Here is a 67,800-nt window from a genome sequence, read left to right on the forward strand (position 1 = left end):
TACCACATCTTTATGCCCTGGCAAGATGCTGCCTCATCATTCCAACAAACTCAGTGGATGCTGAGCGTGTCATCTCTGTGTACACACGAGTGTTCAGCAGGGCTGTGCAAAACAGCACCGTTCCACTTTGACTTCCGTTTTGATGTTTTGACCGAACAGTGCTTCATTTTATGTTTCATTTCATTTTGAAAGAACTGCTCCATTCCTTTTTGTTGAAACGGTTTCACTGTTTTGACGCTGTTTCGACATTTTGCCAATAGGCTATAAGGGAAGCATGAAACAGCCTATACATTTGTCATTTCTTGCTTGAGTCTGATGAAACATGCAGAGATGATAGCCCCTTCTGAGGGCATGAAGCCTGCCAAGTTTCAAGGAAATAGGTGTAGAGGTTTCTATAAATCTGCACCTCAAACCTCTGACAAGCAGGAGCCAGGGAGCAAGAGCAGAGTCCTGTGATTCAGCAGACAGATCGGGGGCCTGCACCCCTGGGAGGAGTCCAGCAGAGCCCCTGCAGCCCTCCTGGGGGTGCAAGTGGGCCTCTGATCTGCCTGCCAGATGACAAGAGGCTGCTCCTGCCACCTCAGACCCAGCGCTGGGAATTAAGCCCAGCTGGGGGAAGCACCTCCTCCAGCAGGGCTGAGTTTTCCAGCGCTGGGAATGGAGCCCTGCAGCAGGAGGTGCTTCCCCCAGCTGGGCTGAGTTCCCCAGTGCTAAAAACTGAGCCCAGCAGCGGGAGGCGCTTCTCCCTGCCAGGTTCAGCTCCCAGTGGCTTGCAGCCCTGTGGAACTCAGCCCGGTGGCAGGAAGCAGAGCGCAGCCCTGGCTCTGCCCACCTTCTGCCACCAGGCTGAGCTCCATGGGGCTGGTGGAGTTGACTGGAGTGCAGCCCAGTGTCAGGAGGCAGGCAGAGGTGGCTGCGCTCCGATCAGCTCTGCCAGCCCCATGGAGCACAACCCAGGGACAGGAGATGGGGAGAGCCAGCCCTACGGAGTGCAGCTTTGGCTCTCCCCAGCCTCCCACCACCTGGCTGCTGCTGCAAAATTCAAAATGTTTCAAAACTTTTGAAACGTTTTGATTGGCCTCATTTTGTTTCGAGGCTGTTTTGAAGCCCTTCATTTTGTTTTGATTTCGCTGTTTCAAGCTCAAAACAAGTCAAAACAGCAACAAAATGAAACAGCCGGCAAAGCTTCGCACAGCCCTAGTGTTCAGCCCACAGAGGTAGCAACTGTGGCTGGGTACACCATGCTTGCATTTAATATATAGCCTGAACTGCTTGTCTTAAGGTTAGAATTCAGTTTCAATAAACTCCTTTTTATAATGTCCTTTAATAAAGTGTATATAGCTGGTATTAGTTACAATTCATGGTGTGCATAGTACAGCTTTATTTTCATAAGATGTTTCAGTTTAGAATCTAAGTGCTTAGATGATACTATTTAATAAAATATATATAGTTGGCATTCATTCAAATTCATTGGTTTATTTTAATAAGATATTTCATTTTGTAGATTAATTAGATGCTTAGACTGCTTAATAATAACACAGTAATTAATGGCTTCACTGGAATTGATCCCCTGATCAAGCCCAGGGAAGGCATTAATTGCCACATTAGCGCGCAGTCTAAGATATGGTTAATGCTTTCCCTGGGCTTGATCAGGGAATTGCTCCATTAGCAAGCAGTCTAGGACCCAGTTAATGCCTTCCCCAGAAATCATCCCCTGATCAGTCCTGGGGAAGGTATTAACAGCATCCTATACTGATTGCTACTGTGTCAACTAATGCCTTCCCTGGGTTTAATTCCCAGATCAAGCCCAGGGAAGGCATTAATTGTCATGTTAACAAGCAAGCCCTGGTTTGGGGCCATCAGCCAGTCTTTGGGGAGGGACAGGACTTCTGGTGCCCCTTGGCCAATCAGAGGCATAGGGGGCCCACCACACTCCACCATGAAAATGGCACCTGACTGCACTAGGAACATGAAATCTGGAAGCAACCACCATGAATTTGGTAGGTCCCTAATTGTAAAAGAAGGTTGCTAAGTTAAATGTGATAAAAATGTTAAGAGAACAGTTTTCCATTTGTAAAGGCTGGTTTGTCAAAATAATTTTAAAGAATCTAACAAAAAAACTGATTTTAACAATTTTTAACAGAAGAAAGTCAAACTGAATTGTTTTGATTCCTTCCATTTCTTCTTAGCAGTGTCAAAATATTTTATATTGGTTAAAATGTTTAACTTACTTTAGCATTTAGACTTTATAATCTCTTACATGTTATATCATTATATAGACTTTTATAATCTTACATGTTAATCTAATCTTACATGTTATATAGTATGTATAACATTCTATATCAGGGATAGGTAACCCCTGGCACAGGTGCCAAAGTGTGGCACTCAAAGACATTTTTCTTGGCGCACATGCCTCTGGGTGGATGGCAGGGAAGGGGACAGGGCTGTATGGCCACAAGGATCAGGCCCTTTGTGGCTCCCCTGCCATCCACCCCTGGCATGCCAACATCTTACAAGTTGAAGTTGTGGGTGTTCTTGGCACTCTGCTGAAAAACGTTGCTGACCCCTGTTCTATAATGTTTCAGTAAGTTACAGTTTATTATGGAGTTGTAACATTATTGAAGTGAAATGTTTTACCTTATTGGAAATGAAAAGTTTTAACATCATCAGAATGAAACCATTTGACATTAACAGAACCACATAGTCCAGCGATTCCAAATCACTTTGTTTTCTGGAATTTCCAATCCACAGTGAATTTCACAATTTTGACTTTTCATGTTTCCTTAGGAATTAAAACTAATTTAGTAATGTTATTTGTGTGGGGTGGAAATTCTAGTTTGAGTTGAATCTAGCTAATATAATTTGACTTGAAAAGGTAAGGAGACATAACTAAGTAGGGAAGTTCCTCCTACAAGATGCATTAACCATCACTATTTCTCTGCATCCATATAATGTCTTAAAGTTCTTAAGCATCTCTGAAATAATTGTTACAATTTGAGGATGCTGTCACTTTATATAAGTTATTAGTCTATTTATCTATTTACAGCAACACTTAAAGGCCTTGATTTAGATTGAATTCCCATTGTACTGGGTTTAGATTGAATTCCCATTGTATCGGGCACTATGCTTTCACAAAAATAAAGAGAGAACCCCATCTTTCAACTCACTTACAGTTTAATTAGATAAAGCAGACAAAGAATTAACATTATCAACCCTTTTTTACAAGTGGAGAACGTAGACATGGGGAGATTAAAGATTTTCCAAATGTCACACATGGAGTCTGTGATAGCCAAGGGCTTAAACTCAGATCTCAGAAATCTCAGTTCACTGCCTTAACCACAAGCCATTTTTTCCTCTCAGCAGCAGCTCAGTGATGGCATTCCAAACTAAACATCTGTATCTTCCTTTTGCTGATATTGTCTCCAAATCCAAAGTTTTCTGTATGCAAGTGTTCATACCATCTTGCCAAGAGCATATATCCTGATCTATTTGATTAAAAAGTATGCTTCTTCACCAAGGAAACAGTTGCTCCACTGAATTTTTCTACTTCATCTCTGAAAACCTGCAATATCCTCAAACAAAACAGTACATCAAATTAATCAATTTGCCACTACACAAATTGCTCCATTAATGCCTTAGTCTGGTGCCAGAATGTTTACAATCATTGGACACTCCCAAGAGCAATGATTACTAAATACTTAATTTGGATTTGCACTGGAGTCATCTGCCAATTGGAATCATGCCAAATTTGAAAGCCAACACGTGAAAAATAAAATACCTAATCAAACGATTGCAGTTTCATGGCTTGACAGAGGCATCTTTGCACCATATGTATGGCATCTCTTCTAGGTCATGCAAAGTATGTCCTAAATTTCATTGCTAGCAACTTTTAACTTCATGTTGAAACAAAGTTAAATGCAGAGGGTTATACAATTTGATTACAAACTAGTGACAGGATTTTCAATAAGCATGATGTTCTGAAGTAGAAATCCAGTGCAATGGATTCAGGCTTGTGAGGATTTAGTTTGTAATATAAATGCAAATCCTGCTCAATCCAAAAATATGCACATAGATTAGATGGGGGAAAAATATGCATCTATTGAATACATCAAACTTCAAAAGGAAATTACATGTGCTGATTGGAGGCAGACTTGAATACTCTGTTTGGTTCTGTGATTTGCTTGTGGTTACATCTTTCTGTTTAATAGCCTCTCAGACCTCCATTCCTCCATTCCAATAAAATTTCTTTTGACTTCACCAAGATAAATTCCAGATTAGCATCTGTTGAAAACACAGGAAAATTAGGTGGGTTACATCTAACAGTTTATGTTTTGTGACCTGGGATTTGTCCAGAGACATTAAAGACATAAAAATATATTAGGAAAAGTAAAAATGTATTAGGAAAGATTTCTCCTTTGATTCTGTTAATCAGATTAAAGATATATTAAGTTTCCAACCTTTATCTTCCCAAGTTACAACAAACCCACTTAGTGAAAACAGGATTAGGGTAAAAAAGCATTAGCAACACAGCATACAAATTTTAATGGCTCTCCTGTGTGCCTCAAGTTTCACCTATCAAACCCTGAGACTAGACTCAGCTATATGCAGCCTTACGAATCTCTCATAGAAAGCTTAGATATTTAAAGAGCAGTGCTCTGATTTTTTTTAAAAAAATCCCTTCCATATAAAATACCTTCAGAGAAAATTTCTCTCATTAAAACTCAGAGACATGAGTGTGAGTGAGATTAAGAATTATAACTGCTGCTTTCACACCAAAAGATTTTCCATAGGACAAAAAGGAAGATTCCATTAAAAGTCAAGGGGAGAGAGTTTCCAAATGGCCTAATTGCATAGAGTTTAGGGCAAAGGTGGGCAAAATGGTCAATCCAGCTGGCAGCTGGACTCCATTTCCCAGCAGCCCCTGCCAGCACGGCTGGGGCCAATCTCCATGAAGACCCCAGCCACAACTGCAGGAGAAAGCTCAAGGCTGGGGTTGCCATAGAGACCAGCCTCAGCCACATTGGCAGGGCATGTAGCAGGGCAGGGCAGGGGGCTGCTCCCAAGCCACTGGGATCTTGCAATGGGGGCATATTGCTCCAGAGCCAGAGCAGTGCCATGATCTGTAGCCTATATGCTCCAGGCAGAGGCAGGCAGGCAGGGGATCGCAGTTCTGCTTTGCCTCCTTGCATCAGTGACAGCCTCATCTGAAGCAGGGGCAGCGCCACAATGCCCTGCTTGTACGCCCCTGCCTGGAGCATGTTGGCTACAGATCATGGCTCTGCCCTGGCTCCGGAGCAAGCTGTCCCCATCACAAGATCCCAGTGGCTCCAGAGCAGCCTCCTGCTCTGCCCTGCTGCATGCTCTGCCAGGGTGGCTGGGGCTGGTCTCCATGGCAACCCCACACTTGAGCTTTCATGTGCAGCTGTGGCTGGTGTCTCCATGGAGACCGCCCCAGCCATGAGCAGAGGCGGCTGGGAAATGGAGTCCACCGCCAACTGGATTCAGCCCATGGGCTGGTCTTTGCCCATCCCTGGTTTAGGGGATGATACTTGAGCAATATTTTGTGGTTATGGCCTTGAGTGGGGAATTTTTGGAGTCCTTTCCATATTAAGAAATAGAAAATATAGTTTATTAAGATGTTTGGTGTCCCTTCCTGTTTACATCAATGGCAGCACTTTTAATGTGCAAGTGACAAGATCAATCATTTCATTATAACTTCAGCAGGACTCAGAAATGCTTGCATTTTCATTTGACCTAATAAGGACATAAGAGTGGCAAGAGTATAGTAATAAAAATCTAGTCTACAGTCATAAAAATGTTTATATGTATATATATATTATAGGACAAATTTAGAGGTGAATTAGTGAGTAAGAGCATAACAATTGACATAAATTATACCTTCTTCCAAACTCTTCACTTCAGTTTCATGCCTGTGTCTTCCTAAGAATGAGTAGAGTTAAACCAAGGATTAATTAGATGCTCCCACATGTCAGTCACCATTTGAACTTTGAAACTTATACATAACTTCTGAAAGTACTTCCCACAGCTGGGAGTCAGTCAGCAGTGTCAGGTCGCAGAGCTTTGGTGAACCATCTAAGAGCCTGTCCACATGCAAACATTAGTAAGTGATAAGTTAGAATGTGACTTTACAGTGTACTAGCCACCCTATGCGAACTCTTCTTGCAAGCAACTCCACTTTAGGAGACACTAGAAATAACTACCTTTTGCAAAAGCAGTGCTAATTTGCACTAAAGAATGTTCAGTGTGAGTTTGGAGTACACGGTAAAATCACATCCTAGATTCCTTCACTTTAATTTTCCTATACAGAGCAGCTGTTAAGTTGTATGCAACTCTTATGCCTAAGAAATCAAACATTTTGTTACCAGTTAGGAACTTTCTTGTACAGCAGATGTATCTGCTAGCAGAGCCCTTTACTGCTGTCACAGATACTTCTGAAATGTCACTGGAAGAGAGACTCTGAACTCTGTCAACTAGGAACACGTGGTTGGCACTCACTGGGTGCACACGTGCTATTAATGTTTCTGAACAAACTCCAGTGCAGTTTGTGCCAGAGTCAGATGCTCCCGGGCACAGTGTCTTCATGTGCACCTGGGACTGCAGGAATTTGAGCTGGGATGGTCCCGGGCACATGTGAAGATGCTGCACCTAGGAGCAGCTGACCTGGAGCAGGGAGCTCAGAGAATCAGCCCCACGCTCCGGGCAGCGTTGGGCAGTAAGGAGCTAGTTGGGACATGAGGGTACTGTATTGCAGGGCTAGCCAGCAGGCAGTTCCTGCACTGTATCACCCTTGGGGCTGACTGGAGCAGCCTACACATGCATTTGAGCACACATAAGTACTCCAGCATAGGATAGTACTTGTCTTGGGCAGTACTATCCTATGACAGAGTTAATTAGTTTAGTGTGCCCTAATACAGGTGCACGTGTAGATTGTGATGCTTTACTGCAGAGCTAATTAGTCAATTTTGCAATAAATCACACATGTAGATGCACCCACTGGTTGCCAGGCAAAGGCAGCAGAAGCCAGAGTATGGCTTCTGATCTGAGAGTTAGGGGACCTGGGTTCCATCCCTGGTTCCTCCGCTGACCTTCTGTGTCCCTTCACCTCTGTTTCCTCTCTAACTCTTTATCTACTCTTTAGGTTAGAGTCTATCTTTTACTATGGGTATATATGGTGCTCAGAATCATGAGGCTCCAATCTCAGGAAGGGTGTTTAGGTGTTACTTTGTAATCAGAAAAGGACTGTAGGACACAGCAGGTGTATCTACATGTGAATTTAAATGGGTTTAAATTTAACGTGCATTAAACTAATACAGATTAAATGGGTTTTGGCAGGTGTCTACATGTGTTGGGACTTGGGACTAAGTTGGAGAGTAGATTCATGCTAAATATCAGGAGGCACTACTTCACAGTCAGGGCGGCTAGGATCTGGAACCAACTTCCAAGGGAAGTAGTGCTCACTCCTACCCTGGGGGTCTTCAAAAGGAGGCTAGATAGACACCTTGCTGTGGATATTTGACCCCAGCATTCATTCCTGCCCATGGCAGAGGTTTGGACTTGATGATCTGCTCAGGTCCCTTCCGACCCTACCAACTATGAAACTTTAGTAAGAGGTTACCTCAGCCCTGCCGTGTGCCCCTGTGGCCATTGGGAGGAGCTCCAGCCTCCAGACACATGGCTGCCAGCACTTGGCAGCCATGCTGAAGCCAGAGCCAGCTGCCAGGATTTGGCAGCCATCTTGGAAACACACCACGGCCCTCTGATCCCTAGCCAGCCCCTTTCCTGTCCAAGAGCCTCATGCCCAGTACAGGGACAGCATGTGGCATCTCCCTCCTGGCCCACCCCAGGGATGCCCCTGCTGGCGACACCCAGCACCCCGCTGTTCCAGCCCAGCCCCTGCCAGTGATGACCAGCACCCCACACTCCTGCTAGCCATGGTGCTGGTCCTGCTGGTCCCAGCAGGCACTCTCCCCTCCAGGCCCCAGGAGAACCATGAACCTGGCATCAGGAGCCAGGGCACTGGCTGCAGAAGGCCCTGGCTAACCCCCTCTTCCTGAAGTTCGTGCTTCATCCCACCTGCCTTGCCGCTGAGACACCCCCTGCCCACCCCCAGCATCACTCTCAGGATACACATGGTTGGGAAAAAAACGTTATTAACCTCACAACACCCACCCCCATCCATCCTCCCTCCCATCTCAACAAACAGTGCACCTCTACCACCCTCCCCACCCACCATCAATAAAAAATCCACTTATAAGTGGCAAACTTTATAAATGCTGCCTAGCCCTTCGGGAGGAGAAGTGCCCAGCCAGGAGCCCTGGGACTGGGTTCTGGCCTGCCCCCTAGGGCCTTTGTATACACCACAAAATTGGCCTTTAAAATGGCTTAAATGTCCTTTTGCACCACTTTAATGGTGTTGCTGTTTGCAGGCTTGGCAGCATATTATGCTTTAAATGACTTTGGTATGTAGCAAGATAAAACACCTCCGAGGTATTTTAGTTTCCTACTTAACAAAGTGCAACAGTACACATGGCACAGAGAGTTGACATGCTTGGGGTTTGGCGGTCCCCACACAGCTTGAGCTGTGGGACCCGGTGGTAGCCCATGCAAGCAGGCTCCATAAAAACAGCAAGTCTGATTTTTTTTTTTTTTTTTCCCTCCCTGGAGTCTGCCTGAGCTGCGCGGAGGCCCAGTGATTCCCTTCATGGCTTCAGTGGGGCCAGTACTTCCCTCTGTGGCTGAGGTGCCCCCCAGGACCACCTGGGCCAGGTACCAGCAGGCAGGTGCCATCTGGGGGGCCCCACACAGCACAGGGACCGCTCGACCTGCCAGCAGCTCTCTCCACCCCCAGCCGCCGAGGAGGCAGGTAAGGATCAGGCCCCCACCCTTGTGTACACCCCATGGGGGTTTAGTTTGGTTTAATTCTCCCTAAATTGAAGTGGTGTTTTTAAAACCCCACCGTTTCAAGTTACAGAGAACTAAACAGAATTAAAACCCCATGGCATACACAAGTGCCCCTAGTGGCTGGGCAGACCCAGGACTAAATTCCCTGTGTTAATGCAGAGTAATGGGTCTACACATAGCTTAAAATCACCATTTTAAAGATGCATTAAGGGTGCACACATGTAAACACACACCTCTAATGTGGCTTAAATTGGGCTAATCCGCATTAAATGACCATGTGTGGACATGCCCAGCAGGTACTCAGGTCTTTGAAACCTGGTCTGTGTCTAGCACTCTGCAATGCTGGAGCAATTGTAAGTTGGCATCATTGTGCTCTTCTTAAAGATTGTTCTTCTATAATTTCAAAAAAAAAAATTGTTTCCTAGGCCACATGTCTTTGGTTAGTGGTCAAACACGCTACAACTTTAATGCTTCTCATATGGCCTTTGATTATCCTTTTTATTACAAAGAATGGAAAAAAATAGCAAAGATTGTTCTTGAATAAAAAACCTAAAGAAATGTACATGCAAAGATGATTAACACAGATTATATATTAAGAACCAAATCCTCTGATGATGTAAATGGGCATAACAGCAGCAAGTGCAATGGTACACTATATACCATTCATCCTGTATACACATCTTGAGTGAGGCCAAGGCCCTGTGGCTAAAATCAGAGGTGTACCTGGAATCTTGAGCATTCTGAGTGGCAGTGGCACTGAGGGCAGTGGCAGTGGCTGTTTTGCTAGCAGCAGCAGCCATTCAAGAAGCACAACTGCTGCTATTTCAGTACACGTGTCCTCCCACCAGGTTGGTCCTTGGGGCTGGTATTCCTGTTACCCCTCCCATTGTTGTGCTATTGGGTAAAGTAGAATGCTGTAGGCAATAAGGCAGGCCTGAAGCTGTATGAATTTAAAGCCTACAGGTCAGAAAGTTAGTAAAAGGCACAAAAGTATTTGGAATCTATTCAAGAGCATCCTGAGCTGGGTAGAATCGGTACTAATTGGCATATTAGATAAGGAAAGCATGTAGCACTATTCAGCTAAATCTGGTATGCTGGATATGAAAGGTGTGTAGGAATGTTGTAATTCAGGGCTGTCCAACTGCAACCACCTCTCCTACTGCCATGTGGTAGGATTGAGGGGAGAACCCCCCTGCAACACATGGCCCAGGGACCACATGCTGAGATCACGTGTGGTACCCATCCACACCAGTGTTGGATAACTGTCAGGTTATAATAAATTCATTAATCACCAAATTGTAAGATGCATGGCACCAAAACTGATTGACCTTATGTAGGTAATGATGAGAGCTAGATATAAATGCATATAATGTTTTAAAAGGATAAAAAACATACATTTTGAATTATCCTTGTACTATCCCTGATCTCTGCCAATCTGATCACCTGGTTAACAGTACTATATAATCAAAGGCTAGACTAATTTTATACTCACTGAATAGCTGCATACTTATTTGAACCATGTTGTGGTAGGATCTAACAGGCCTTTGGAAGAAATAACAACATAGGTACCGTAATACACAGGGTTTCAAATTAAGATTGCTCAAGTAACATCAGTCCTGGCTAAAGCTGTGTGTAAGAGTGTAAAGGAGAAGCAGGCTCTGCAACCCTCCCCTGGCCCTATCTGCTCCCCGCAGAGTGGGGGAGAAAACCGAGCCTGGAGTAGACCTAATGGAAGCCCCAAGGGAATACTCTTATGGCAGGGGCAGATGACTGTCAGCTGGCGAAGAAGCCAGCAGATTGGCTGCCAGGAGCTCCGGCGGGAGATAAGAAGCAGCTGTGGGGACCGGAAGGGAAGAGAGAGAAAGAGAGAAGCTGCCAGGCTGCAACTCTCCTGGACCAGGTAAGGTTGAGGCAGGCCACACCCCCTTGACTCCACTTGGGGCCAGGCCATTGGATCAGGTTCAAGTTGCCCCCCTGCATTGCTATAACCAGGAAACCATGATAAAAAGAACTGTTTACAGGTGACTCAATGACTAACTCTATGTAGTGAGGCCATGCACAGTAACAAATATGTGTCAGTGATCTGTGGATAATAGAAGCCCTGGTCACCCTATACTAGGGCCATCTCTATTTCTAAAATGTGCTCTTTTTCCTAATTAATACACAGTGTAACTTTTCTTTTATACAAAATCGAGTACTTTTAGCATATTTTCCACACCTCCACCTCGTATAACTGGAAATGACTCCAGGACGCATAGAACAACATGCCTGGCAAAATAATTATTTCTCATGTCTTTTAAATGGTAAGTCACATGAGTAAACTGCTCATTTAAGCTACATGCCAATATGCTGTCAACCTTCTGCAAATCTGCCCATTGTGCTTGGCATGATTTTTCTGCCAGGCCTCCTTACTTCTATTCTACAAGGTCATCCTCAGTGATGTCACTCTCCAGGATTTGAGAATCATTTCACCACATACAATATGGTCAGGGCAAAGCAACAGTTAGCACATAAAGTAGCTCTCAATGTCCAGATTCACTAGGAGGTTGGTTTAGGTGGCTCTGGATACTATATTAAGTCATTTTTAAGTGGTGAGGCCACATCTGGAGTACTGTGTCCATTTTTGCCCTCATCCCTTCCCCCTACAGAAAGCATATAGACAAATTGGAGAGAGTCCAGCAGAGGGCAGTGAAAATGGTTAGGGGACCGGGCCACATACATGACTGATGAGGCTGGGCTTATTTAGTCAGGAGAAGTAAAGACTGAGGGGGAATTTAATAGCAGCTTTCAACTACTTGAAGGGTGGTCATAACAAGAATGGAGCTAGACTGTTCTTAGTGGTGGCAGATGACAGAGCAAGGAGCAATGGTCTCAAGTTGCAGCAAGGGAAGTTTATTTCGGATATTAGGAAAAACTCTCTCACTAGGAGGGTGGTGAAGCACTGGAACAGGTTACCCAGAAAGGCGGTGGAATCTCCATCATTGGAGGTTTTTAAGACCTAGCTAGACAAACTTTGGTTGGGATGATCTAGTTGGGTGTTACCAAATTTGCCCATTACTTTGGGGTGTGCTTATTTATTAGGGATAGTTTCTAGGGTCTTGGTGATTCTGTCAATGTGCTGCTTGTGTTACTATACGGAGCTGTATCTCTCCCTTCTGCAAGCCCTCACCCCCAATGGAGCTATCCAATATCCATTAATTAATACAATATCACATCTTGTTCTCATGCACACACATGCTTTACCCACATAAACAATAGCAGATTTCCTTTCTTAGATAACATCGAAGGAACAGTGAGACTTGTTCCCAGGTTGTGGAAAAAAAACATTCATCATGCTCCTCCAATGCTTGGTCTTCACAGATGTAACCTAAACCTTCTTTTCTCCTACACCCTTTTACATTTACTGTTTTCCACGCAGTATCTTTCTGCCAGGCCCAAGTGTTATGATCCCTGGAGTACATTACTGAGCTATCATCAATTTGTAATCCCAGTGGGACTACTGGGTGGATTGTTCTAATTTCCTTGCCTGCCACAGTTATAAGGAATAACTGCAAGCTTTGCTGGTGGTGATTGTACGAAGCATTAACTAATCTCCACCAGGGCTGGAGGGCTAATTCTTCCTCCGTTACATGGGGCCGAATTAGGTTGATTGCTTCCATGGGAATTTGTCCCATCATGGCTTGCCGAATCGTTCCCATGATGACATTTTGGGTGAGAGTCTGACCTTGCTCACACGCTAAAGCCAATGATACATTATTTTGGAGGGACTGTACACCAGACATCATTAATTTTTCATCCCCTTCTATGAGTTTTTCCCCCCCAGGAAATACCTTACTTATTAGCTGCTGTTCTTCGCTTAACATTTTTAAAGATGCAGTTAATGGAGTTCCCATTTTCCCCATATTTTCAGTGGCATATGACAGCTTATTAGCAAGAACTTCTATATTTGCAGCATCAATTAAAGAGACTCCTGCTCCTACTGGTGCAATTTAATAACTTATGGTACAGGTTCCTCTTGAGTCCATGATGGCTTACAGAACTGGTAGCGACGCTGTAGGGCCAGGGGGTTGCTTCCATTTCCATAGAATCCATGAATATGACACAGATATTTTATTTCCTGGGCTCCAACTGACAAACACTTCCAGAGTTTCAGAGGCATCGCAGGTTCAGAATAGAGTCTGGACATCAGACTCCAGATACCTATGCACAGCAATGCTTTGGTGCAGCTATGGAATGTCAACATTCGTGTTTGGAGACCTGTGAGGGGACAGAGAAGAGAAAAACAAAACTCCCACACTCCCCCCATATATACTGGGAGAAGCTGGGATCAACAGTGCAGGGGAAAAGTGGAATATTGATCTATAAGAGGGTGGCCATAACAAGTTGAGCACTTCTCTGGCCTTTTCCTGCCTCAACATCGGGGTAGGCACTGACAAGCCTATCAGACGCGTATTTTCCAACGGCTCGAAGCCGTTCCTTCCTGCTAGCCAAGAAGGGTGGCCAGCAGAATAGAGAAGACTGTTTACCCTATTCCTTGACGGTCAGGTGGTTTACCCTTCCAGTCTTTGAGCTGTGAAGAATGAAACCATTTTCTCCAAGGTTTTCTACCTTTTCCATTCAGGATTTCAACCTGATTTTCAGTGTGGTAACTAGTAGCAGCAGACTTGGCTAAGGCATCAGCTTTATTGTTCCAATGTGCTTCTTCTGAGTGATTTTTCTGGTGCCCCTTTGTGTGAGTCACCCAGGTGTCCCCAGTTCTTTCTTTGATCAGGTCCTTTTCCCTATTTACTTTAAATCTAGTTTCCTGTACTATAGTCAGCACCTCCTTAGTGATTTCTCTGTTCATTTCTGCAGTGGGGGTGTGTATCAAAATGTCATCCACATATGAAATTACGTGTGAGTGGTGCTTAGGGCTCAAACGGTTCCACATTTTAGTGACATGGGCATGGCAAATACTAGGGGAAGAATGGAAACCTTGGGGAGTTCGGCTGAACGCATATTGTTGTCCCCTTTAGGTGAAAGCAAACTTATACCAACATGAAGGATGGAGGGGTATAGCCATGAAAGCATTAGCCAAATCGATTACAGAGAACCATTTGGAGCCAGCTGCTACTGCTGCTAAGATCTCATTGTATTTAGCTACCACAGGAGCAGCGGCAGGGGTGGCTGCATTTAAGGCACGAAAGTCTATTGTCATTCTCTAAGTGACCCCGTCCGCTTTAAGGACTGGCCATACTGGTGCATTGCAAATACTTTGCATAGGCACAAGCACTCCTTGTTCTAAAAGACTATCTATAGTAGTTCTAATGCCTTCCTCTGCTGCAGCTGGGTATTTATACTGTCTTTGAGGATGGGGATCTTTTCCTTTAATCAAAACTTCAGCATTTATTTTTCCACACTCCGCCTTATGTTTAGTCCACACACTGGGAAATTCCTGTACCCATGGATCACTAATGGAGGTTAGGGTGGCAGTAGGTGCCTTTATGGTAGCACAACGATGCACAGCAGAGACTTCTGCAGGTCCTTCTTTTAACTTCCATAACACCCCATTAGCTAGATCTACAGTTAGCTGAAATGCCTGGAGGAAAGGAACTCCTAGGATTCCCTTCTCATTTCCCTCATGAGCACAGCACTCTACTTTTCCTTGCAATCTGTCAATTTGCAAGGGAACATCCTGCCAGACAGGAGCTTCCTGAATTTCTCCCCCATATCCACTGAGCTGAACATGTTGCGTGGTGGGTCTCCCTCCAGAGATCCACCAGGGACTTAGAATATTTACCGAGGATCCAGTATCCACTAGCAATTGGGCTAACATCCCTGGGTTCCCCACTGTAGCCCTCACAGTGGGTCTCCCCCATACATCACACTGAAGTCTTGTGACCAGCTGGGGAGGCCCGAGGAGAACCGGGCACCCCTATTGATCAGCAGACTCCCTCTGGAGCCTCCACTCAGGAGAGGAGGCAGGGGTCTGGCGCTGACAGGGAGCAGGCACATGGGATGCACTCTGTACTGGGGCAGTGGGCTGAGGAGGTGCTCCCTGCATTAACTCTGCTCTCCGCATGGCTTGAGACAAAGCATTAATCAGGACACTAATGGGCTGGTGATCATATTTTCCCATATCTTCCCCTAAATTCACTAGCTCTTTCCAAATCATTCTCCTAAGGGTCTCTTTGGGCTGTCGTTGCCCAGGGTTGTGAGGCAAAGGGGAATTAGAATTGGGAGGGCGACTGGCAGAGTGAGGAACATTATTTGCAAAGGTGATAGCCTGCACAGGCTCTGATGTAATCTTTTTGCCTGCTTGTCTCTTTAAAACACCAGTCTCTGCAGCAAATCTCCTGCTTGTTTGATTTTTGCCACTAGTTCATTCCAGGTCATGTGTGCTAAATCCACAACCCCTATGGTCATTTTTGTCTGGGAATTTAACCCTGCATAGGTGCTCTGTATTAATTCAAGTCCCTGATAATGGAAAGTGATAACTCCATTCTCTTCTGTCTGGGGCAATGAATCAGAGAGAGCTGCTAGCATTTTCTTTCGGATCAGGTAAGATTCTGGGGCTTCTCCTGGCTTCTGCTCTTCCATTACATACAATTTCTTAAGGGAAGAAGCAGGCAGTAATATTTTAAGAGCACTTATCATCCATTCCCAGGGTCCAGGAGCAGTTCGTTCCCAAGAATCTATGCCCATGTCTAAAGCATCTGCATCACAAGGAGAGGCACATAACTGAGCTACTTAAGTTAAGTCTGTGCCATCAGCAGCGGGGTACATTTGCCAAACACGAGCCAGCCATGCAATAGCAGTGTCTCGGTTCAGTGGCCCCAGTCTCTCAGCAATAGCCTTGTCTTGACTGGGAGACCATCTGACTATGTCAGTGACTGTCTCCGTTGTGGGAAGATCATCTCCTGCAACTAGGCGTTTAACCTCCTTTGTGGAAACAGGGGCAACATTATGCACATAGGGCCAATCGGGGTTGAATGGGCTTTTGGGGACTGCATCAGGGAGTACCTCTATTTTCCCAGGGGACTCAAAATCACAATCCTCTCTCAACCTTACAGCTGCTACCACTTCCTTATGGACACTAAGTTGGGCATGCAATTTATTGATCTCTGCCTCATACTTCTGATGGCTTGCTGCTGTCTTTGCTGCCTTATTTTCCTCTACTAGGAAACGAGTTGCTGCTCTCGCTTCTTCTGACAACACTTTTGTGTGTGCTAATTCTTTCTTATACAGCTCTAAAGTCTTGCTTGCATTGTCTCTGTCTTCCTGCATATCTCTAAGTAACGTTACCAGTTTAAGCTTTTCTGCTACAAAATCACACCCATTTATCTCACAATCTTTCAAACGCTGTTGTAACTGTTCTTTTTCAAGCTCCAATTCCTGCTTCTCCTTTAACATCTCAATCATTTCCAAACATGCATAAAACAATGCCCAGGCAGCAGCTGCATCTTTTGCACTACTACATGGCTTAAGAGTGTTGCAATACTGTTCAAAACTCAAACCTGCCTCAGTCAGGGGATTCTCACCCTTGAAGCACCCTTTTTCCCAGGGGCATTTTCCCTTCTTCATTACCCATCTTTCTAACCTGCAGGGTTTCTCCTGCCTCAAACGAGCAGCTAAAGGGGTTTTACCAGACATCTCCATTTCCCTTATCACACTAATGATCACTATCAAAAAGCCTCTTTTACACAGTCACTTAGATTCCACACTGCCACAGTATTACTCCACAATCCTAGTTCTAAAGTACAACTCTTAACTCTACAGCACAGTCTTCAAGTTATTCCAGCACAGTTCTTAACTTAAAAGTTACAGGAGGTTCTATGAGAGAGGGACCTAGCTGAAGGAGCTTGGTCTGATTAGAAAGAAAAGAGAAAAAAGGAAAAGAAAAAGGAAAGTAAAGCTTTCAGATCGGTGCCTCAGTTTACCACTCTGCAGCAACTACTCAACAATTACCACGCGATTAGAGTCACGTGCTGCCAGCCTTCTCCATCAATTTTGTTACCAAATTTGCCCATTACTTTGGGGTGTGCTCATTTTTTAGGGATAGTTTCTAGGGTCTTGGTGATTCTGTCAATGTGCTGCTTGTGTTACTATATGGAGCTGTATCTCTCCCTTCTGCAAGCCCTCACCCCCAGTGGAGCTATCTTGTAGGACTCAATTTCAATGGGACTGGGTTCCTCCAGTCACCCAATCAGTCATACACACAAACACACACAAATTAACGTGACACGCCTGACCTGGCCGGGCTGATCAGCATGGACAGGCTGACACCCTCATATGCCAAGAATCAGTTCATAAGAGCAACAATAAAATGCAGTCAGACACAAGCACAGGTGAACAGAATCCCTCTGAATCCGGCTGGGTGTCTAGCTGACACCCTCATGGGCCAGCATTCAGTTCATAGGGCACGTCTGAGTCAAACTGGGTCAATCAGCCTGTACAAGCTGATCCCCTTATGTGTTTCAAACTCAGCACGTCCCAATCTTTGGCCTCTTGATGAGCAGACCCCACAATATTTTTGGGCTTCACAGGGATCTTTAGCTTAGGTAAAAGAAGCATTGCTGCAGGGCACAGAAGGAAAGAGAAGCAGAGAAGGAAAAATATACCCAGTTACTACCAGTTTGACTATAAAAGTTATTTATTGCTAAGCATATGAAATATATAATGGTACTAGTAGTAATAGATATGCAAAAGAAAAACAAACACAAACAATTACAGTACTACCCTGGTTTCACTAAGTATTTGGGGAAACTTAGCTCAAGCTTAACTGATAAAGTTCAGGTTCAGAAGTTTATGTCTAGAGAGAAAAGAGAGAGAGAGCGCTGGGATCTCACCAGTCTGAGGCACTCAGGCTGCAGAGCTGACAGGCACAGTCCTTGAAGGGAGATGATCTGTTTTTCCAGCGTCCCAAGAACGACAGGAGATGGTGTCAGCACAGGAGTTTTCTTCTTCTTCTTTCTTCCTTTCTTTCTTCTTCTTGTTCTTCTTCTTCTTTAAGTGCACACACTTTTAACAGATTTTTATACCCTCAGTTCAGCTGCTTCGAAGCATCCTTAATTGTGTAAATCATTGTCTTTTCTATTGACAAGGGGTTATCTGGTTTGGAACATCTCAAGAAACTGATTGATAATCAGGAAACACTTAAGATTAGGGAGTAACCAAATACTTGGGAGCCAGCTTGAGATTCCTATGGATGGCAGATATCCTGATGGGATATCTCATGGTTTCTTCAGAAACAATAGATAGCTTGCAGCATCAGGATTTTGGATTTTTACTTGTTGTGCACAAGCCTCAGCTTAGCATGACTTTTCCAGATTTTACTATAGTCTTTTAACAGACTTAAAGTAATTATTGGGGTGTTCATAACCTTTTGTGGAGAGGACTCCCACCAGTCGTCTTGGGAAAAGTATGACAACACCAGTGATTAGGGCTCTGGCAGGCTGGATGCCGTGATGAACCCTTAACCATTGTTCAAATGTTGCCCATACACCCTCTGACTCAGTGTCTTGCCTCAGCATTCCCTAACCCAGCAACCGAGTTTTAGTCAATCAAGTTTAAATAGGCCTCCCATAGTGGGACCGGGGAATGTACGGCCCGAGATGCCTATTAAACTTAGAGGTGTGTGTGTGTCTGGAGGGGGGAAAAGTCCTTAGTAAATCCAGATTAGAACTGGTCTGATAAATGCTGAGCTGGGTGTGTATGAACATGGGTTGATTAACATTTGGAGCACAGATTTCCCATCATGCAGTGCTCCCCTGCTTCTCTGGTCCCAGAATTCACTGCAGTCTCTGCTTCAGGCTTTCTGTTCTCCATCTCTCATGTAAATGAATGGTCATCTGGTTCCATCTCGGATGTAAATGAGACCTAGGGCAGTTGGTTCACTCTTGTCACCCTTATCTTGAGGGTCTTAGGTGCGTCTCTCACTGCATCTTAATGACTTTCGTTTAGGTAGAGGAGGGGAGGGAGGGGGTGTGAGTCCTTTGTGAGTCAGACAAACTTCATCCTGTGCCAGGGTTGCCCAAGAACACATAGCTGAGACGTAACATGCGGAAGGTCAATCTTTGAGCAGATGGTTGGACTAGATGTCCTCCTGAGGTCCCTTCCAACCCTAATTGTCTATGATTCTATGATTTTTGCTTTTAGGGTGATTTTGCTGCATTTATTGTACTAAGAAGAGTATATTTCTGGCCATCTGTTTTGATACAGTATCCTTGGGGAGCAGGGGAGGGAGAGAATGGAATTCCCGTTAAAGACTCCATCAAGAGCCTTGCTATGCACATCCACATAAGGGAATAAAGACTATAAGGAGTCCCGTAACACATCTCCTGAGATTATTTTGTCAGAATAAGTGCAATGGAGGTGGGATGGAAGCAGTGACTGCTGGGATGCTATTTTCCTTCTATGCCTGTAGATGTGGAGCAGGCAGACAGGGATGGTAGATGGGAAGAGCCTTGAGTTCCCCCATGCTCCCTATCAACATTCCAGCAAGCACAGATAAGCCAGCTGCACTGGGGAAAGGCTACTTACCTTTCCTAGAAAACAGAGCAGTATAATTCATCCTTATCCCACTTCTGGGGTAGCACAATTATGAGACACCCCTTTTTGAAATGCAAAGTGCCAGTACAGTGCCAGGATTTTGGTTTAAGCTCCAGTGAGGTCTGATTAATTTCAAATGATTTGGGATCTGGACCTGGCTTTAAAAATGCATTGATTTGCTGTGGTTCTCATCATCATCAATGCTAACCAAAGGGATTCTTGTATACTAATATTTCAGCAGGTTGATAATGGCTATCCAACCTTTGAACACTTAGAATTAGGTGGAGGGCTGAATAAAACAATTGAAAATACAAAAGATAATGCACTTAGTCAGACTAAGTTGATTCTATGGATATATAGGTGATTTCCTTCCAAAATTGGGGTGCATGCCACAGGCAATATATCTGAAGGTAGAATTTGGCCCTTAAAGATCCATTCTCTCCTATTACTGAGTATGAATAGACTTGTTTAGTAGACAACACTGTTTTTTCCATTTCTGCTACTAAAAATATCTATCCACATTATCTACAGCCTTTAGTCATGAATATCACATCACCATGTTCGCATTTTTTCATGGGAAAAGAAAATTGTTTGTATTTTCCCTCCCAAGACATATTCTAAAAAGAATCCATCAAAACCTCAAATCTCTCTAGGTTCTCTGCACTCTAATGCACATGGTCCCATCTAGGCAACAGCAGATATTTCCATTCTGTCCATTTACAGTGGGCTGTTATGTTTCAAAAAGAAAAAGAAGTTAGACTATATAGTTTGCTTTAGGGTACCTCCTGTATAATCTACTCTGGAACAAAACTAACCTCTCCAGATGAATATCTTCTAAAACCTCTCTCCTTAGGGCAATGGGGGCCAACTCTTTTGGCAGAAATTAAGCCCTGTGCCCTTGCCAAGGGCACTCTGTGTTCCTTCCTCTGCCTGATCTGCTGCTTTGCTTTCTGCTTCTTCCCTGATCTGCCATGTACCATACACAGATTCTGCCTGTACCACTTGTGGCATGTTTACCACATTGGCCATGGTAAGATTGGCCGTCCCTGCCTCAAGGGCTCAATGATTCAACTTAAAACCAATAGGACCTGATTTTTAGTGCCCAGTTTCTCAACATAGTGGGCTAAACTGTTTACTGTATGAAAACTATACATAAAGTATTATGATTATAATTTACCCAAAAGGGAATATTCTAACTAGAGGGCCAAATCATGCATAATAATCTTCAGAAACTTCTATTCAGATTCAAAGTTGCTGTACAGTGCAGCCTTGTGCATAATATGCAATTAATTTGCCTCAGATATTCGTTTACTAGATTTCTATTTGTATGGAAGTCTAGACAGTAGTTGTATTATGCAAACACTGGTATTTGTACATAAGCTAGGTAGCCACAAAGGAGCGAAAGTATTCTGCTAGCTGCTCTTTCTGATTTGTTAGCTGATTAGTTTGAAAGGTTTAAATTAGTCAGGGGCCAGGTACAAAGTGACCAATCACACTATAAATATCTAATAAGGAACAATTCAAATGAACAATTCATAAGCAACCAATCTGAAGAAAATTGGTCATTCAAACTATTGAGAAAATATTTATAAAGAAACCATGCAGAATAAGGATTGGTTTATGAATAGTAAAAGATCTACATTCAGAGTGGGTGTATCTAGATACTCATTACTGTACTTTTGCTAATGCACATTAAATTTAGTACCTCCATTGTGAGGTACTAGAAGAAGCTGTGTTAGCCTATTTTAATGCACTTTAGTGAAAGCGCATATTTTTTGTGATGCTTTAATGTAAATTAAAATAGGCTAAGGTGCATTAAAACACATATCTAGACATGCCCAGTGATTTATTATTTATAACACGGGAACCTGTGAGCTTTACTCTTAAATAGAAAAGGGAATTCTAATGCATGAACCAGGGAAAAAATAGTGTTTTTTGTAGTACTTATATTTTACATTTGAGTATTCACAAATGCTTCCCTTGTACAGTTTGTTCTCTAACAATCCTGACCCATTATTTCCATTCGCTTTAGTGGGGACTGGATCAGGTTTCATGTTGGAAACAGTTTGATTCATGGCAAAAACAAACAAAAAAAGACAGCTTGGAAAAAATAGTTAGAAGTAGTATATTGAAGTAGTATCAGTATTTATTGGATTAAGTTTTGGGGCCAGAATTGATATTTATATTCAATTGCAAAATTGTCAGCATTTGGTTTATTGTTTCCTAATTCTCTTCTGAAAATATTTGAATTCAGCAATGATGATAATAGCCAACAATGGCATAAATATAAAATTGAATCCAGTCTGGGAGGGGGAAAAAAACACTGGTGAAGAAGAAAGATATTCTTGCAATTAACAGACTTGTGAGATCTAGGTTCAATTCCTGGTTTTGTTCCAGACTTCCTGTCTGACTTCTGGATTGCTGGTTGTAGCTGTGTTGATATAAGGACATAGGTAGATAAGGTTCTTTGGGTAGATGTGATATTTTTTATTAGACCACCTAAATAGTTGAAAAACTTGTTCTTTGCAAGCTTTCAGGCACAAACACCCTTCTTCAGGCTTAGGGAGAGTCTCTCTCTCCATGCCTGAAGACTCTCCCTATGCCTGAAGAAGGGTTTTTGTGCCTGAAAGCTTGCAAAGAACAATGTATAACTTCTGATTGCTTAATTTTTCTGGGCCTCAGTTTGCCAAATGGAGATCAGAATTCGCCATTTGCCTGTCATCTATTCAGACTATGACCTCTGTGGAATCGTCTTCTACCATTTGCATATAGAATAGGAAGAATAGGACCCAGGCTTGGCAGGGGCATATTATCTACAGCCCACTCTAATACTATTAATAATAAATCTACAAGCTGTGTTTTCATGTTTAATTTGGTGAAAGAAAAGACTCAAGTATATTTTGTTAAATGAGCTTCATCACAGTTAACGCAAATTTACAGGCATTTGACCTCTGCTCACAGTGTTCCAATAAACTGTCATCTGTGTGATCAGACTTTAAATGCAACACAGACAACAGATTCCTAAACTGTTGAAATCTAAATGTAATGTGAACAATGCAATATGTTCCTTCCTCTATTTTCTTCATTGGTATCAAATTGTTTAAACTGATGTTGGCCAAAAAGTGAAATGATTGCACACTTCTGTTCTTCTAAAATGGAAATATCCCAATATGTTATTGCTGGCACAGTACTATTCTCAGGGGCAACATTAGCAAGGCAACAGTAGCCTTTGCACATGCCCTTCACCATGCAATCCCCCAACATCTTCCAGTAATAATGTAATAGTGCAACAGAGCTAATGACAAATAATCATGAAATTTTATATACTATGAAATATCTTCAGTTTAACTGTAACTGACAATGAATACACTTCAGTCTAAATATTATACATCTCTTGGAAAGAAGGCTACTGTTCTCTGGCATCCAAGAGCAGTCTATTATTCTGTCAATGCTCACTTTGTTTTCATGTTCCCTTAGGTTTCGCTAATGTATTTTGCATGCTTTTAGCTTTGTCTTGTTTAGATTGTTGCCATAAAAGTCATCAAGGCTAACCAATATCTTATGAGTCGCAGATTAAGGAGTATAGAATATAAACCTGTAGAATTCCACAACAGGAACTTATTCCTAGAGTATTTAGAAATGTTTCCTTTGCTATCCTTTTTAATCCTGGACATTTTCCCTGATCCTGCTTCATTCTTGCTCTGCTGCACAGGTTTTTAGTATAGGCTGATGGTGGGTAATTGCTGGAGCAGAATATACTCTGGCAATCCTTATCTGGCAAGTGGTTACATGAGGATTACAAAAAGATAAGAGCAGCTCTAAATTGTACACGGAGCCACACAAAGAATCAGTGTAAAACCAGTCTACAACTGCCTCTCCTTTAAGCAGGCTAACCTTTTTTTTCTTTCAGACAATTGTACTTTTCACTTTTATATTTAGCCAGTGTATTTAAACATTTTTAATAAAGGAGAGAAAAATCCCTGCTTGGAGGGTTTGGATGAGCTAGTGCTGACCCAAACCTGATCACTGTGACATATTTTTGTTGTTACAGTTTTGCTCCCCTTGTTTGCCTTGGCTGCTCGCAGCAGAATTCTTCTGTGAGGCGGGATAAGGCATTTGCTTAACAGTGGCTATGGCAGTTAGTCTCTTAGCAGATTCTTCTGCATTTGGCATTACTCCTGGCATGTGACTGTCTATCCATCATATGATTGTCTGACTTTTGTTAACCTGCAGGATGGTATTTGATTTCAGTGAATCTGAGCATTTCAAGCTATGTAAGAGAAGATCTTGAATAAATCCCTCCTGGAATTAATCCTGCATGTGTCTAAACAGTTTGCAGCTGTATTAGGGATGTAGGTGCAGATTGCATGGGGACTGTACAGCTATAGCAGCTGTATGACAAGTGCTCCCTTCCTACATATCAGCAGAAACTTCTTAACTTTACTGATGATGCATTTCACAGTTTTAGTCCCCTTTCCATTTATCCAACCTGGTATCACAAAATCAACTCTGCCTTCCCTATACCAACAAAGCTCCCTTTGATTTTTCACTTCAGTGCCTAGCATTTTCTCTCATACATTTTTTTCCTTAAAGGGCAAAGATTAAAATTTGTAAAATAGCCATTCTATTCAAGTCCCTCTTCAAAACTCACCTCTTCCATGCTGTAAAGTGTAATCCAAATGTTGCAAGTGACTGACTAAAAATTGTCTGTGGCCTGTTATACTTAATTTTCAAGCCATCTCCTCAGGTCTACCTTTGCCCGCTTGTTTGTCTCTTGTCTTTCAGCTTCCAAGCAATTTGGGGCAAAAACTATCAATACGTATATGTTTACAGTGCCTAGTACATGTAGCACAATCTGGGTATGGCATTTTATGTGGTACCACAACATAAAAGTATAACAACAGTAGTAGTAGTTGCAGCTCTGAATTTGCTATTACAATGATAATAGAATCTAGGATAAGGATGCCATTTTATGAAATAACTGAAAAAATCTGAATAAAATAAAACCTGGTTGCCCTCATCTGACTGCCGCTTGCCATTTGGGAACCTTTATGTACCAGTGATCCAAGTGTAACATTGGTTAATCGTCACTGAAAATTATTTGCTATTTGATTTGATCTCTTGCATGTGCCTGGCTGAGAAAAGAATCACTCCTTGAAATCAACTTCTCTTATTGTTCCTTATGTATTAAGTTTTCTTTGATTTCAGTTCTGAAATAGTTTCTCCATCCCCAATGCCAGTATTCTTGATTTGCCACACAATAAATAAAATTATGTGGAACAGAAAAGTCTATTGAATTTGCACTCCCATCAAATTGCATGTTTCTGGATGGGTGGATTTTTAATAACAAATAATGACACAATTATTTGTTCTTTTTGCCCTGAATTAATGAAAACCACGTCCAGTCCTTAATTCCCCTTAAAACTGTCATATGAAAACATCCTTTTTTGGATTTGACCTAGTCTGTCACAGTCAAATCACACAGCACCACTAAATGACTACCGGGTGCTTCTTCATGTAAACAACCCATGTTACAAAATGGCTTGCCACTGTTTACCTTTGAGGTGTCAGTGTATTTGCTGAGGGGCTGAACTCAGCCATCACCATCACCATTTCCATTTTGACTTCTTAATGAAGCTTGAATCCCACAGCACCAATCAGACTTTTCCATAGGAGTGGTTTGGATAGGGACTGTAGATACTGCAATACCATGAGAAGATCTATTTTCATTGCATTTTGGGTTCCGATGAAAGCCTAAAGTCCTGATGTACTTCCTGGAAATCCGAACCATGATAGCTTTTTAAACTCAGTTTCTTAATCAGTGGGGTCAATCAAAAATCCTTAGATTTATCCAAACTCAACTTCTGAACTTTTGACATTGGCCCATCACTAATGGAAGTGACTTTTACACAGATGCAGTAGGGCACTGTCAGCAAATGGCATTGCAACTAACACCAGATGTGAAAACTGTGTGTGGCATTCTTAATAACAGGAATAGATTAAGAAAATGTGAAACCATAGAAGATGTACTGAAATCCCTCAGTACCAGTGAAGCCAACACCATGCATGGCTAGTTCTGGGACTAGAGACAACCACCTGGAATATGAAAATGAATGAAAGTGCCTGCCCTCAGGAACAAATAAAAGAATCTCACAATTTCCCCATCCATGTTTTAAAAGATTCAGTGCCTTTTAACCCCACAAATCAAAGAAGGATTTTCCCAGCATTGCTTAAACCTTTTTTGTGATTACTGAAAACAAGCATCAAAACTTTGACTTTCTAAAACTCTGGGTGTCCTTGTCTCTTAATCAGATGCATATTTTGGCACTATGAAAGCCTTCCTCAATTGGCACGGGCAAAGCATGTGTTAATATGAGTCAGAGAATGAGTCAGTAATAGTAATGTTACACTTCTCCCATGGGCTCAACCAACCCCTTATGGATGAAATGCCTCTGCTTAATCTGAGGCATTTGCTCAGGTTTGCTCCTGTCATAGTAAAATTGAGTACATAGAGTAGCCATGTCCAGATTAGGAGACAATAGTTTGGCACCAAGCACATGCCAGTTCTAGTTTTATTGTTTCACCACTTTATTTTATCACAAGGAATCATAAAAAAGAAACCTTTATTCCAAAAATAATGAATGGAATCATTCATTTACATCTGCCTCTGATTAGCTGAGCTAGTTCATGGTTAAAAGAATTATATATACAGACATAGCATATATGTTCAGGATCTTCCTTTAGCAGAGATACATGAGTGAAAACCCACCCTGACCAGCTGTATGGCCATGGATTCTAGCAAGCACGTCTTCTGCCACAGCAGTTCAGCTTCTTGGGACTTGGAGCACTAGCATGTATGGGAGTATTTTCTGTCTGGCTTCCAATCAAGAACATGTTGTGCTTCTGATTAGTGGTTGCTACTGACTGAATCATAGGCCTGAATCATAAACCACTGAAATCAGTGGGAAGACTTTCCATTTACTTGGATGGACTCTGGAGTAGATTGCTAAGCACTAGACAGTGTGGGGTAACTATTCCCCTAGTTAGAGTGGAGTAGCTTTGTCTGCTAGGAATGGTAGCATATGGGCAGGTGTATTAGGCAGCTATAGAGAGACCTTGCCCTTGTACCTGAATAGTGGATTACAGTTCATTGTGCCCTTTCCCACTCCCTTGAGCATGAATGATTTACCATGGGATTAAGCCCAAATATACCAGCATGCATAATACAGAGTCAAAATAATACTTATTAATATTTGTATAGCTGGAGCATGGTGGCAGAACAGTTTAGGCCTCCTACTGTGACTGAGCAGTTAAGCCATTTTGCAGCAACTCCAAAGGCTACATCTCAGTAATCCTGGCTGTGAATAGGCACCTAGTCATTTGGACTGGAAATTCAAAGATAGCTGGATGTAAGGCCAGCCACATCACTCCCTTTTGTGTTATTAGCTATAGAAGCTGCTGTGCCTTGCCCATGTCTCCTTGGATGGAATTCTGATTTTTTTTTCATCTCAGAACTAGTCTGATCCAAAACTCAGTGAAATACATGGGGATCTTTCCAGTGGTTTCAAAGGCCATTTGTTGTGCTGCTAAAACAGTAGTGTCATTAACATCACAGAAACTACCATTTATATTAATACCTGGTTGGCTGCCTCAACCAAGGAGTCCACAGATTCAACAACATTGGGTGTGTAACTTTCTGACAGTTAAACTGACAACTTTTTAAAGCCAACTTAAATGTCAGAGCATACACACATATGTGGAGCAGTGTCAACTTAATATGGCGCAAGTTAATATACCTTCAAAGTGTATTGTATTGAGCCATGTTAGTTAAGTTGACTTAGCTCACAAGATGGCTGCTACCATGTCAAGGTGTTGTAGCTGTGTACGCTCCAACGTGGCTCAAGTTGCCTTAGTTAAGTCGTGTTAGTACATGTGTACAAACTCTTTGAGTCCACTTTTTAGAGATGCTTCCAGATGCAAGCACTTTCCAGGAGGGAAGGGGCAATGGAAGCAAGCTTGTAATTTTACTGCCTGTGCCATACTTGCTCTATACAATTCTCTAGCTTCTGCTACCAATCCAGCACCTTTCCTGAACACTAACAGCTGCTTTAGGAAATCAGTCCAAATGGTACAATCAATTTAAACAGAGTACGACAAAAAGGACCCATGGGTGACTGAACCTGAAGCCTGAGGCACATCTTGTCAACATCTATTTCAACAAACTTTATATGGGGCAAAACCTTAGAAGTCACCTGGATTTCTATGCTGCCAGCCCTCAGAAGTTTATCAGGCATTTTGTGACTTTCTTAAAGACTTTATTAAAATCACAGCTCATGGAGTCGTGGAATTATATTTGATTCTTAACTTTCTTTTAATGAAATCTCTAGCCTTTGTGATATCATAGAAAAGCTTAAAATGTGCACCCTAAATTCTCAAAAACTAAAAGACAAATATAAAGCACCCAACACTGGTTACTTCTAAAAATCCCATGACTTAAGTCCATAGCTTGATTTTCGGAGGTTTGACCTGTAATTTTGGAATTGTTAGGGTGGAACTATCAGAATTAAAACAGTATTTCTCAAGATTTTTGGTGTGAAGTTCTAAGCAACAGGGACAGGGTAGGTGGAGAAGATGTGTCAAGTGTGCGGGGTGGGGCCTTTTGACATTTCATGACCAAGGTGTGGGAGGAGAGTCACGTGTTCCATTTTCCTGAAGGCAGAGCTCAGTTTTCAAACATTCAGGAAATACTAGATTTACACAGACTATATTTCAAAGTTGAAACCCACATTTTGGTTTCCATGTACTTAATTTGTGGGTTTTTAATATTCATTCATTTGCCTGTAAGCTAAGACAATTTTTTTCTGGAAATAAAAGTTCTTTGTTCCTCATATGGGACCAACCCAAAAGTAATACCCACTCAATTCTCTCCTCAGCTAGGATAAATTCCACCCTTACCACACTCCCCAAACTTTGCTGTGCTGCTCTATGATTTCTCCCATCACCTGGATTTGTTTTCTTGTCCTTCTGGTCACTGACAAGAAGTATGCAATGATTAAATATTTCTGGTTTCAGTGCCAACTGCATTAGACGGAAGATTAAAGAGGTGTACCAATGCTGCATGTGAGAAGAAAGGTTCTCAGCTCTTGCACGTAAGTCTGAAAAACAGAAATGCCAAATTTAGCTGAGATGCAAACCAATACCTTACAGCATAGCCAATCTAAACAGTCTTAAACTGATTTAAATATGATGTAGAAGTTGAGTTGCTTTATTTAGGGCCAAACTGGCAAAAAAAAAAAAAAAAGAAAGGATTAAGACTGGCATCCTAATAAAACTCCAAAAAACAAGGGTGTATGTGATTAATATGACTTTATATTTTATCTGCATGCTTGCAGAAGTCAGGCACATTTCTCAGGAAGCTGAAAGCTATCTTCTGTCCCCATAAACTTCAGTCTTGCCTTCACTGCAACAGTTATCTTGAGTTACTCTACTCGAGATAGACCACACCGCAGAGAAACACTGGAGCTACACTGAGTGTCTGGAGAAATGAAGAAAATACAAATTTACTTTGTAAATCCCAGAATTTACTGGGATTCATTGTGTAAATATGTTAAGATGCCTTTTGTCCCATGATAAGTGATAGCCCTGTTTCATTGGGGGATAAAATTGCTCTGGTTTAATTTTACTCACTTTGGGGTTAAAATAGGCTCACAGACAGTTATTGCAGAGCACCTAATGCCTTGTAAAGTCACCACCTCATTTTAACTTGCTGTGCTTTGTTACTTTGGCCATACCCAGAAAGTATGTTTATGCAGCAGTCACTATAGACATGCCAGAGCTAGCTTTAAACTAGCAGTCTCATGTACTAAGTAGCACAGAGCTCCATACCAACAACAAAACTAGCTCAAGAAGCATGGTAAATTAGTTGTGACATCTCTGAGTGGCTAAGTACAGGCAGTCAAAAAGCCTAAGGCTGAATTGATTCAATCTTCGCAGGTTTGTCTAAGCTGTGTAGATTGAACTGATAAGCAAGTGAACAGACATTCACTTTTGATCATAGAAATGCAGCCACATGCCTGTAGTAGCCCAGAAGGCAGGGGGCACTAGAGTATGCCTCCCTGCTCAGCTGGAATAGACAGCTTGGGCCAAGGCTAACCCACCCACCCAGCAAGGGGGGTAAGGATATTGGGAGAGACGCAAAGCATCCTGGGATCCTGGGAGACTGTGAGGTAACTTGAATCTGGAGGACTTCTGGAACAGAAGTTCAATAGCTGATTTAGGTGAAGTCAGTTTAAGTCTGTTACTACATCCATCTAGGTTTATCTTACAATGATTTTGGCCATTTTGAAAGGGGTTTATGTGCACTGAACTTCTGTTGTTTTACAGATTTGAACTGGTTTCCAATCACTTACACTTATTTATGTGTAATTTCTGTCCCTAGCCAGTAAGGCTTGTCAAATGCCTCCAGCATCACAGTAATCCAAATATTTCCAATGCATAGATTCATAGATGCTAGGGTCGGAAGGGACCTCAACAGATCATTGAGTCTGACCCCCTTCCTGGGCAGGAAAGAGAGTGCTGGGGTCAGATGACCCCAGACAGATGCCTGTCCAGCCTTCTCTTAAAGACCCCCAAGGTAGGAGCACCACCTCCTTTGGAAACCCATTCCAAGTTTTGGCCACCCTTACCGTGAAGCACTTTTTCCTGATGTCTAGCCTAAATTTGTTCTCTGTCAGTTTGTGACCGTTGTTCCTTGTTACCCCAAGAGGCGCCCTGGTGAACAGAGCATCTCCGGTTCCTTGCTGCACCCCCCTAATGAATCTGTAGGTGGCCACAAGATCACCTCTCAGCCTTCTCTTGCAGAGGCTGAAGAGGTCCAGGTCCCTTAGTCTCTCCTCGTCAGACTTGGCCTGTAAACTCTTAACCATGCGAGTGGCCCTTCTCTGGACCCTCTCGAGGTTATCCACATCCTTCTTAAAGTGTGGTGCCCAGAACTGGACGCAGTATTCCAACTGCTGTCTGACCAGCGCCCGATAAAGGGGAAGTATCACCTCCTTGGATCTATTTGTCATGCATCTGCTGATGCATAATACAGTGCGGTTAGCTTTGCTGATGATTTTGTCACACTGACGACTCATGTTCATCTTGGAGTCCAGTATGACTCTGAGATTCCTTTCCACTTCTGTGCTGCTGAGAGAGTCACTTCCCAGCCAGTAAGTGTGCTGGCTATTTTTATATCCTAGGGGCAGCACTCTACATTTGTCCTTGTTGTACTGCATCCTATTGTGTTCTGCCCACTTATCCAACCTGTCCAAGTCTGTCTGCAGCCATTCCCTACCCCATGGAGTGTGCACTTCACCCCACAATTTAGTATCGTCTGCAAACTTGGACAGAGTATACTTCATGCCCGCATCCAAGTCACTGATAAAGACATTGAAGAGTACAGGTCCAAGGACTAAGCCCTGAGGGACCTCACTACCCACATCCTTCCAGGTTGATACCAACCCATCTACTACCACTCTCTGGGTGCAACCCCCAAGCCAATTTGCCATCCACCAGACTGTGTAAGCATCTACGTCACAGCCTCTCTTAATTTATTTATGAGAATGGGATGAGATACCATAGTGAAGACCTTCCTAAAATCTAAGAAAACTACATCCACCTCTACTCCTGTGTCTAAGCGTTTTGTGACCTGGTCATAAAATGAAACCAGATTAGTCAGGCATGATCTGCCTGCTACAAATCCATGCTGGTTGCCCTGCTGCATTATTTTTCCCACTGGACTCACAGAAATATGATCCTTAATTATCTTTTCAAAGACTTTTCTAAGGATGGAGGTGAGACTGACTGGCCTATAATTACTTGGATCCTCTTTCCTTCCCTTCTTGAAAATAGGGACCTCGGTGGCTCTTTTCCAGTCCTCTGGGACCTGACCCAAGCACCATGAGTGCTTGAACAACCATGCCAGTGGTTCTGCTATGAACCACTGATATGCAGTTTTTGACCTACAATTTTGGAGATCAGATTCTGTAGATATAGCTGAACTATGTGGCAATACAATGAGATATTTCAGTAGCAGGGTAGAGGCTGGGGCGGCATGAGCACTAAGGCACATGGCTGACAGCCCAAGGGTCACAATCTTGAAGCCATAGCAGAAGTGCTCCCTATGCGGCCTGTCAGATTCAAGTGAATCTCTGAATTCTGCTCCATACTTTGTCACAAGGACATGAAAACAGAAAAGAAGTGGCGGGGTCAGTGTTGTTACATTATGACACTTGCAGACTCTGCATTTCAGGAGTTTAGAATCATCCAATTTTGTAGATTAAAAAAATCCAGGCTTCACTGGTTTTTCCCTCTAATCTAAAGATGACACAGTCCTTTTTTGTAAGTATTGTATATTTTTCAGGGTTATGGGATGGAAACCATTCTCATTTATTTCACCCCTTTTCCATGGATGTGATTTCCTTCTTAGGTAGAATTGGGTGAGTAATGGATGGACAGGACAGTTCATGGTTGGTGGCTAAACCAAAGAATTCAGGAAAAAATTCAGTTCAGATCATACCAATAAAGCGTTTGTCCAGGTGTTTTGAAGAAACAAAGAAATGGATAAAAATCATTTTGGGTCAATCTCAAATCTTTAGTTTAACCCAAAATAAAATTATTTGTTTCGTTTTTTGATTATTTAACTCTCTTGTTTGACTACTCTCCCTTAAATTTGTCAGTTTTTTTTAAATGTTATTTCAGAACAAAAAGTCAATAGCTGCATCCTGAAAATATTGAAAAGCTTAATTCCAGCATTTCTAAAATTAAACATTTCATGCCAAAGATGTTAAAACAGGTTTTTTCACATTTTGGAGATTTCTTGCCTTATTTTTTCAGACTAAATCATTTCCCAAACTCAACCTGAATTTACTATCAATCTCTCTGAAACACTTTTCCAGCAAATTTATCTGAGGGAAAAAAACCAAACTAGTGCCTCAGTTCTAATTTAGGTCGCATTGCAATAAAGGAAGATATGCAGGGTTCTTTTTACTTAGCTTCTTTTTAAAGCTATTGTCATTTTGCAGGGAGATATGAGTGTCCCTTCACTGAACACTGCATGGACACTGCATGTCCTGTATCCAAAGGATATTAAAGGACTCATTCTTTAAAACTGGATCAACCCAAAAGTAGCTACCATCCATACTGATGTATGCATTTCCTCACTGTTGTTACAGCAATCACCACTTTATAAGAATGTTCACTGTAACAGGCTGTTTTACAAAAATACAAAGGAATATTTACCGAGAAATTTTTCAACTATATAATTACAGGTTTCTTTGCATTTGATACACGATGTCTGATGGGTATGGTTCCTCTAGGCAAGGAGCAGAAATATACCCTGTAACTTTGAAGTCCAGTTAGAACAAATTAAAATATTGTCCACTTCCAGTGTTTTTAAACATTGGTAAATTAAGGCCCTTTGAGTTGAATCCATGGACTCCCCTTTTCAATAATTAAATCCTTTGTATGTGGCACTAAAATGGAATTATGTTTTCCAATGTATTAATCTCCCACCCAGCCACCACCTTTTCCACTGACATATTGGTAGGCTAGTATAAATTTCAGGGCATTAAACTTAAGCATATTTGAATATCCTGTTAGGTGTTGTTCTGTATTATTGGGCCACTTAATATTCTGAAGAGCTCGGCCCAAAGCCCAATGCCTTTATGTCTGTGAAATAGCAGAGCTACATAAGTTAAGTCTAAGCATGTGCACTGCTTCTTTCACATTAAAATGTTGCTTTCATTACCCATTGCTGCCCAGTTTTCAATTACTAATGTTAATAAGGCAGCATCTGGGCTGTGTTAGGGTAAACCATGATTGGAAGTTGTAGTCAGAAAACTAACTCCTTAAATGAACTTTTGGCGTTCTATACAGTCAATTGACTCCCTTTCTCCTTGACTCAATTAAAGTTGATCTGATCTGATGGTTAGTCGTAAAGTTTCCCCAGAGGAAGGCTATCCAATAAATATCTCCAGCTGAACGTATTGCAGCACTCTCTTTAGCAACTGTTCTTAGCCAATATTAGAAAGAAGGCACTGCAGCAAATGGATCCCTGCTTTGGTTCTGTACATCCATTCCTTAGTTCCTTTGACTTTGCAGTCCCAACAGATGGGAAACTATTAATCTGGGAAAATCAATCTATGTCTATATCCCTCTAAAGTACAATATCTTCTTTTACTTTAGGAGGGAGAAATTTACTGCAGTCCTTGGAAAAAAAGGTGACATGTACTTTCCCTGCTAATGCTGCTACCAAGTCCCTCTACTCCTCATTCAGATATGCAGTGAATAAGGGCTACCCTCAGCATCAGATCAAGAACAAAGCAGGTGCTGTATACCACACCATGCTAAAAATAAAGTAGGCCTTAGTTGGCTAAGAAGAGATGGGTGCTTTGCTGCCCTTGCACCACCATTCAGCTATGTAGGACATATGCACAGTCTAAGCTAAGGCAATTGCAAGATGCATGTTAATTCAGTTGCTAATCCATGGGACCAGCTCATCCTACAGGTGACTGTGTGGCTTTGCAAGGACAACATGTTTGAAAGTGGAGGTTGATCAGTAGTAGAAATAGAGATGCTGCAGACCAATTTTGTAGAGTTATTGTGCTGCTTGGGATGCATCCTTACCTCCTGAAAGAAATGCAAAAAATCTAGAACTCTTGGTTCAGAGATGATACCTTTTATTAGACCAACTGAGAAATTGCAAAAAAAATATTTTTTCTGCAAGCTTTTGGGCGTACACACCCTTCATTAGGCTCAGCTTGATCTGCACAACAAAGAACACCTTACAAACTCTCATGAACCCAGAAGAACAGATTTCCAGTTTCAGCTTCCTCTGTGAAAAAATTAAGTTTATTTCCTACAGATGAGGATTTTTTTACCATCTTGACCTTTCCCTGAGCCTGATGAAGGGTGTAAGTCCAAAAACTTGCAGAAAAAATACATATATTTTTGCAATTTCTCAGTTAGTCTAATAAAAGGCATCATCTCTGAACCAAAAGTTCTAGATTTTTGCATTTCTTTTTGTCTCAGTCCAACACGGCTACCAAATACACCCGTCTTACCTTCTGCACATTCAACCTTTAAGGGATGTGGCCCTGCCCAGGTAAAAAAACGTGTCTTGGGAAGTTATGCTGAGAGCAAATTCAGAATTAGGGGTATATTTCCTGGACAAGGTGCAAGTACAACTATTTGTACAAACAGGAGAGGAACTGCCTTCGTACCCTCTTCTGGTAATAAATAGATATGTCTCTATTACTTACTGAGCTTGCTCAACTTGTGACTAAGTTTAGCTGTGCTAACCCACCAGACCAGGAGATCATATAACACTATTTAGTGGATGGAAAATACCTGTGACAGAATTAACAACAGCCAAACATCCAGCAAATTTTGAGACAGCAAAAGTATTTAGAAAATTTCAGAAAAGTATAATGAATTCTCTGAACAAATGTTTCCATTAGAAGTGGGAAGCTCTGGTCATCTGTAGCTCACAGTGAAGGAAGGAATAGTATCTGATGGTGTCACCCCAGATTGTAGGGTGTGGTGCCACACCCCAATCAAGTGGCAGATGAGTTGAGTCAGAGTTAAGGATGCTTTTTTATAATTACTTGGACACATTCTGTGCCCCTCTGCACATTCCCTCCAGTCCCCATAAGTATAATTTTCAATATAAATGCTTCCCCATATCTTCTACAATGAAGGTCAGTCCCCCCTTCTGGCCCCATTATGGGCAGTCATATTGGTCCTGCTTCTCATTCTATGTTTAGTACTACTTATCCACGCCAAAGTATAATGAAATGCCCTATATATTTGATAGGTTCTGTCTATATAGCACACTGATGCTGAGTTGTTATCTGGGATGTTCTACTTGTCCCAGTGCAACATCCACCCATTGCTTTTGACCCTAGGTAGACAAATGCACAGACTGTTTAAAAGAGAGACCAAAATGTTTTCATTATGCCTATCCTCCTTGTCTGAACTGGGTCTAGAAAGACAGGAGTTAATTTTTTTTTCCCTCAGGCATCTTCTGGCCCCACAGCTGCAAGCTATTAATTAGTCTATCAGCATCCCCCTGAAGAACCTTGTCTGAGAAAAGGGTGACTGGGTGAGCCCCGCTCAAAGGTAAATTGCCAGCTGATAGCTTTTCTCCCCCCCTAGATGGTCGGGATATATAAATACAGCAGGAAGTAGACCATCTTCTTCCTATTGCGGGGGATGGGTTTTTTGCTAGAGAGAGATTTAGGCTGTTGAGCACACAAATGAAATTGAGCTGATCAGGGTTTACCACCTCTACAAATTTGCTCATATATTCCTATCCTTATCAAAGATGCTCTGGACAAAACTGGGTGCATATTAACTCATACCCTGCAGAGAGAAATGGTCTGCAATTGAGCTATGGTGATCAGCAGTTAAATATGTAGGAGAAAAGTGATCACTAACCAAACATTCATTCTGAAATTTGGCTCTGCTGGGTTTTTGCATCTAAATACGCGTTGCCAGGCACACTTGCTTTAGCAAGCCTTTGTAAGGAAGTGTTTTCTCTCAGTGGTTTTAAATATATCTCACCTTGCTTGATTTCCTTTGAAGTAGGGAAGGCTTTGAAAATGGAGGAGACAGTGGAGTCAAAGTGTATTTGTGCAGTTTAGAGATCCCAACACTACTATGTTCCTAAGTATAGCTTAGGCTGCACTTCACTTTCTCATTCATTATCCCTGAGGCTCTTCTAATTTGCTGAAACAAAAAGCTGAAATCTCCACACCAAGGCTGACTGCACAAACAATTTATTTAAGCAGGTTTAGAAGTAAACGAAGCCTTACACTAGTTATATGCTTAGAATGTCCAGTTCCTTCTTGCTGCAGTTTATGATGCAGGTGGTTTACTAATTGCCCCAAGAGAAAGGGAATACAGATGGGGAATTTCCTGTTTACAGTGGAAGGATCAGTAAGATGAGCATTTTGGCCACAGATAAGATATTTGTTGTCTGATGGGTTAGACTACCCTAGAGAGGCAGGATGTTCTTAAGATTGCTTTTATTTTATTTTTTAAATTACATTTGTTCAAATGCATATTAGCTCAAATCCCATGATAATTGATCTGAAAAGCTGTCTCAGTTCCTCTCCACCTCCTTTAGCTCAGCATAGAAACTTTTTGCTGACACACTTTATAATGTGATGAAAGCTTCTAGATAGGAAAGCTGGAGAATGACATTGGCATTGTCGCTCAGGTCAACTAGTAGTTTTCATTAAGAGAAGACCCATTAATACAGAGCCATGTTGGATTGAATACAGTACTGGGTTTCTCTAATTTCATATCTTTTTATAATCTGTTTAGCAACCTCTATAATTATAGGTCAAAACATATGGATGTTACATCGATTTTAATATACCTACTTAATTTCTTGGCATGTTCCCAATATGTTCCTGGCAACCAAAATACAGTTATACATATTAGTATTGCTTAGTACCTAAGCAATGTTTATTGCTATCTCCTGTAATTTAGATTAAGACAATTTCTTAGAAGATACTGCATTTAAGCTAATTTCCAATATGTGTTTCTATTAAGAAAGAGCCATCATTCTCTCTATATATAGAGTGCTTATAGTATGTAGGTTGTGCTACAAGCAAACACAAAATAGAAAACACATGCATGGAAGGGCTGTCATCTAAGTAGAAAATATATAGGTGAAGGACTGGGGATTGGATTAATCAAAAATCTCTCAGTGGTACAGCTGAGCATGTCATCATAGCGCCATGATTGTTTATGTTCTTTAGATATTTGATCAGCTACTGCATACTTTATACAGTGAGGCAGGACCTGCCTTTCTGGTTCTCCTGGAAGAAAGGCACTTATTTTATCTGTTCCAATACTATTCTTTCTAGGTTCTCAAAGCGTGATATAAACATCTGGCTGATTAAGCCTTTACTTTTATTATTGCCATCTAGGCAGTTGTGCTGACATCTGTTAAACATGGGGTCTGGGCACCTAGCCAACTAGCCTCAAGGATAGAGGACCCTAAATTATTCCCTTTTGAAATCTGAACTCCTTTTTTTTTTTTCCATCCTGCACTTCAGGAAGAGGAAGAAGCCACCTAGGAGCAAGAGCTCAAGCACATGGCATCATGGCATATTGCCCAACTAACTTTATGGGTCACTTTTTTTTTTTATGACATCAAAACTAAACACACAAAAAGAATAGTAAAATGTGTAACATAAATGACCATTGAACAAATTACACCAGCAAACACAAAGAATGATAGTACACGCAAGTCATTGTTTACCTAATGTTAGGAAGGTGTTATTTAACATGACAAATAAAGTGGCCATCCTCTCCCTGCTGTCCATGTTTTCCTATCCAGGCTTTCAGCACTTGTGAAACTCTGCCTAGAGATGTTGTGTGGTCCCACCCAGGGGATTTAGGACCCCCCAATCATACAGCAGACTCCTACAATGTTAAGCTCTGTACAAATTTGGAAGGAATTATCCTCAGTGATTATAATTTAAATAGACATATACTCCCACAGCAAACTACCCTGGCCATTAGATCATGAGGCAGTATGTATTCTTTCAGAGAAATGCAGTGTCAAGCATTTTCTGTGTATTCTAGGAATGATGTAGTCTTAACATTTTGGCATTCTCTCAGTGAGGATTCATTGCTATGGAGGCCTAAACTGATGTTCCAGGCCTTGTTCCACACTGGACCTTTCCAAAAGTATGTGATGTCTCTGACAAGGGGAGTAGAATGTGCAGATGCATGTTAGTTGCTGTTAACTTTTGTCTATGGCGTTTCATTAGCAACCTCTTCCTTCTCACTGTATTTTCCTAAAATGTGGTGAAATGCCAATAAAAATGCAGGCCTCTGTTTTTTAAATTGATCATCCCTCCTATTGACTACAGGTGACAACATTTGCAAGCTTGGGTCAAAACAAACATCCACTTCGAAAGCACTGGGCTCACTGAGTTTTGCCATCACCTTCAATACATCAAAATTGCATAAAAATTTAAGAAGTGGTGGATGGGAGGCAGGAGTCAATCATTGGATTTTGAATGAGAGCGGATAGATCATGTGGAGAAAGCCCATGAAGTGCCTAGAAATTGGAGCTCACAAGTTACTGTGCAAGCAGAAAATGTCACATTCCTTTCTTCAAGTGACAAGGCAAACAGTGATTCACTCTATCCATTTCTGTGTGGGCTTGTTTGTTTCTTTTCTTGTATCTGTTTTTGTTTCCCACGAGGTAGTTCCTGTTTGTCACTAGGTTGCAGCTTGATGCCTTAATCAGCTCTAAAACTAGAGCTACAGTACATGCAAAGTAACCATGCTGAGAGTCACCAGCCACAGGGCACAAATTGAGTTTTGCTGCCCCTTAATCTTTCCGTCCTTCAGGTTTTTCAATAGAGTTGTGTATGCCTAATATTATCACTTATGTCAGGTCATTGCAACAAACATGTTACCTGACAAATTAAAATTACCTTGAGTCAATTTGCTTATTTGTTTGGCAGACATTGAGTGAACTCCTGTCAGAGACCAAGATCCTATTTTGTCATGTAGCCAGAACCAGAGACAGTCCTTGTCCTGTTCAGCTGACACAAGCACCCTTTATGTGGTATAAAAAATAAGTGTATAAACTGAGGAAACACTCAATAAAGGGAGAATATTCAATGCGTAGAAAATTAAACTTTCAGATACTACAACTATAAGCCAATTGCAAGCAATTAATGAAAAAGCAAACTACTTCAATCATTTGATTGCTAGTGGTTCCAGTAATTGAGCCATAATTTTACCAGCTATGGAAAATTTTTGAGCAAAGGGATATTGTGAACCAGGATTTTTATACACATCAACTAGATGTACTGTAGGAAATAAGCTGGAGGAGGGTGTAAAGGATGGATTTTAATGCAGACTGGATAGGCTGGTATGACCAGACCATGCATAGAGAGTCATGTGGAAGAAGATGCAGAGTTTGAATTCTCTGGATGTAATTTATCAACATCTGCTTCTCAGGCAGCAACATGCAGTGACAGTTTAGATCAGTATGGGCTATGAGCGTTGTTTTCTTCTCTTTCTTTCACTTCTTACACACAAGAATGACCCTGAGCCACTGGAGCCCAAGAAATTAAAAGCAGCCCCCATGCCAAGCTTGAAAACAAGTTGTGAGAACAAAGAGCAAAAACCAAGTTGCAAGCATCATGCTTAGCAGCTTTAGTGAATCAGACAAATTGTTTTTTAAAATTCTTAAACTAAGCGCATCTCCAGGGAATGGTACCAAGCCAGCATTTAAGTCAACAGGTCTTCTAATTTTTCCTTCTCTTGGGCTCCGTGTTTAGGTTTTCTATTTTCTCTGGCAGCACTTGTTAATTTTCATTGTACTGAGGAACTAAAACCTTTTCCCTTATAAAGTTGTTCTTTGGATACTCCCCAAGTACTTACTGGTTGCTTAGGAAAGGGACCAGCAACTTTTTCAAGAAATTAAATAATAAATAAACTGATATTTTTCAGCGATCTCACTGGCTGATATACTCAGTGACATGACTAGGTGGGACATGCTTTCCTATAGGGAGCCAAATCACATATATTAAATCACTCCAACAAAATAAAGCCTAGAGTATGGCCTGCTATATTTAAGGGATGGCATGTAGCTGCTCCCTAGGAACAGTACAGGGCAGGAATTGTGCGTCAAAAGGAGGGTATGTGTGTGGGACATGCTTCCTTCCCTGTTCTTGGGTGAGTTGTAATGTGGTATGGGCAGAAACCAACTCACTACAACTTGCCACCTAACATCTCCCGCACCCTACATTTCTGACTCCTTTCTTAGAGGATGCAGCCAAGACTCCACCTAGTCCCAGCCACTCCCCTGCCTGATTAATGGGTGACTTACATCCAGACTTAATTTCCAGGGTGGCCAAGTAGAATCATTTGTGTCTAACTGGACTGCCTGTATTTAATACTGAACCCATCCTTCAGGCAAGATTCTTATTTAAACCAACATGAATGTTACCTGAAGCAGATGGATAGGGTCAGTTGTATACCATCTATACCATCTCTTACATCTTTACATTAAGATTTTTTTCCTGGAAGATACAGAGGACATTATTATTCAAAATTCATGTTATTAGGCTCAGCACGCAGGTAGTTAAGTGAAACTCTACACAGGAATTCAGACTAGATGAACTAATGGTCCCTTCTGGGTAAAACTGTCTGCATGTGTCTGTAGCATAATATTATCCTTACCTCTGAAGGGAGCAGTTGATGATAACTGAATGGACAGAGTCAAGCAGTTTATGGGGGGCTTGCTAACATTGGATGTTCTCATTTCTAGGGGGATGCCGAGTCTATGAGTTAGAGAACAGTCTAACACTTTAGGAGAATGTTCAGGCCCAATTTATGGTCAGCCTTGTTCAGGTGAGCTAAAATGGGAGAGAAAAGGAAACTGCCATAGCCTACCTGCAGATTAAGGGCCAGGAAAATAAACTGCATTACTTGATCTCAGCCTCATGATCTTCAAGCCAAATAAATAGAGCTCCTAAAAAAAAGAAAGAAAAAAAGTACTTTAAGTATTGGAATACAGTATTTCTTTTTCATCTACAGTTTTCATGGAACTTGATGGGAAGAATTAATTCAAAATCCAAGTAAGGAATGATTTTGACAAATTCCTCCTGAAAAAGAGGCCTGTAGGCATTTCTACATAAACACCTGGGGTCAGATTCTGAGAAGCAGTAAAGAGCTATAGGAGAAATGGCTTGTGTCTCTTGACTGGTTTGCACCCCTTATCTGGGGTCACTGCATCAGTGTGAAATTGGCAGGGTGAAAAACTTTCTTGCATCCTTCCCCTTTCCACTCCCATCACACTTGAGAACAGCCCTTTGTACCAGGGCCTCCATGGCATAGTACCTGGTACCAGCTCTACTGCTTTCTCAAAGTCTCTTTGGCTTAGGCTTTTCCTGGCGAGGGACACTAACCAGCTGTGCAAAATTCCCCTGGGGGTCTTATCTGCAGCATTTCCTTGTCTTCAGTCCTTCAGATACCCATTGTTGTCAATAGTTTTTCTCAGAAAACTCACAAATGAGGGTCCCCTAGTTTTTAATGTTATGTGTTACTGCTTTTTGTTTGTGTTTGTTTAACTTAAGTATTTCTCAATTAAAACTTTATTTTAAACACAAGAAATATATACATTAAATGAGCATTTTTTTATAACTGCAGCCAAACTATTGTGTGTTTCTTCCAGTGCATGGAGGCACTGTATTGACTTGTTCCTGGTTCTGGTCTAAGAGTGCCAGAGCCCACAGTAACGCACACATGCATATACACACAGTACTTCATCTTACCACTTCAATAAATAACTGAATTTCATGTCCATGCATTATTTTTCTACTGATCTTCATTGCCAAGGAAATTTAAGTAAAATCCATTTCAAATAACTCTCATAAAAAATAAATAATAATCTTGTTATTACCAGGGCCTTGTCATGGTATTTTAAGTACAGCATCATGGGCCTGACCCAATATCCATTGAAGCCGGTGCATGACTTTTGCTGATTTTCATTAGACTTTTTGTGGTAGGATAGAGGGGAAGGGGAACTGGGAAGTAAAGCATTGAAATAAAATTAATTGCCTGTTACTTGATACACCTATAACAAATATGAGACCTGTAAGAAAGAGCCCTCTAATATGAAAAACTTTCTGTAAATCTGTGGAAACAGGCCTTTTGAATTAGGTCCAGATCAGATTAACAGCTCATTTTAATCCAAATCTACACAGAGATTCTCACCTACCCCTCTGGATTCTCCTCTTAAAACAACTTTGAAGAACTTCACTGTACTCTATTGTAGTGTGCTCACACAGATAGGATAATATTGAATCTGGCAGGTGTTTTCCTTGCTTTAGTTTGAGCTATATGTTTAAAAGGATAATTCATGGTTGCCAAGATATTGCTCTTGAATTTAGTCACTGTTTCATGTACTGTCTAATTTAACAAATTTATGCCTAGGACAATATTGTGCTCTTAGCTCTCTAGTTCATTTAATTGTCATGCATCATGAATGCAGACTAAACCAATATTTAAAAAAAGAAAAGTAGTTTTAGTGGCCTTTATTTTCAATTGCTCGTGTTTTAACATCTGAAAGGAGTCTGATTCTCTGAGGAGATGTTTAGCATTGACTGGGTGTGCCTACACATGCATTTACGCTGGCTTAAATTTAAAGTGCAATAAGTGGGAATAGACTGGCATCTACATGTGCAGGCTTTAAAGGATATTAATGCTGTGTGTGGACTGACTTGGGACTAAAATGAGTCCCAAGTCAGTCGACACACACAGTATTACTGCACAGTAAGGCATCTACACATGTATTACTGCACAGTAACTAATCAGGCATAAATTTGTTCAAGTTGGCATAAGTCACCATATTTACTGCGCAGAATGGGTGTGCATGTGTAGACATGTGCTTGTACTGCTCAGTAAATTTGGTTACTGCACAGTAAATGTGCACGTGTAGACACTCCCACTGCGACCCAGGCCTGTTGATGCATCTCAAGTTGGGCATTCAGAAGGGAGTGTAGGAAATCAGTACAGGCAGTCCTTGTACTTATGGTGGGTTACGTTCCTGGAAAAGGTGCTGTAAGTTGAAACAATGTAAGTCGAATCTGATTTTCCCATAGAAGCAATGTTATAGTAGTGGGCTTCGTTCCTGACCAAGGGCCCGATGCCCAACTTTTTATAGAAATGACCATAAACACCATATTTAAATCAACTATTTAATCAATTATAACTGATATACACTGTACAGTATAAAGCTTTCTAAAGTGTACTGTATATAAATTGATTGAACAGGGCAATATAGTAACTAATCACATAAAATTTTATTTAATCAGAAGCTCAAGGAACACCATCAGGGTCATGGAATTCAGAAGGGCTTCTTTGGGGACATTTTTGGGGAGACTTAGGGCCACTTGATGGCTTTTTGAGAAACTGATCCAGGGATGTTTGTTTTGCTGCCCTCTTTTTCTCATTGTAAATTTCCCTGTAGTGCCATAAGTGCGAGGATCCAGCACCGTAAGTAATAACATGGGAGTAAATGGAGGAGCGCCATAAGTGCGAATCGCCGTAAGTTGAAACTCCATAAATCAAGGACTGCCTGTAGACACCCATACACTCATACCTATGTATGTAAGTGTGTGTGTGTATGCATACATACCATATATATCTCCAAGGCAGTTACAGTTAATGCTTTGAATACATGGTATTTAGATCCCCTGATTTTGCAGTTATATGTATATGCTCACATTTTTTAAATGTAATTTCCTTTCTAATATTTAGACAGGATACTGATAAGGGCTCTATGCCTATGCATTCTTCAAGACACGAGGAGTTTATTTTTTCAGCTCATTGCTAGTGATACAATGCATTAGTCAATTTTCTTCAGTTTTCTTCAGATTATCTGTTTGAAGGGGACCATTCTAAATGTCCTACTCCTTAAGGCTAGGTTATTCTTCTTTAAACCTGAACTCTTTCAGCTATGGGAAGTGGAAAATATGGGATCCTTCACCGCTGGAGGTTTTTTTGTTATGTTGGCTGCAGGACACTAAGAACCCACTGAAGCATGTGTTTACATTGCATTATGTCCATTCTCTGGGAATCCAACCCTAGGGAACAGGTACAAGAAGAATCCTGGCTGCTTTCCTATAAAGGCCATACCACTCCTTCCACCCAGAAAGTAGAGACGACCTCCCAGAGCATGGTATCTTCTGGGATGTTGTCATAATTATCTTCTTCATTACAAGCAATAGTTAAATTCTGTGTGTTGGGAGATGACAGGGGTGCTGCAGGTCCTCATTTTAGTACCACTAGAACTACCCCTTCCTTCCTGTGATTATGTTCATTAGCAAAGTGGCCACTGCAAGAAGGTGACAATGGTGATGATGATAATTTGTATTACAACAGGAATCTACAAATTCCCAGAGAAGCTCCAATATCTGATGAATTTATGTAAAATCTCCATGGGTCTGCTGCAATGAAGGACACCCTACTCTCATGCCTCCCTTTCTTCTGTATCTGTGGCTGGGATGTGTGCATCCTTTCAGATATTTGTAAAACTGTAAGCTGCTTTTTTGTGCACAGACAGTGTTGATACTGGCACAAGGGCAAGTTGTGAGTCATTTGAGCAAAGGGCGTAACACTGCATGACTTTTTTTTAATATATAAAAAGAACAGAATTAGTGAGACTTTCCAAGGGAATGAATACTCTACTTCAGTTCACTTTGATATGGATCTGAGCCACAATTAAAAAAGAAAACAACATTTTGGGAACTGGCTCATAACTCCAGTACTTTGGGCTTGGCCATCAGTGAAACTGAAATCTAATATGTGAAGCTGGAATAAACTCAAAGCAGGATGTATTGTTTATCTGTCTGTAACCCATTTTCTACTCAGTAATGAAGTGCAATTGCTGATGCTGGCAAAGCCTCTTGCCACAGTTTCCATACAGTTTGAGGGCTATTTTGGCTCCATATATTAGTACAGCAAACTGGCTTTATATGGTGGTTGTACAGAAAATTTCATGCAAACTACAAGGGGACAAAAAATCCTGTTTCAGCAAATTTTGGAGGGTTAATTTAGTTAAACATGATGATACCACCTACTGTGTTTCAACAGCTGTGGTAAAAAGCAGATTCCCAGAGTAGTACAGATCATAACTTAATGCAATAAGTTAATTTCTACTTTTAAAAAATGAGGACACCTGTCTTACACTTGGAGGGGGGGATGCTAATCCACTGAAGTTATAAAGACTTCTGTTGATTTCAGTGGGTGTTTCAATGCAAAGCCAGAAATGATCAGTGCATTCATTCTTTGATAAATAAGTATACTCACAGAAAATTTAACAACAGTACTGAATACTAGCAGTAAAGATTATTTTTGTTGCTCCTTCATGCACATTTGTTGTTTAAACCATAATTCTAATTATAGCCCACTACAACAAAACACTTTTTAAATTGGAAACCTGGAGTAGAAGAGATACTGGAAAACATACTATTTGGGATCATCATGGATTCACCAAGACCAAGTCATGTCTGATCAACCTGATTTCCTTTTAGGATAAAGTGACAGCCTCCGTGGATGAGGGGAGATCAGTGGATGTGATATACCTTGACTTGAGCAAGGCTTTTGACACAGTCTTCCACAACATTCTCATTAACAAACTAAAGAAATACAGACTAGATGAAAGTACTGTAAGATGAATACATAAATGGTTGGATCATCATGCTCAGTGAGTAGTTCTCAATGGCTTGAGGTCTACTTGGGAGGAGGTATTAAGTGGAAGTCTCCAGGGGTCTGTCCTAGGTCCAGAATTGATTCATTATTTGGATGATGGGATTGAGTGCACACTTAGAAAATTTGCAGATGACAAACACCAAGTTGGGTAGAACTGTGGACACTCCAGAGGGTAGGGCTATGATCCAGAATGACCTAAATAAACTGGAGAAATGGTCTATAATCAATTAGATAAGATTCAACAAGGACAGTAGCAAACCCCTGCACTGGAAACAGAATCTGCATGTACAAATACAGGGGTGTAACTGGATAGGTTGCAGTACTGCAAAGAAGGACCTGGGAGTTATGGTGAACCATAAGCTGAATGTGAACCTACAATGTGGAATCTCCATCCTTGGAATCTTTCAGAAGCAGGTTAGACTGACACTTGGCTGGTGTGGTTTAGTTAGGAATAATCCTGCCCTGAACAGGGGGCTGGACTAGATGACCCTGTGAGGTCCCTTCCAGCCTGACTTTCCCATAATTCTAAGAAAATGGTAGAAAATCTTTTATTTCAAAAATGACTTTCCATTATATGAATGCAACTCACAGCATTGATACTCCTTTCCATCCAATGAATCTCAAATGATCAAAATAAAATTATCACAAAACAAAGCAACCAAAAAGTGTAAATAATAAAATCTAAGCAATCTAAATACAAAACCTACTCTAAGCAGAGTTTCTGACCAAAAATGGAAGAAGTCAAGAAGCTACACAAAATCAACAAATTTGCTATCGCTATTAATTTTGTTGAAATAATTTCAGAGATTGCAGAGAGAAGCTGTGATAGAAAACCATAAAGTACATCTGTAGACACTTGGATTGTATGCTCTCAGTGTCACAGTGAGCTCAATCCAAGTCACCCCCACTGAAAAAATAAAGACCTAAATCCCTTCTCCCTGTAAAGTCTTTGAATCCTATTCTTTTAAGGAGAGGAACATTATAATTAAAACTAAGAATACTTTCTTTAGAGCACCTTTCTGCATGAGGTATGTGTGCTGAAAAACCCTTACCCACAGCAAAGGGCTTGGGGTTCTTTGTTTTGTTTTTGATAGGTGTAGTGGTGTAATAACCAGGGCATCTTGCTGCAGATCCAACAGCACATGGACACCTGGTCATTCAGGCTGGGGTGTCAGAGGCTGCTTAATGTGATGCTAGCCTCATCATTCCCTTGTGTGTGGTTACAAAAACTTGTTCCTTTGTCTAGGATACAGTAGGAGGTAAACTTGTTGGAAAGTCTTTACATTGGAAAGTGTCTATGTTATGTTAAAGGGACAAAAAGCAAGAGTGATTAAGGTGGGTGTCTGCTATAGACTACAAAACAGGAAGGGTAAGTGTAAGAAGCTTGGTTTTAAATTCTTATGTGGAATATCCAGCTCACAGGACCTAGCAGTTATGAGGGACTTTTACCTTCCATCAAATTGTAGTTGTACAATACAGTACAGACATCCCACCAAGTTCTATATTGCTAAAGACAACTTTTTGATATAGGTTGTAGAGTATGTTTTAACTGGATTGTTGGTAAGAGTGAAAAATTGCTTATGCCTCTGAAGGTGGAAGCAGCTCAGTTGACAGGGGGCATGTCTACACAAGATGATTTACTGCACGGTAGGGTAAATTACTGCATGGTAAGCATCTGTGTCTGCATGTGAAAACCCATACTGTACAGTAATTTGCTTGAACCAGCAGTTAATTTGCTATCTGCAAATGCAAATAGAAAATTAGCCGCTGAGTGATTACTGCATAGTAAGGCATGTGTAGATGACTGACCAGGTGCAAAATTTTCTCCCAGTCAGCCAGGCAGCAGGGGGCGGGAGATTGCTTCCTACCCTGGGAGCTGCCAGGGTGGGCTCCGCTACCAAAGCCTGGGTGGGGACAATGTTCCCCTTCCCCAGTAATAGGGAGCTCCCAACCCCCACTTGGCAATTGTGGAACTGGGGCAGGGAGCTCCCTGCGCAAGGAGAGTTCTATGTCCAGCCTGGAGCTGGCTGGGACCTGCCTCTGACTGGGGACTGGTGCAAGACTGGAGGGAGTGGAAGCAGACTGCTGCCAAGAGCAGCAAATCTGCTTCCAAATGGGCACACGTGTAGATGCCTGCTCAGGGTAGGTTTACTCCAGAGTAATTTACCAGGGGGTAGGAATCTCCTGCCCCCTGCTGCTACAACCAGCATCATTTGCATATGTAGATGTTCCCAGTGATGGTAAAATGCTAGAGTTTGTGAGCCTAATGAAAGGAAGGAAAATTTAAAAAATGGATTTCAGAAAAGCAGACTTTAACAACTCAAACTGGAAGGCAGGATCCCATTGGAGGCAATTCTAGGAGAAAAAAAGAGTGCATAAGAATTAATTGTTTCTTAAAGAGACAATATTAAGAGCACAGGTGCATGTATCTCAAAACAAAGGGTGGTAAGTGTAGTGAGAGGCCTGCCTAGCTAAACCAAAAGGTGTTAATGATATGAAACAGAAGGAGTCTAACAAAGTAGGAGTTTAGTCATATTACTAGGTAGAAGAATATAGTACAGTATAACCTCATAAATCCAGCATCTTCGGGACCTAGCACCTGCCAGAAATTTGAAAATTCTGGCTTTTTTAAACATAAGGCCAGTGCATAGCCTTAAGTCAATTTTCTTTGCTATTACACTATACACATGACTGAGTATTGTTTGAAACAATAGCTGTCGGCTGATGAACAAAACCAATGGCGGAGAAGTGCCAGGCTTCCAGAGAAATTTCTGGATTATTGGGAAGCTATTTTTTAATGCAATAATGTAGTGTACTGTATTTTTAAAAAGTCCTGGATTTTTGAGAATTCCAGGATTTTGAAAGCTGGATTTATGAGGTTATATTGTATAAGTACATAGGGACAAAATCAGAAAAGCCAAGGCACAGACTGAAATACAGTCAGCATGGGGCAGTAGGTAACTAAGATCATTCTATAAATACATTTGAAGAACAAAGAAGACTGTAAGTTCCTGTGGCATTAATTCATGTGCCTAGCTCTTGGGGACCTCTCAGGTTTTGCCGTTTCATTGGGATCCGGACGGTTTGTTGCTGGAGTATATGCCTCAGAAGGCCTTCAGGGTGATTCTCTTCTGCCACGCCTTTGGAGGAAAAATAATTTATTATCGGGAGTAAGATATTACGTCCCACCTTCCCTGGGGCTGCCGTAACCAGGACAGACCAGGTTCCTGATTCAGGGCTCTGCCTCCCCTACACCCCATCTTACGCCAACCTAAGGTGTTATCTTCTGCTCACCTCTAAGGTGAGCTCCGGTGATGTTTTTTCTTGTCCTTTTTTTTTTTTTGGTTTTAAAGAAAAAAATAGGGTATGGACCTCACTTTGGTCTGAGTTCCCCATCGTAGCAAAGACTTGCTAGTAATCTCAGCTATCACCGGGTTTACCTTATTACAAGTGATGTCCTTGCTCCTCTGTTATGTTTATCTTGGCCCAAACTCATAGCTCTCTGTTCCCTTTGCAGGGTCTCTGGCCATCCACTCCTGTCCAGAGGTGTCTAGAACCCATACCTCTTCTTTAGATAAATATTTTAGCCCTTGTGAACTTTTCCTTTCTTCATGTGCCCCCTCCTGGGGCAGTAACCACTGCAGCTCTCTGGAGCTTCCTCTTCCCCGGGGCTCTCCTGGACCCACCAGAAGCCTCACTTCCAGTCCTCCTGACTCTGCTCCCAGCGGAGCTTTTAACTCTGCCCTAGGGAGCGGGGCAGCAAATCGGCACCAGCACGCTGCCATAAAACGGGTCCATGCTGGGGTGGGAGCCAGCCCCAGCTCTTCCTGGACCTGTTGTGCTTTTTCCTTTTCTTTTCTTCTTTCATTGCTGTGGCATTTTCCCTGCCACGGTTTTGCTCCTGCCGGACTTCCGGTTTGTCTCCATGTCCCCCTGGCTTGGGAGCTCTTCACTTTGTGGTAAGTTTTGCATCAGGGTATTGTCACAAAGACCAAGAAAAGTATAGGTCCTTTGCAAAATGCTGAGTTTATGGGAGGTAGAAACTACAATATATGATACTGTGGAAGACTCTTAAGGGAGTACTACAGCTACCTTCAGTAATGCCCCAAAACATAAATTATTACAATAGGGATAAATCTGACAAAGTAGGCTATTGCTTATAGAAGGTTATGTTCTAAGTTGCTACCTTGGCCTGCCTTCTGCCTAACTTCAGAATGACAAGGCTCCTTATCTCTCTCAATAGGGACACTACCATGTTTCAGATGATTTGTATAGGAAACTAGTACTCCTCTCAGGAAAAGTGGAAGAGTAAGAAGGGAAACCATTTTAAGGGACAGTGAGAATTACAGACTTGAAAAACACAAAGAGCAGAATTTGATTCTTTATTCAAATTAAGTTCTGATAGGAGTTGCAAAGTGGCACTGCTACATATAGTTTTACAAATTTTTTACATTAATGTGCAATCAGCATACCAACTTTGAAGAAACGTTGGTGGTGGTGGAATTTGTGGACACCACAAGAGTTATTTCTGTCACAACCCAAAGTTGTGATTTGTTGTTTGTGTGTGCTTCGGCATCGCTAAATTATTTTTCCCTCTAAATTGCAGCTTCTTTGCACGGTAGAGCTCTCTGCTGCAGAGGACAGCTCTGGTGCAACGAAGTATTTCCCGCCAGATTTGTAGCTTTCTTTGCATGGTGCATTTCTTACTGCATTTGAGAAGTGCTCAGTGCAAAGAGTTCCCGCCATTTGTATTCAGATTTGCGCCACATTATTGGCCGATTCTGAGTAAAGGCACACGTGGCGGCTAGCTATTGGCTTGCTAGCCGTACAAAAGGCTTGGGTGGTTTCCGCCCAAGTCGGAGAGAGAGGAAAACTGGAGAGAGAGAGAGAACTCACCAGGAGAAGGAGACTTTGCTCTGTGTGAAGATCTCTAAGCAATGTGGACCCTTACGGACCCAACGCGCCTCTCTTAAGAAGGCAACAGAGGTCTAAATAGCCTTTGGCCTCTCCCCATCACCGAGCACAATCCTAGACGTATCCCTTTCCTAGAAACCCAAGCCAGATCCGCGGAGCCTTAACAACTCCGTGGTAGAGGGAACCGAACCAAGCCCACGGAGCTTTAATAACTCCGGGGAAGATTAGTACCGTACGAACCCACGAAGATTCAGCCGCTCCGGAGGGAACCGAACCCACGGAGCCTTAACAACTCCGGGGGAACTGAATCCACGGAACCTCGACAACTCCGGGGAAAAGAGCTGACTTGTCGTAATACTCCAACGGGGATTCAAGCGGAGCTGTGTCTGGAAAGCTGTCCAGCCTACACCACTACCATCTTTTGGTGTAAGTAAGCAATCTTTTAATCAACCACTACATGTCCGTAATCAATTCTAGTTCGCCGCGGTCTTCTCCAGCCCTGCGTGCCCGGGCTGCTGGCCACAGCCCGTGTGCGCAAAGACGGGCCCCGGCTCGCCCCCAGTCGGCCTGCACAATTTCTTATTCAGTCTCTTTAACTGAAGTTAATCCTTTGGGTAGAGTTAAGTTCTGGTATGGGACAGTGGGGGTTGACTGGATTTCTGTAATGGGATTGCATACATGCTGTTTGTGGCCACCTCTGTTCAAGAACAAAACTATGCATTGTAAACAAACAAGTTAATTTTAGAAAGTAGCTTGAATTTGTTTCCCCAGTATCTTCTTAGATAGGGAGATGACTTACCTGACTCTCAGCAGAGGAGTAACTGCCTGTTAGTGTGGGGATACAACATTCTTGATTTGTGTCATTTATTTAAATTTATTTTTGCTTCCCAGAATGTTTATAGAAAAAAAGGTTTTGTATTAAGCTGGGGAAGGATATTGTTACTATTTATTATTTAAAGTAGTTAAAATGGAAATAATTCAGATGTGGAACAGTGATTTTTTTTCCAGCGTTACCAAAATTCATGCTATCACCTGCCAGCTTCACACCCAAAACTGCTGCCAGGAAAGTTAGATGGTTCTGATTTTGAAAAAAATGCTTAGCTACATCAGCTGAAAGAAGATTCTAAATCACAAAGCTCCAATGGACAAACATTTAGCCAAATAGTCAAATGCGCACTACAAAGGAGCATAGGGTGGGATTTGAAAAGAACATGGTACTGATAGAACTGTAAGCAAGCTGAAGTCAATGGCACAATTTCCACTGAATTCAATGGGACACAATTGAAAGCTTTTCAAAAGCCTGTTTTTCATGTGAACCAAATTTATTACAGTAGGTATTCTCAAGCACAGCTCAGTACATAAATACACTTCACAGACTATTTGCAAGTAACTAGATCTGTGGTCAGAGGTATGACTGAGCTGATGACATTTTAAAAAATAAATTCTTCATTGAGAAACTGGCAGTATTTGCCTTCATTCTGAAATTATTTTTAATGTGAAATACTGTGGGAAGCCCTAGTATCAAGAGGCAAGAGGGAAAATGTCAGTTGCCTGAGGAAGGTAAGACAGGGGAGAGCTTCCACTGTGCCCAGTCATCCCCTGGCAGGCATCTGGACGACTGGTCAATACTGCAGTGTAAAAAAAAAAAAAGTTAATCAAACAAATTATTTGAGTGAAAAGTTTTTTCAATGTTGTTCTTTTCTGGAGGGTGTTCTTTGTTTCTCAATCAAATATATGAAAGAGAGACACAGAAATGAACTAAAAATGTGTTTGAGGCAAAGGAAAATAAATACATATCAAATGTCTAACATGTCTAAAATTTGTTCAGTAAAACCACAGTTGAAATGTAATAATTTTTACAGGATATTTTGATTAAAAATACATTTTTTTCTATAGAAAAACAGAAGTGGGTGGAAAATGTTGGCCATCTCTAATAAAATAACAGTCTAAAAAAAGTCAAATAGTGCCCATCAGGCTAGTACGGTGGTGGCATGTTTTAAGACTAGTGGTACACAGTGGAGTAATATGTCTAGTGTCACCTTTTTTTTCTGGTAATTCACAAAACAACTACATCCAGAAAATTAGATAGAAAATCTCTTATCTTATCCACATGCTGCTTTTATTGCCTATTCTGAATATATGAGCTCTTTCCTTTAATTTATGATTGCAAATACTAATTAAAGCTTTATGTAGCGTCAATCAACTTGAAATACAATGCAGAAAGCATTGCAAAAACCCAGCAAGCAAAGAATTATCTGGATAAAACACAATATACTGGAATTGATTTAAATAATTGCATTTTTTATATTCAATAAAACTAGAATGCGTGAAAAGTACTTTGAGGATTTAATGGCTGTAGGAAGGTTTCTAAGAGGATTACCTGCTTAATAACAAATCTTTTGCAGAAGAGACAGTTTTAATGTAAACAGCAAATAGAAAAGAATTGGCCTCCTTAAATACCAGTGTAGTCCGGTATTGCAATGGTGGGACTCAGTTCATAACAGAAATCTGGGATCTCGAAGGGGAATGAGGCCTGATGTGTTTAACAAGCATGCTGAGTGCTGTTAAAATTGTGTAATTCCTTGCCCTTTCTCTGTTTCACATTAGTTGCATCATTTCTGGTTTGAGCAGCTATAAATATGTTAATTGAACCTATTGTAGAGCTGTAGGATGCAATTTACTGTGGCCTTGTACCCTCTGTAGTTGTTTGTTGCTGGGTGTTAAATACCACTGTCATGTCACATGACAAGGCTCAAGAATCTGACCTACAGCACATAGCAGTTCAGTAGAAGACAAAAGAGGCCACTTTCAAGCCTACTATAAGATGATTTAAGGCTGGAATTTAGGTATTCGAATCTAAAATTTGATGAGAGCTTGTCACTCTGACCACCTTTGGGGTTCTTCAGAAATCTCAACCTGAATATCTCCTCAATATTTTATGCTACATGTCCTCTGGCCATTCCTCCATCTTCTTACTCCACACCCTGCAACATGCCTTTTAGGAGGCCGCATGGGAAAAGATGTGGTGCTGATTCTCCACTAGTTTTATATCTACACGGTTGCGCAGTTGGCAAAAAGAGTAAATGGTATAAGAGGAGCTTATAATTTTGGTTTCTTGTTCACTAAGTGATTCTGAAAATCTGTCTTTGCCTTTATATGGTGACCCACTGCTGCGCTCTACCTACCAAGTCTCCCAGGCATCAATCTATCGCTATTGAGAAAAATACCACAGTATGCACTTAATACTAAGCACGTACTTAAGTCTTTCCTGAGTAAGGGTAAATTTCTTCATCTGCCCAAGTGCTGCCCTGAATAAGGAGCAAAAGAGTTTCTCAGAGATGTCACAACCAAATTAGGTAGTGCCCATGTCACAAACAAGTAAAACCATTCAAAACAGTTTTTTTCTGCACTAGGTTAACTAAGGGTTAACAATAATGATAGTAACTGCTTTTTTTTGCTGCGCATGTCAAAAAGAAATTTATAACTGCGACACCTAAAATGAAATAGAACTTAGCCTTCTGTGCTGTACATAAATCATTATAACTGGTCAGAGAAAACAGGGAGTAACCCTGTGAGATAACACCCTAGCGAAGACCGCTAGATAATTGGCGATTCTAATTAAATTTATGACGTGGCAAAAAGCAATTGGCTATTATACAAATAAAACCCGTCTTCACTTCCGTGAAGAACGGGAGACCTCCGCGCACACACCTGAAAAAACCTCTGAACGTATGCGTGAGAATAACTGACAAATTGATTGCTTGTCAGTCTCCCCCGTCTCGACCTTATCAGACGTAAATCAACGACCTGCCAGCCCGATTTTTTTCTCCGTTTATCTGCCCGACCAAAGAACTCTTATGCAGACTGACCTATGACCTACGAAGCTTAAGCTATAACTAACCAAGTATCTCTGACCTCCGCTATTCACCACCTTGATGGCGTGAGTAAATAATCTTGCTTTGCAACCGATAAGCGTCTGCCTAATTAATTCCACTCTAAGCGTCACAAGTACCCGCCTGAGGGCCTTCTAAGGCCCCGAACCCTTATCTGCCCGGGTGGGAGTCAGGGAGAGTTGCTGGCCGGCTGCCCTGGGTCCCGACAAGAGATTCTTCCAAAATGAATTTGTCTGTGCTGTCATATTTTCCTGCATGTTCATCTTCAGATGCTTGGTGATGTGGCATTTTTTTAAATGAAGTGGGGAAGGAAAGGTAATAATTACTAGAATTGTTGCCCTACATAGCTGGAAAATGGCACTTGCCAACAGCTGAGTGACTTGTTTACTATGTTATTTTTATTAGTTTCCTAGGCATTAGCCACACTGGTAAGGATAACTTTCAATTCTTAATTGTAAGAAACAGACAGTTTGATCAATGATTCAAATCATATAAATCTGGTATGAGTAATAGAAGACTGCATGTCCTTTTTACAAACAGCTCCCTGAAATCCATTTGAAGGCAGAAATCCAAGACTACTGGGTAAAATAAGTAGGACCCATTTGAATAATTTTTTTTAACAAATCCAATGTAATAGATTCTCTATTTTCTTTTTTCCCCAAAAAAGTGTATTGTATATGGCCTTAAAAATACCCTGGAAATGATGAGTCCTGTCAGAGTCTTGGCATGTCTCAAGCCCAGAGTCTGGGAAACTGACTTGAAATTTTATAGAAGGTCAGTGAATCAGTTTAATGTTGAGGTTACCGTGTTTCAGTTGTTCCTTGTGCCTTTTAGGAAAGTTTATCCTCCACCCCCACTTTAACGTATTTGAGAAACTCCCTGCATTGCCAAGAGACCTGGAAAGAATAGAGCTATTTAAAATGAGAGAAACCAGAACTTAACAGCTATTTCTTTCCTTCTAAAAGGACATCTATAAAAATAATCTGTAATACAATATGGGCTTGTGCAATACACTTCCATATCCCAGAGGCTCTTGGCTTTATCCTGTTTGGGAATTTCTATTTTCAATAAGTCTGTGACACCCTTTTTTAAAAACTTAATTTTCCTCTTTTTTTCTCCCCACTCCAACTTCTATAATTTTTTTTCATCCCTTTGTACCTTCTGGTGGAAGTGTCTGATTAGGATCAGCTTCAAAAAGGGGCTAAAACATGTACTTAATTTTATGCATGGCTTTAAATCCATCCTGACTGAGCAAAGAACTTAAGTTTTGTTCTTAGGGATATCCTGAGTTCTTCAGGATTGACTTCAGGGACACTTAAGCAGCCACAGGGTTCTGTTTCAGGCCCCTGTCCTTTATTAGACAGGCATACTAAAACATAATCACTAGCTTGGGACTCCATGCAGTTCCACAGTCTGCATTGCACTAACAGTGTCCCTGGACTTAAGAACAAGCTTGGCAGAATCATGACCTGTGTTCCTATCCTGCTTTAGATGCACAATGGCACATAGGTTTTTTTCAGTATAACATTAATCCAAAGCACTTCTGCAAAAAGAATACAATCACTAGTACTAGTACACTAGTAGATGACTAGTACGTTGGTATATTATGGAGCCTGAAAAGGCAATTCTGCTTGGAAATGGGACAGTACAAGTGGCAACATTGGGCTCTGTTTATTGCCTCTTAAGATTCCATTTCAAAACTGCTCAGTTTTAAAAGGAAAACACTTTTTCCCTTGCTGCTTGAATCAAAGCATTGTTTCATTCTTTCCTTCTCTCATATCATTCCCAGCCATCAAGGTTCTGCAGGATGACTTAAGATCCTGATTCAACAAGAGCCTTAAGCATGTGACTGATTTTAAGCATGTGACTACTTGTGCTTAAGGTTAAGCATGAATTTCAGTAACTTTCTGAATTGGGATGCAAGCTCCTTAATTACATTATGGGTGCATCTACACGAGATGTTTACTGTGGAGCTGACCTAATTGGCTCCATACAAAAACATCATTGCCTACATGTGCCATGTTACTAGGGTCAAGTAAACTAATTAACTCTGCTGTTGGATAGTACTGCCAGAAATAAGTACTATCCTATAGCAGAATTATTTACTCCACCACAGTCCATGTGTAGATGCTGACAGGGCTGGCTGGGGTATGAGGTTGCTACAGTGTAAGGGCTACCTGCTGGCTAGCCCCACACTGAAGCACCCTCGTGCCCCAGCCAGCCCCTCCACAGCATGTGGAGCCAGATTGGAGCAGCCCTGGATTGACTAGTTGACCCCTGCCAGCCAGGGCTGCTCCGCCCCAGTTCACTGTGCTGCAGTCCCAGGTACACATGTAAACACAGCACCCAGGAGCAGTAAACTCCAACACAAACTGTGCTGGAGTTTATTTAACCACATTAGTTAAACATGTAGATGTGATCTAAGTCTCCTAAAACATAATGCATGTGATGTTCTAATTGAGGTTATGCTATAGCATGAGACCTAATAAAACCTGACAAGACAAAATGTATCAAAGTATATCTCAAGTTGGCAAAAAAATGCCGTCCACTAGGGAAATCATGAAACATCTAGCTTCAGGAGATAGAAGCAATTGTTTTCAAAGCCTGTTACTTGATGCTACTGCTGGGATGCAAACACTATTGTGAAGCGAAATTGCCTTCTCTTAAAATGATAACACTGGGTTAGATTTTGAGTGTGCTATAACATCTTTCTTAAGAATTACAGCATAAGAAAGCCAGGATCTGATCATGCAATCCTAATCAGAATACTTGTAAACAGGGTATATAGTGTTGTTATCAGTGAAAGGAGTCAAGTGATACTTTTCATTGTGCAGGGTAGCTGGAGGTTTGAAATGGATTTAATGTAGGAATTGAAGTGAGTTGTAAAAAGTTGCAGTGTTTTTATCCACAAGTATGGCCCTTCCACATTCAGCTGGGTGTCTTTTCCTCTTTCTTCTGGGACCTCTGAATCTTCGTTGATAGAAGCATGAGGTCATGTCACCTGCACCCCTGCCATATCATGCCATCTCTTTTGGCTTTTCTTGGGAAAATGTCTTAATGGAAGTAGATGCCTCTATCCAGTGCCCTCTCTGACCAAGAAGATAGATGGGCTAAGCTTAAGCAGCTTGTTATCTTCTTCAGCTCTCATTACAGATTGAGGATTCTTGCCTCTTCAGGGCAGTGTGTGTAAAGTGATTCACACACCCATAGTCTTAAATGCAGAAGTATGGTAGTAAAACCAAACAGAGAGAAACCATTCGCATGCCATATTTCATGTGAAGGTCTTGCCAAATGTGACACAAACTCCCATTTGCTTTCTTACCTGGGGGGGGGGGGGGGGGTTGAAATATCTAGCATCAAGACATTGAGAAATTGTTTTCAAAGCCTGTTACTTGATGCTAATGCTAGGATGCAAACACTATTCAGAAGCCAAATTGCCTTTACTTAAAACTGTAATGATAACCCCTTCCTTCTGTAGATATCCATTCTCTTTCTGGCCATTCTTCAGTCAGCGTTGGCCATTCCTTGCTTTACAGAGAAGTCCCTCTATCCATCACCTACCACCTTCTCAAGTCACTGTTGTTTAGAGTTAATCACAGCATATCAAGGTGAAGTTTTACTAATGTTTCCTCAGGGAATGAATACCACCTGGGGCAACAACTGCAGCTTTTGTTTTTCTTACAAAGACTATTATTCCTCTCAATCATTGCCATGAGAAGATCCTCTCACCTTCCTCTAAATCAGCCTTTCACAGGTGCTTTTCTTCTTTACTTCTAGCTCCATCCCTCTCCTCCCCCCAGCCCCTGCAAGCCAAAGAGTTTGTACATTTCTTGGTTTTGGTTGTATTCATTCAATCTCACACTCATACTGAAATATAGATTGATTAATTAACCCCTCAGTACACAGGGGTTCTGCCAAGGTTGTCTTCTGGGTTTCCAAAGCATTAGCACCCACATATTTCTAGTTCCATATTACTTCTATCAGCTTCTAAAGCAATACCAGAAAGAATGAAATTGAGTGTCAAAGCTTCCTGCTGACAGGAGGTACACCTTGAGAGCTGCATACCAGGTACTACTTGCAATGCATAATAACTGCTGAGCTAAACTTAGACAATTCTATATGATCTTCTGTCAATAGATGGCACTCTTTTGATTTATGCATCTATATATACGTTTAATGTTAATTTCCTTTGGACTGAAAATTGTTGCTTTAGTTGGATTTCTGGGCAGGCCTCACCAACTCAGGGTGCACAACAGTGCAGACATAGGACTCCAGCAGAGTAATACAAACTATTATATTAAACTTTTTCCAGCTTCAAATTCCTAACATCATTATTGAAATAGCATTAGCAGATTCTTTTTCCATACAAAACCAAGACATAATTCATCATAACGCACAATGTTCTGAATATTGGCTCAATTTTAGGTAATGACCTTGGTGATATTTCTGATCAATCTACCCTACACAACTTTCCATCCATATTTTATCATAGTAATAAAGTAGCTATTTTTAATGCTTTACAACCCAAGGACATCAAAGTACAAAAATAAACTGGCAACAGAGAAAAAAGAACTGACCTGGAGAACCTTAACACCGATCCTGCAGCTAAGACACAGCTAGAGCAGTCCCCAAACCTTATACGAGATGAGGGACAAAGCTCATCATGATTCCCACTTGAAAGGACATTGTAAGTAGGGCTTGGCATCTCTTAAGCAAACCATTCTTTTACCATTGCAGAGGGAAGTTGCATATTCAGAATGCAAGCCAAATCCTTCAGGAAAAGCGTCAGCTAACTAACAAAAGCACTCGTCTTCCTCTTTTCATTAAGAATTAGTGAAATAAGCTTATTTTGAAACATAATGTTCATGGCCTCTTTAGCCTTGGTTTTCCCTAGGTCAGCTTCAAAATTTAGGCTTACTATAAAATGAGAGCCAGTTCACATGACCTGTATTGTAGTCTGAGCCTGTGGGATTTGTCTACATTAGAATTTTATGGCATCTTTCATCAAGGGAGGGATAATATATGCTAATGCAGTCATCTTCTTTTTGTTTTCTCTTGGATGAGCCAGTTGAACATTTTTTTTTCCCTTGGCAAGGACTAATCTCATAATAGGGCCAATTCTATTGCATACTATAATCTTCTAAAAGGCTCCACATCTTATGACTTCAATAAAAGCTGAAGGCACTTGGTGCTCTCTGGGGGGTCTAAATGAGGATCACAATTAAGTAGGATTGGGTATTTGACCAGTAAAAGTTCAGTCAATTGACCAGTCAAATATCAGTCAAAAACTGTAAAAAAACAAAACAAAAAAAAAATTAATAGGTCCAAATAATACGTAGAAAAAACACAAATTTTCCATTAAGAAACAATAAAAATCTTACTTCTGTCAGTAAAATAATTTGCTATAAATTCTGAGCTGTGGGGGGCCTGGTCCTACCTTCTGCAGTGGTGGCACCCCCTGGGGCCACCCAGGTAGGCAGCTAGTGGTTGGGTACTGCCCCAGCTCAGAGGCAGCACCCAATGGATCCAACTCTTCCCTAAGCCCTCTGGGTCTTCCAGTGCGGCATGCACCATCCCTGCTGCCTTCTCCAACCACCAGCACACCCAGCTGCCCTCCTGCTGCTTCCCCACACTGCCCCCAGGGGCAAGCCAGCCCATTCCCAAATTGGGCCCCTTGCTGCTTCTGCCTTCAACCCACCTCTCCCATGGTTGGGGCTGGGGGCAGGGCAAGCTGTCAAAAGGCTGCAATATTACAAATAGCTACATTGCAAATTAAACTACATGCAGATGCGATTTAGTTTGTAATGCAACTAACTCATCTAAATTGCAAGAAAAACCCCTGTATGTATATACTGTGATGTAATTAAACTGCAAAAATGGGCAATTTTCATCAAATGTACAAGCGACCTGTGTGTGCATTTAATCACAGTAAATTACCCCAGTATAAAATAGTACTGTCCCTGACAGTACTATCTTACTGCAGTGTAAATTAGTTTACTGTGGCCTAATACCACCGCATGTGTAGACTTTGGGCATGCCTACATGTGCATTTAATCTCACCTAAATTCAATGCGCATTAGCTTTACGTATATTAAGTGGGTTTAGGCAGGCATCTAAACATACAAGCATTAAAGTGCATTAACACTGTTTATGGACTGTTTGTTACTCTTGAGTCAGTCCACACACAGTGTTAATGCACTTTAATGTGTTACATGTTCATTAATGCATATTAACTATTTGCACCTGAATTTGATACCTGCATTTGCAGGTATCAAGTTTAGGCATGAATAGCCTAAATTCACCATTTTTAAAGCACATTAAGGATGTGCATATGTAGATGTGTGCCCTTAATGCGTATTAACTTAGGCTAATGCACATTAAAGCATCACATATAGATGCACTCAGTGATATTTTACTATGCAGCTTATTAGTCTACCCCACAGTAAAGCAGCGTAGAAGGCTCCTTCCAGTCCTATGTTCAATGCCATCCCTTCATGTAAATGCTATTCAATTTGAATTCTTGAGTTGGGGGATAGAAAACTGAGGAGAAGCTTGCAAATAGTGATGCTCTAGTAAGTAACAGGACTTCACAAGGTATCTCTATCAAAAGTCACACTTTAGTGGGGAATTCCATGCTCCAGTTCAAGGATGAAGAAAGCCTGGACTTGGAAACAGGAACCTCTGATCGGTAACAAATGAGGGAGGCAGTAGTCTTTTTTTTTTGGTTTGGTTTGGTTTGGTTTGGTTTGGTTTGGTTTGGTTTGGTTTGGTTGGGGAGGGGGGAGGGGGGCTTTGAGGACCAAAGCCAGTGAGAATTATTCCAAATGGTTCTCATGATCAAATGTGCCTTAATTTCAAGGGAAGAGGAAGCCTCATATAATCAAAAGAACACTGGAGTAATAAATATGATGCTTTTCTGAGACTAAACCTGGTGTTCATCAGCACAAGGATTAAACTTTACATGTTTAAAGGAAATTTTATGATAAGAATCATAAAAACTAGAGATGGAAAAGACCTCTAATGGCATCTGGCCTTATCTCCCAATGCAAGATTTTCCCTACAGTATACTTCTAATGATTTTCCATATCAGGTTTATATATCCCAAGCAATGAGGCTGCTACCATTTCAGGGATAACTGTAAACAGTTTACTAGATGTCACTACATTTCTCCCAGATAACTTTACTTTTCTTTTCTTTTCATTATTATTACTCTTCACTAAAATCCAAAAGGCTGTACTACTTCCTTTTAACAGCTCTGTCCCCACCAGCTATTTTCTAGATTCCCTTCAATTTTGTCATGGAGGTAAAGAGGTGCTTAAAATTAAATGAAAGAGTCCATGGGCACAGACTGAAGTGACAATTTTTCCCTGCTCTGGCCACAGAAAGCTATGACCAAACACAAGTGTGTGGCTGCAGACTGCTTCAGAAATGGCAGATCCAGTGAAAAGCTGAACCCTCATTACATGAGGGGTCAGATGAAGACATTTCAAAACGTAGTGCCTTTTATAACTTTTTTTGTCTGCCTGCCTGCCAGCCTCCAAGCTGTTTTCAGAATGGGAGGAGGGAAAGGGAGCAGAGGGAGTTTGGTCTGGAGTTTTTTCAGACCCAGCTAAAGTGTGGGGCAGTTGTATTGGAGCCTTCCCTGCCCTCAAGGTGGGGGAGCTCCAATTCACCCACCCCATCCTCCAGTGCCAGCTGGGGAACCTCTAGAACAGGGTGAGGCAACCCCTGGCATGCATGCCAGTTAGTGGCATGCAGAGACATTTTTCCTTGGCACGCCAGGGTGTGTGTGAGGAAATTGTTTGCAATTTTTTTTTTTTTTTAAGTTGCTACTCTGGGCTCTCTGGAGCAGCCACAGGTCCCTGCACCCTGGCAGGCACTGGGGCCAGAGTCAGGAGAACACAGGCAGCGATGCAATAGGCATTCTGCTGACCCCACCCTCCATCCCCAATCTGTGCCTCCAGCCTGACCTGGTCCCTGGAGGGGACCTCTGGGTGGGTGAGGCTGGGGCCCAGGCAGGTGCTGCGGAGGGCTGCTGTGCCAGAGGTTCCCAGCTGGCTCAGCCCCAAGCGCTGACTGTGGTGGCTGTTCCTGGAGCCCTGTGGCCAGGCCCTTGTACCAGGAGCAGCTCTGCCCTTCTCGTGCTTTGCCTGGTGCACAGGGAGGCCAAGCTATGGCAGTCCCCTGAGCCCAGCATCCTGCCTCAGCCAGGTGGCATCCCCTCGTGTGGAGGGCAGCTGCAGCCCATTCCTGTGGAGCTCCATGAGCCCATCCCCCCACCGTGGCCTGAGTCTGCAGAGCCCTGGGGCAGCCTCTACTTCCCACCCAGACCCCACTCTCCTCCAGGTGCCACCTTCCAAGAGTCCAGCAAAGCCGGCTTGCCCACAGTGCCTGCCCCTGCACCTGCTTTTTCCCCGTACTGCCTGGAGCATGCCTCAAGCTCCTGGCCCTGGTGCTTGGCACCCCGGTGCTGCCCCTGCCCAGGCGGAATGGGGCATCTGTCTGCCTGAGCCCTAGCTGCGCCTTCACTCCCAGTCCTGGGCCCGGGCTCCCCCCACTCTGAGACCACTGGGGAGGCCTGAGCGTCCCAGCCCCAGCTGCTGTGGTATCACTGCCTCCCTCCACCGGACACTGCCATGGACAAGTAGGCCCAAGCCGCAGGTGGTAGTGGTGGGAGACATGGGCAGCAAGGAATACACCCTCTTGCTCTTCCTTTTTTTCTCTCTTCTCTTTCTTTCTCTCTCTCCTCTTGTTCTCTTTCTCTCTCATTTCTCTTCTCTTTTTCTTGTTTTCTCTCTCATCTTTTTTCTCTTTTTCTCTCCTTTTTTCTCTCTTCTCTTTCTCTTCTCTTTCTTTTTTCTCTCTTTTTTTCTCCTTTTTCTTTCTCTTTTTTCTTTCTCTTTCTCTCTTCTTTTTCCCTTCCTTCTCTCTTTCTCTCTTTTTTTCTCTCTCTCATCACAACATGCTTAACAAAAAAAGAATAGACAAGAACAAAGGTAGTATATGAAGTTTTATTTATTGTCACCAGATTTAGAATTTTTAGAAAACCTGGTATTTACTGTAAACTGTAAAAAACAAATAAACAAAAAACCCAGAAACCTCAACATTTATGATTATTAACTATATTAATATGCATTATGTTGTACCATGTGCCCCCCACCCCAGTTTTGTTTTTCTGGCATGCTGACACTGTGGCACCTTACAAGGTAGACGTTGACGGGTTTTTATGGCTCTCTGGCCAAAAATGTTGCCTGCCCCTGCCCTAGAATGAGCTCCCTCTGGTCTCTTTCCCTCGTCCCATCCTGAAAACTTTGCAGCCTCACAGGGAAGAGCTGTTACTGTGGGAAATCAGCTTCAGGCTCCCAGCTAGCAGCTAGATTCCCTTCTCCCCTGGAACCAATAATGAACTTTTGTATGGTCCGGGGCATCACTGTGACTCATAACGCTTCCTACAAAGTGTTCTCAGTTACAGCAAGGAGCTGCACTTCTGTTTATACCCTATATATTTGTTCACATCATGATTTTTTTTAGAAAGACCTTTCCTAGTGGTCTAAAATAATACTAGAACTGGGTTTTAATTTAAACCTATCTGGTTTATAGTGAGTAAGCCACAGTAAAAGACATGGTTATTGAAGTAAGTTATAAAATGTGCTTTATTTCTTATGTATTAAGATAGTTTATGCCTGAGTGTAGTTTACAGTATTTGAGAACATAGCTACCACATTAGCAAGTCATGCATGGAGAAACAGACTCCCACTATATCTGTCTTGTTTTACTAAAGTGACTTCCAGTTATACCATGTAAGTTAGTCAGGGGAGCTCATTTTGCATTATAGTAGATGTAGTTTTTCCTTAGTGCTTTGTTCAACAGACGGAATAGAAGATCAAACTGCCATTTCCAGAAAGTAACACAGCAAAACCCACAGAATGTGGCTGAACAGGGATGTTGGCATCAGATGCTTCTTCTGGCCAAAGGATCCTGTTTTCAGAGTTTAGCTTCTGTAATATATTCTTCAGTACACTTCCCTGTTCCTTTGGCTAGGAAAAAGGTACAAGCTGTCCTGTTGTGCTGGGTTGGTACTTCCAGGATATCTGCTTGTGGACCACTCTGCCATTGAATTCTTGGCATTCTGGCAATTTGCTTTTGCTCTGGCAATTCTGGCAAAAAGAAATTGCTTATGGTATTTATCCAGGCAAATTGTATGCCAATGTTTCAAAGGAAAGTAATGGGACCTCTCTGTTTCATTTAATGTTCTGAGGTCTTTTATTGTGTTTCTCTTATAACATGAATTGGTTAACAATAGAGTAGGAAATGCCAGGCTGGACTAGTCCAAGATCCATGTAGCTCACAATAGCCTGTATCAGCTGCTTTTGGAAGCAGGAAGGTGTAAGAAATACTGCCTTCAAGCAATTATAAGATAACTAGCCTTTGGGAGACAATTTTTCCCAACCACCATTTGGTTAATGCTTAGGAATTATTCCTTCCAGCATTCCTGCTTGTTGCACTATAGGCCCAAGAGTGCAAGTCTAAGCCACATTTCAGCCTTGTGCTAAAGGCTTTTCTCAGTTAATGTGGCTATATATGGGATACCTGGTCATTTGGATTAGGGAGTCAAAAGTGTCCAGATATGACGCAAGCCATACCACTCCCATTGTTGGCTGTGGAAGGTATTGTGCTGTTAGTCTGCATGCAGTAAATCTAAAGAGCAATTCATGATGAGACAGATTTGTTCTATTTGTGTTGCCTAATAGGACAAATCTGTCTCATCATGAATTGTTCTTTAGATTCACTGAATGAAACAATGTGTTTTTGTATCACATTTTATTAAAATGCATATTAAATGGTACTTTACTTCCTAGCTGCATTTATCAGAGACTAAAAAGACAGGCCAGATCTTTTTCTTCTTGAATATCTTTCTCAGAATAGTATTGTGCAAAGCTTTCAAAACTAGAAAGCTTTGTATTAGACTGTGTGATGGTAAGGAACCATGGTAAATTTCACAAGATATCATGTAGGTTGGCTCATACAAACACAGTTCGAATAAAATGCTCTCTCTAGACACTTTTGGTTCCTGCAGGACACTCCAGAGACCTTATCAACAATGTAATGAAAACTTAGAGGAAGAATACTGTACTAAAGTTGCCAAAGAATATATTGAAATATTGTTTGTTTCATAAGTTCATAGGAAAAGTCTACAGATAAGTAGGTCAGAAGAAGGACAAAGCACATGGAACAAGGACAAGGCACTGCTATGGAAGCCAGGATGAGGTAAATAGCTGCTTACAATAAACAAGTAAGGTAATAGGAACTAGACAAACATTTTGATTATATAATTTCTTGAATTCTGAACCAAATTTCTTTAGGCATTTTCCATGACACTTTGTTTCCTGGATGGTTAACTCCATAACACTTTTCAACTTTTACGGTAAGAAACTTTTAAGTAATCCACTGCCATATCACCACCATGAGGACTTGAACTCTTGACTTTCATAGAATCATAGAAAATTAGGGTTGAAAGGGACCTTGCAAGGTCATATGGTCCACCCCCCTGCTTAAAACAGGAGCATCCCCAACTAGATCATCCCAACCAAAGCTTTCTCTAGTTGGGTCTTAAAAACCTCCAAGGATGGAGATTCTACCAGCTCTCTGGGTAACCTGTTCCAGTGCTTTACAACTCTTCTAGTGAGAAAATTTTCCCTAATATCTAACCTAAATGTTCATTGCTGCAACTGGAGACCATTGCTCCTTGTTCTATGATCTGCTGCCACTGAGAACAGTCTAGCTCAGTGGTTCCCAACCTTTTTTGCATGACCCGCTGCTGGGAGTGGAGTGTGCCACCACGGGTGGGGGCGGGAGAGATCCCGGCATGGGGTGCAGCTCATCTTTCGTGTGCATTGTCCCCACCATTCTCATTTGGGTCGTGACCCATGTTTGGGAACTGCTGGTCTAGCTCCATCTGCTTTGGAACCAGCCATCAGGTAGTTGAAGTCTGATATTAAATCTCTTCTGTCTTCTATTCTCCAGACTCATAAGCCCAATTCCCTCAGCTTTTCCTCATCATTTATGTATCCCATCCCCCTCACCATTGTCACTGCCCTCTGTTGGACTCTCTCCAATCTGTCTACATCTTGTCTGTAGTGGGGGGTCCAAACTAAACACAGTACTCCAGATGTGGCCTCACCACTGCCAAATTGGTGTGGAATAATCACTTCCCTTGATCTACTGGCAACACTCCTACTAATGCAGTCCAGTTTGGTATTAGCCTTCTTTGCAATAAGCGCACACTCTTGGCTTATAGTCAGCTAATTGTCCAGTGTAACCCCCAGATCCTTTTCTGCAGAGCTGCTGCTTAGCCAGTCAGTCCCCAGCCTGTACCAGTGTATGGGATTGTTCCATCCTAAGTGCAGGACTTTGCAATTGTCCTTATTGCACCTCATAAAATTTCTTTTGGTCCAATCCTCCAATTTGTCAAGGTCTCTCTAAATCCTAGCCCTACCCTCCAATGTATCTACTGCTTTCCCCAGCCTGCTGTCATCTGCAAGCTTGCTGAGAATGTACTCCATCCCATCTTCCAGGTTGTTGATGAAGATACAAAATGGAGCACTGGAGCACTCCACTTGGTGCTAGCTGCCAACTAGACACCAAGCCACTGATTACTATCCTTTGAGCCCAACTATCCAGCCAGTTTTCTATCCACCTTGCAGTCCCTTCATCCAACCCGTACTTCCTTAGCTTGCTTGCAAGAATGTTGTGAGAGACTCTATCAAAAATCGTGCTTAAGTCAAGGTACACCACATCCACTGTTCTCCCCACATCCACAGAGCCAGTCATCTCATCCTAGAAAGCAGTCAGGTCGGTCAGGCATGACTTGCTCCTGGTGAATCCATACTGACTGTTCCTTATCACTTTCTTCTCCTCCAAGTGCTTAGAAAGGTGGGGGGGTTGTACTCTATATCAAAGAGCACCTCACATCATCAAGGATCAGCTTTGGGCTAGAGGAGAGTTGGGCAGAGACTCTATGGGTCAAACTACAAGGGGGGCGTGGCGAAAGGGACCTTACGGTGGGTGACTACTACAGACCACCCAACCAGGGGGAAGAGCTGGACCAGGACTTCTCCAGTCAGCTTATGGAGGCCGTTAGGTCAAGCGATGTTATTGTCATAGGTGACCTAAACTACCCAGACATTTGCTGGGAGGAACAGACAGCCAGGTCTGATTGCTCGCGTAGGTTCCTGGCTGTATT

At 41.8% G+C, this 67,800-nt stretch overlaps 1 long non-coding RNA gene across 4 annotated transcripts; it reads right to left on the reverse strand.

The window, feature by feature from the left end:
- Positions 1–3,156: 3,156 nt before the first annotated feature.
- On the reverse strand, positions 3,157–59,356 carry LOC132250372 (uncharacterized). Of its 4 annotated transcripts, none has more exons than XR_009462067.1 (6): positions 59,135–59,354; positions 40,930–41,008; positions 28,455–28,607; positions 5,899–5,940; positions 4,131–4,281; positions 3,157–3,572 (listed from the first exon to the last, which is right to left on the reverse strand). It is a non-coding gene; the product is annotated as an uncharacterized LOC132250372 (long non-coding RNA). The 4 variants fall into 4 exon arrangements; XR_009462065.1 differs by having other exon boundaries at positions 3,157–3,562; positions 59,135–59,351; XR_009462064.1 differs by having other exon boundaries at positions 3,157–4,281; positions 59,135–59,356.
- Between the last annotated feature and the right edge of the window lie 8,444 nt (positions 59,357–67,800).

The sequence above is a fragment of the Alligator mississippiensis genome, chromosome 4, assembly GCF_030867095.1.
Source record: "Alligator mississippiensis isolate rAllMis1 chromosome 4, rAllMis1, whole genome shotgun sequence".
Taxonomy (NCBI): Eukaryota; Metazoa; Chordata; order Crocodylia; family Alligatoridae; genus Alligator; species Alligator mississippiensis.